Source organism: Eulemur rufifrons, chromosome 2 (assembly GCF_041146395.1).
Source record: "Eulemur rufifrons isolate Redbay chromosome 2, OSU_ERuf_1, whole genome shotgun sequence".
In the NCBI taxonomy this organism is placed as follows: domain Eukaryota; kingdom Metazoa; phylum Chordata; class Mammalia; order Primates; family Lemuridae; genus Eulemur; species Eulemur rufifrons.
The window spans coordinates 116658112-116728107 of NC_090984.1; the positions used below are offsets into that span (position 1 = coordinate 116658112).

At 54.2% G+C, this 69996-nt stretch overlaps 2 protein-coding genes across 3 annotated transcripts; one reads left to right on the forward strand and one right to left on the reverse strand.

The window, feature by feature from the left end:
- Nucleotides 1–14146: 14146 nt before the first annotated feature.
- Nucleotides 14147–16391, forward strand: FAM181A (family with sequence similarity 181 member A). 2 transcript variants are annotated; one of them, XM_069465258.1, is made up of 2 exons: nucleotides 14147–14427; nucleotides 15007–16391. In XM_069465258.1, exon 2 carries the CDS (start codon nucleotides 15094–15096, stop codon nucleotides 15967–15969), a length of 876 nt encoding a protein of 291 aa, XP_069321359.1. In that variant the 5' UTR covers nucleotides 14147–14427; nucleotides 15007–15093; the 3' UTR covers nucleotides 15970–16391. The 2 variants fall into 2 exon arrangements, with proteins under 2 accessions (XP_069321359.1, XP_069321360.1); XM_069465259.1 differs by having other exon boundaries at nucleotides 14147–14257.
- Nucleotides 16392–20499: 4108 nt separating this feature from the next.
- On the reverse strand, nucleotides 20500–60501 carry ASB2 (ankyrin repeat and SOCS box containing 2). Its single transcript, XM_069465260.1, has 10 exons — nucleotides 60366–60501; nucleotides 48427–48705; nucleotides 40607–40711; nucleotides 38122–38288; nucleotides 37133–37288; nucleotides 34814–35059; nucleotides 32071–32242; nucleotides 24581–25145; nucleotides 23495–23648; nucleotides 20500–20963 (listed from the first exon to the last, which is right to left on the reverse strand). Exons 2-10 carry the CDS (start codon nucleotides 48630–48632, stop codon nucleotides 20827–20829), a joined length of 1908 nt encoding a protein of 635 aa, XP_069321361.1. The 5' UTR covers nucleotides 48633–48705; nucleotides 60366–60501; the 3' UTR covers nucleotides 20500–20826.
- Between the last annotated feature and the right edge of the window lie 9495 nt (nucleotides 60502–69996).

The following is a 69996-nucleotide window of genomic DNA, read 5'->3' on the forward strand; positions in this document are numbered from 1 at the left end:
CTGCTTTTTCCACACTGCACACTCCTTATCTGTCCATCCGCCCCTCCCTGCTGGAGACTGTGCACTCCCCAGGGGCCAAGACGATGGCCCTTCTGTCCTCAGCACCCAATGCAGAGCTGCACAGGGCAGGGGCTCATGTGGGAAATGTTTGTTGAATGAATGATTTTAATGTCAACTCACTTCAGAGGTTCTGAGCAGGACTATTTTGAAGTGTGTATTGGAGCAAAACCCAGCACACACACACACACACACACACACACACACAAATACATTTTTTCTTTTTTGGAGGGACAAAAATAATATACACAAATATATTCTCAATGAGAAAAAAATCAAACAATGTAAAAGTTTATAAGCTATAAAATAAAACCCTCTCCACTGTTTTGCATCCTACAACTTTTCATAAATCACTGCTGTTCTCAATTAGGGGTGTATTCCTCCCAGACTTTTCCCAAGCATTCTCGTTTATTTTATTTTACTTTTTTCCTTTCTTTTTTGTTTTTTACATAAATGGGTCACACTATACACATAATTCTGTCCTTTATTTTTTCCATGAAATTCTCCATCTCAAAGTCCTTTGACGTCAGCACCTGGAGGTTTATATTGTTCTTTTTAGTGGCTGTGAAGTGTCCCCAACCCCAGGACTACCACACTGTCTGAGGCCCAGGCTTGTCAATTATACCTCAGTAAAGCTGGGATATATGCCAGGCGCTTCGTTTTTGGTTTAGTGTTTTTTATTTTAATTTTAATTTATTTTTTGCAGTTGCAAACAACATTTCTGCAAACATCCTCATGCACAACCCTTTGTGCCCATGTGCACATATTTCTGTGCAATTGACTCTCAGAAGTGGAATTGCTGAGTCTAAGGGCAAATCTATGTCACATTTTAATAGATATTATTAAAATACGCTCCAAAAAGTGGATACCAATTTACACGCACATCAACAATGCCTAAGTGCATCTATTAACATTTCTCCACATGCTTGACAGCACTGGGTGTTATCAGACTTCTGAAAAATGTTTTGACATACCTGATCATCCCAACCTTCAGATTTAGCTGAACCTGGTTAAAATGGGTAGTCAGGGTAGCCTTCAGAGAAAAGAGGTTGGGACAGGGTACACGGTAGGTATGTGAGCCCCCCAGCCTCTTGGGGCAGCAGCTGGTAGCCCCACTTCCTTTCCCTTGGCCAGGGAGGGAAGGTCCCTCCCCGAAACCTTGGTCCTGGACTCAGAGCCCAGGCCCCTCAGTGGTCCCCCAGGAGCAGAGGGGCTCCGGGGCCAACCCCAGTGCCCAGAGAGGCTGATTTGCTTCTGGCAACATTTCCAGTCCTAATGAGATCCCAGGTGGCTCCTAAGGAAGCATCTCCATCCTCTTCTCCGAGAATGCTCCGCAAGGGAGAACCAGAGAATTACAGACTTGGTTATGCATGGCAAGGCCCAGAGAATCTGAAACAAAGTCTTATGTCCTGCAAGTGCCACGGGTTTTGGAACATAAATGTGCCTTCTGTGATATTAGGAGTGGTCCCCCGGGCCCACAGAGGGGCGGCTGGAGCATCCAGGGGGCTCCCCTCTCATTCCACCCCGGCCCCACCCTAGACCAGGAGGATTGCATTTGGAGAATGAAACTTGGAAACAGCTGGTCGTTCATGTTGTCTCGAAAGACCTGGAGGAAGGGACAATGGGGCACTGCCCACACTCACACAGTCCCTGTTCACCCAGATTCCGAGGGCTTCCTGGCCGGCACTCCCTGGGTGCGGGGGGGTGGGCAGATCCCACAGGTGGTTTTCGCAGACTTTCATCTTCTAAGAGCCCAGGACGGCCTCGGGGCTTGCTGGTCTTCCTTCCTGTTTTTATCCTAAAGGGCCTTGTACAAGGACCTTGGAATGACTCACAGAAAAGCCAAACTAGGGAAGAGGGAGGGCAGGCCCTGGCGAATCAGTCACCAAGCGGAGGCCGTGGGAGCCCCACAGGGACTCTCATTACTGACCCAGGAAACCACGTGGTCTTGAAAATGTGTCTGCAAGAGGATCGGGACAGGACCGTGGGTGCTAAAGGCACACTGAAGCCTCACTGGGTGCGGCCCAAGGCCAGCAACGCCTGGGGACAGACAGAAATACGGCTGCTAAAATACACCCCCACGTGGGCAGGTGTTTTAGAGTTTCCAACCGGCTTCCATTTCCACGCACTTACAGTCCTTCCCTCCATGAGGGAGGCAGTGTAGGTATTATCTGTCCCATTTACAGACGGGGAAACTGTCCAGAGAGTGGGGGCCTCCCCAGGTAGCACCCCTGCCCCAAAGGTCTTCCCTCGTGGCTTCTTAGGACCTGTAGGCTTATTCACCTGGCCAAAGGCTTTGCATCTTTTAGGACTCTCTGAGCAACATGCTGTGGCCTGTCATTGCGTGTTGTGACTGTGCCATCTCCCCGCCACACTGGCATGAGCTCCTTGTGGGCAGGGGCTCTGTCTGCAGGATCCTCAGACCTGACCCCTCTTCCCGCCTCCTCCACCGCCCGGGCCTGGCCTCCCCCCAGCAGGTGCTGAGCAGATGTCTGTGGAATAGAGGGACAGGAATGTGAGTAGATGCTCAGAGATAACGAACAATGTCACCGTAATCCCAAAGCCAAAGTAAGCGAGAGTCGCAAATGTGCGGGCCACCTGCTCAGCGAAGACAACATGGTTTCTGAGGATCCCAGCTGTGCTTGGGAAAAGGATGACAGACAATTCTGGGACGGGGAAGGGGAAGGTGGTGGAGGCCGAAGGTGGGAAGGCTAGGGGCAGGGACCTGGAATACTTCGGACGTGCTGGCAGGGGCGCAGGGGCGCAGGGGCTGGGCACAGGCCACTGGCCTGGGCAGCCTCCGTGCAGACAGGTGGAAAGAATCCTTTGCCAGAAGCGGAGGCCCTGAGCAATTCCACGGGCTCCCTCTCGTGGCCGTTTGAGGCCAAGGCCAAGCACTCAGAGGAGAACCCTGCATTTTCCCCTTAGCCAGGGTGCGGGGGGAATGGTCTGGAAGAGCACTGGTCCTGGGGTCAGGATTCTTGTCCTGACCGTGCCACTAGCTCATCAGGTTGCTTTGGGCACGACGCTCCACCTCCCAGCCTCAGTTTCCTCATCTGATTAATAAGGGGGTTGGGGGAGATGAACAGCTCTCACAGATGGAAGCGCCGGGCCACGGACTCTGTGGTGTTACCTTGGGCTCCTCCAACGACATGGCAGGCAGGTGCCACCCGACAGGGAAAGGCTGAGGGTCAGAGAGGTTAAGTGACTTGCCCGTGGCCACCCAGCCGGTGAGCAGCAGAACTGAAGCCAGGTTTGTGCCTCCAGAGCTCCTCTCTCCTGCTCCACAGTGTCCCTCACGGTTTCTGAGGTCCCTGCCATCTTTGACTGTCTGTGGCTCAGGGTGTCTATTGGAGAAAAGAGACTCACAGGAGACAGTGGGGTCCTGGCAGGTGGACGAGACAGAAATAAGTCAGCTGACAGGACCTTCAGGCCTAGAGTAACCTCATAGACAAAAAGCATAGATTTGCAGGAGAAGTTATGGCCACCATTCTACTCGCCATCAAACAATGTTCTCTGGGCCAACTGCCCCCCAAGGGGCATGAGGAAGGGCACCATTGTTTGAAAACATATTGAACAGAACTATCATCAGATGTTGTTTATTAACTTTTCACCTGCCCACACCAAGCTTGCTGCCTCTGAGCAGCTCAGCAGTTCTTGAATACCCATCCATCCATACATACACCCACTCATCTCTCCATTCATTCATCCTCCCACCCACCTACACATCCATCCTTTTATCCATCCATCTATTCATCCCTCCCTCCATCCACCCACCCACCCATCCATCCATCCATCCCTCCCTCCATCCACCCACCCATCCATCCACCCATCCCTCCATCCATCCATCTATCCATCCATCCATCTATCCACCCATCCGTCCATCCCTCCATCCACCCACCCACCCATCCATCCATCCATCCCTCCCTCCATCCACCCACCCATCCATCCACCCATCCCTCCATCCATCCATCTGTCCACCCACCCACTCATTCATCCACCCATCCCTCCATCCCTCCATCCATCCATCTATCCACCCATCCACACATCCATCCTTTTAACCATCCATCTATCCATCTATCCAACCCTCCCTCCATCCATCCACCCACCCACCCATCCATCCATCCCTCCCTTCATCCACTCACCCATCCATCCATCCATCCATCCCTCCATCCATCTATCCACCCATCCATCCATCCACCCATCCGTCCATCCCTCCATCCATCTACCCACTCATCTCCCCATCCATTCATCCTCCGTCCCATCTACACATTCATCCTTTTATCCATCCCTACATCCACCCACCCATCCTTCCATCCACCCACGCAGCCATCTCCCCATCCATCCGTCTGTCTATCAAGCACTGCTGAGCCCTGCTCCTACCTGGCCTTGGTCCTGTCCAGCCAGCAGGGAATGGGTTGAGACAAGGCCGAGCTGCTGCTCCCAGAGCCAAGGGCCTGGAAGCTGCTTCACCCTCCAAACGTAGGGTTAGAGTGGACAACTCCCCCAGGCAGGGGTCTTTTCTTTGATCAAGGCCGCAACCCCAGAAAGTGCTGGTACATAGTAGGTGCTCAATAACCAGTGGTTGAATAAATGTGTGGAAAGGCTCGCCCACTTCCTAACTGGACTTCGCAGCCAAACTGTCCTCCCAGCGTTGTCCCAGGCCTTGAAGAAACAGTGCACATGTCCAACTTGATGTGTGGGTGGTACCATGGGTGCCGACTGTGGAGCCATGAGGGTCTGGGTTCAAGTCATGCTTTTGCACTTTACTGAGAGCTCGGCTTTTATGGGTATCACCTCATTCAGCAACCCTGTGAAGTGGATACCACCTCGCCCATTATACAGATGAGGAAACTGGGATCCCAAGAGACTGAGCCACTTGCCCGAGGTCACAGACTGTGGCAGTCTTAAAACACTACTCCAAAGTCCTTTGACACTCCCTCCTCCCATTGACAGGCAGGGTCTGTGTCCCTTCCTCTGGAATCTGGGCTCGGTGACTGCTGGACCAAGACAATACTATGAGAGTGACGTGGTGCCAGTTCCCGGGCCGTGGTCATAAGAAACTGGTAGTTCCCACTTCCTGTGTCTTGAGATGCTTGCACTGAGCCCAGCCGCCATGCTGTGGGGAAGCCAGAAGCCACGTGGAGAGGCCAGGTCCTGCAAACCCCAGAACCCATCTCTTATCCACTGTCCCATGCTGCCTCAGTTTATCTGGCACATCTACTCTCCAGACGTGTTGGCTGAGATGATGGGGCCCTTGAGGGGTGACTCAGGCATGCCTACAAAGTTTGTAGATGACATTCCCGACTGTTCCGTGGGCTGGTGCATCTCCACCAGGCTGGCAGATGGCCAGAGTGGAGCAGTTCCCTGAGCTCCCTGGGCTCAGCCCTCAGGCCTGCCATTCCTAGCTGGGTGAACTCGGGCAAATCACTCCATGCCTCAGTCTCCTCCTCTGAACAATGGGTTGACTAAGAGGAACCCTACAGTGCCGTTGGAGGATTCGGTGTGTGAGCTTGAACTGGGTGCAGGGACACCTGGCACACAGCTGGCTGCATCTCCCTCCTCCCCCAGGGAAGACATCACTAGTTGATCAGAGCATTCCAACTGTTGAGCCCTGCCAGGGCCTCAGAATCTTTCCATGGGGCACCTGCCAGCCATCACCAATCAAATCCAAGGTGGCAGTTGAGATTAAACGGACTTTTCATTCCCAGCTGGTGCCTGGGTGGAGTGAAGAGGCGCATCAGGAAGGTGCTGAGGACACAGTCAAGGTGATGGCCGTGAGGAGGGGCAGGGGTGGTATAGAACAGTGGTGCAAATGTGGGGCAGTGGCCCATTTGGGACGGCCCATGGGGCACAAAGACACTGCTGCCATGTCATTTCTGTCCCACCAACCCCTCTTTGTGGGGACACGTGCCCAGGCTGGCTTCACCTGGGCAGGATTTGTTTCTATCCCGGAGCAGAGATGAAGGTGAGGGAGGGGCACTGACTGTGGACCAGGTGATCTTTTCTTTTTCATGGTGGTCTCGTAATCCTCACTGTCAACCCCGCCAGGGAACTAGTATTAGCTTCACTTTGAGGGTGAGGAGTGGGAGGTCAGAGCTTACTGACTGTGATGTTTAGTCATAAACTATGATAATCACCTGGGGTTGGGCTCCTGCTTTGCCCCTCCTGGCTGTGGGGTCTTGGGCAAGTCACTTGGTCAATCTGTGCCTCAGTGTCTGCATTTGTAGTGTGGGGATGATAGCAACACTCACCTCATTATGAAGGTTAATGCAGATGAAGTTTTCAGAATATCACCCAGCATCTACTAAGAGGCTGATAAACTAATTACTAGGTTGATAGCACAGGTGTCTTATTCATTTCGATATCCCCAGCACCTCAGAGAATGTCCTGCACATAGTAGGTGCTCGTTAAATGCTTTAGAACTGATCTGTGGAGCATTACACATTCGTTTCAAGTGTCCATGGCACACTTGCCAAAATAAATCATGTTCTGGGTGATAACACAAACCTCAACTAATTTAAAAGAATTCAACTTCCCTGCCCATAATGAAATCAAACTAGAAATCACTAACAGAGTGATAGCCCCCAAATCTCCAAACAGTTGAAAGTTAAAACAATGTGCTTCTAAATAGTCCATACATCAAAGAGGATGTCTCAAGGGAATAACAAAAACATACTGAGCCAAATGAAGATGCAAGCCCGGCATGTTACAATCAGCGAGATGTGGATAAAGCTGTGCTAAGAGGAAATTTTATAGCACTAAAAGGCCTACATTAAAATACAAAGAAGGTCTCAACCAATATCAAAGCCACCACCTTAGGAAACCAAAAAAAGAAAAGTACAATAAACCCAAAGCAAGAAGAAGAAAGGAAACAGTAAAGCAAAAAAGCAGAAGTCAATGAAATTGAGAACAGAAAAATAGAAAAATCAATGAAAAAAAAAAGCTGATTCTTTGAAAAGATCAATGAAATTAACAAACTTCTTGCCAGATTGATGAAAAAGAGGGAAGACACAGATTACAGAATCAGAAATGACAGTGGGCTAGCACTGCAGATCTGGCAGGCATTACAAAGGTAAGGCAATACCATGAACAACTCTACGTACACAAATTTGACAGTGTAGATGAAATAGATCAATTCCTCAAAGATCACAAACTATCAAAACTCATCCAATATGAAATAGAGAATCTCAGTTGCCCTGGAACTATTTTTTAAAAATTGAATTTGTAGTTTAAAACCTCCAGGAAAACAAATCTCCAGGCCCAGGTGGTTTCATCAGAGAAAGCTACTAAACCTTTAAGGAAGAATCAGCACCAATTCTACACAATCTCTTTTGGAGAAGAAGGAGGCAACACTTCTGAATACATTTTATGAGACCAGTATTATCCTGATGCCAAAACTAGACAAGAACAATACCAAAAGAAAGAAAGCTGTAGATCAATACCTCTCCCAAACATAGGAAAACATTGTAAAAAATCTTCAATAAAATATTAGCAAATTGAATTAAGCAATATGTGAAAAGAATTATACACCATACCAAAGGGAGTTTATCTCCAGGAACCCAAGGCTGGTCTGGTATTTGAAAATCAATGTAATCCGCCCTGCCAATAGGCTAACGAAGGAGACAGCCCAGTGTTCATAGACAGGTGAATGGATAAACAAAACGCAGTACATACATGCAATGGATATTATTCAGCCTTAAAAGGGCAGTAGCTTCTGACACCTGCTACGACACGGATGGACCTTGAAGACATGCTAAGTGAAATAAGCCAGACACAGAAGGACAAAGAGTGCATGATTCCATGTATATGAGGTACCTGGAGCAGTCAAATCCATAGAGACAGGAAGTAGAACGGTGTTACCAGGGCTCGGGGGAAGGCAGGATGGGGGGCGTTATTCTTTAACGGGTACCGAGCTTCGCCGCGGGATGATAAAAGAGCTCCGGATGTAGACGGTGGTGCTGGCTGCCCAACAACGATAGTGTACTTGGTGCCATTGCTCTGTACACTGAAAATGGCTAAAATGGTAAATTTTAAGACGTTACATATATCTTAGCACAATAAAAATTTTTAATAGACTAACCAAGAAAAACCACACACTCATATAAACCGATGCAGAAAAAGCACTTGGCAAAGTTCAACACCCATTCATGACAAAAACTCCCAGAAAATTAGGAATAGATGAAAATATCCTCAACTCGATAAAGAGCAGCTACAAAAGTCCCACAGCGTTAGCCGTCATACGCACCCCGTGCTGAAAGACCGAACGCTTTTCCCCTAGGACCGGGAGCAAGACTCAGCGGTCTGCTCGCACCGTCCTCATGCAACATGTCATCCTTCGCCCGCGCCCTGGCCCTCCCGAGACCCCATGGCAAAGATGCGCTGAGCTGCCCTCTCTTCCTGGGGCTGGGGTCCTAACCCCGTCCACTCACACCCCTTTCAGGAAAGCACAGTGAAGCGCAAGCGAGTTTACCCGATTTCATTATGTTGAATCTGCTCTGATTTATATCAGGAAAAGCAAATCATTGGCCAAGTTTGGGACTCTTATAAGTGACACTGTCTTGTGACACACCAGTGTCACAAAAATATCCATGTGTGCAGCATGGAGTCCAAGAATTGCTGATGTGATTCAACCAGGACACTGAGGCCCAGAGAGAGGGTGAGTGACTGGGCCAACATCACACATGCAGGCAGGGGCAGAGGGCAAAGATCTCATCCTCACAGCCAGTCTCCCTGTAGTGGTACAATCATGTGGCTGAAACCACTTCCAGCATGGGACTTGATCACACTGACAGTCGTCTCTGTCACTGCAGTTGGGCTGCATCCAGGACACCACTAGGTCTCTGCCTCCTCTGAGGGCACGGCCACGCCGGTGCTTGGCCCTGGCTGTCAGGGCAGGACGCCCTCGGCCGGCAGCCAAAGGGGTTTGAGGCCTCCGGTTCCCAGGAAGCATGTCTGCTGTGATTACGGCTGACGGCAGGCCCCGGGCTGGTTGTAGTGCCATTATGTAAGGGAGTTACATAAATCATCTTGCGATGTCTGCATCTCACGTCCACAGAGGCTCTGGCCGGGCCACCGTGTCCCTCATGCAGCTTTTGTACATTCCCTGAGTCGGGGAGTGGGGTTGTTGGGCCTAATTCGCCAGGGCCGTGGTGGCTGGGATGAGTCTGCAGCCGTGGGCCAGCAAAGCCCCTGGGAGGGAGTCAGGCCCCTGTGTGGGCTCACAGGTGTCAGAGGAGCAGCATCTCAGGATCATCCCTGTCCCAGCTCTGTCATTTACTGACCGTGGGGCCCTGGGCAAGTTTCCTAGCCCTTTTGTGCCTCTGTCTCCTTATCCATTACAGAGAGCAATCACGGCCCCCGGGAAGAACAGGTGACAATGTACGTCATGTGCTTCGATCAAGTAGGATTTTACATTATTATGATCAGGTGTGAGTGTGCGCGCAGGGTGGCCGGCAGAACAGAGCTTCCACCTGGGTCCTCCTTCCACCTGGCTCTGCCCCCCTGGGTGAATCACTGCCCCTCTGTGGGCCTCTCTTTCTCCATCTCTGAAACGAGAAGTTGGCCCATCTTTTGGAACTGAATTTTCTGTAGAGGTCAGAGAATGTTAAGTCTCCTTTAAAATTTATTTTTGGCAATTTAAAACATTGCGTTCTAAAAACTATATCCACGAACAGCTGCACATTCAAATGCATTTTAGCTCACAGGCTGTTACACTGGGCTGCGACCGGCCAACTCGGGGGCCAGGTGAACCCCTCTGGGGACCAGGTAATAAAGCTTCTCCCGAGATTCCTTTTCGTTGATGACTGTCCTAAGATCACAAGATAAACTTTGAAAAAAACTATCATTTCAGCTACTTATGTCTATAAATCAAGACTTGTAAATGTTCTGCAACCAAAACAAAGTGTGGCTGATGTGAGACCATAATCCATTACTCCTGATTTCAAAGGCTGATGTCGTCAAAACAGGCTCCTTGTCCTAATCCACTGTTTGCAAAATAAGTAGTACGCGTGCATTTGAATGTGCAAAATAAATTTGCACTCACAGCACTTTGCTGTCACAGTTTTACACGTTGGATTTCCAAACATTTTTACACGGGTTTCTCCACTTAAAAGCAATTTGAGAACCTGTTGCCCCAGATGACCTCCGTGGGTCCCCTCGGGCTTGGCCTGCGAATGTCCCTGCCAACTGCCTCTTCTCACTTGCAGTTCCTAAATCCTGGAAGTGGGTCGTGTCTGTTGACACCCAGAGGTTCTGGATGACGGTTTGTTAGGATGCTGTTCTGCTTCACTGATGCGTGGGTGTACGATGGCTGTTTAGTCATCGAGGTGACTCAGGGACGCCACCTCCACACCCTCTGGTCCCTGGCACGTGGTAGGTGCTGGGTGGGTCGAGGTGAAGCAGCAGGTACCTGAGGCTGGATGGTCTGACGAACTTGAGGCAGGGTCAGCACAGCTGGATCTCGGAGGTCCCCGGCAGCAACAGCTGGGCGGGAAGGGGAGGTAGCCGCCCCAGCCCATCCGAATCCAGTTCTAGTCGGCACAGCCCACTCGCCTTTCAGAGAGCTTCATGGAACCCCTGCTCCGGTGCAGGGCGACTGGGTCGTGAAAGGGTGTGTCTAGCTTTCAAGTGCCACAGTTCTGTAGGATCACAGACAACTCCTCCTCAAGTACAGCCACAGCACCACAGGGTCTCTCACTGAGGCCCACTCTGGCTGGGACCATTCTGGTCACTGGAGATACAGAGAAGAACCTGAGGACAAGCTCTCTTCTCTCCTGGAGCTCACCTCGGGTGGGGGAGGGGTTTGGGGGCAAACAATAAACGAAAAACCCAAGCCAGGAAGCAGCTGTTTGTAGTCCATAGTTCAGAGGAAGGGACAAAGTATCTAATTCATAGAACATTTAGTAAGAAGCTACTCTGTGCCAGGTTCTGGTAGGGGGTCAGATTACAAAGGGCCTTCTGTGTTTGTCTAAGGAGGTTAGACTTCATCTTTGATTCTATGAACATAGGGATGGGAGAGGGTGTCACTAATAATGTTGGGAGTTGGTGGAAGGCTTCCTGGAGGAGGGGATGTTGGAGCTGGGTCTTGAAGAATGCCAAGACAGGGATGGCCTAGTTGGGCCCAAGAATCAGAGGTTTGAGGCTTCTATGGGTGTGTCACCAACTGCAAATAGGGAAAATAATTCCCTCCCCACCCAGACATAGGACCATAATGAAAGAACTACTAGGAAAGGGCCTTCTAGAGGGAGGCAAAATTATTGTTACAGCTGTCGTTCCACCTGTCTGTATGGCCTGTCGGAAAAACTTGGAGGAGGCTCTCCCACCCCCCACCGTGGGTCAGAGGCAGCCCCGGAAACCTGGCCTGGGTGTGGCGTCAGTGCGGCTAGATCAGGTTCTCAGGCCACTGTACCTTGGGCCAGTAAGACCCTCTCTCCCGACCTCCTGAAGCTGCAGCTCCCAAATTCCTGAGTCGGAAGTTGACAGTCACGCCCTGACCTTGGGAAAGAAGAGCAGAGCCCAGGACTTGCGTAGAAAATCTGGTCTTCGAGGCCTTCAGAGCCGAAGGCGCTGGGGCAGCGTCTGGCCTCAGCCGGAGCTCAAGGCAGCGACGTGGGGTGGCGAGTCCCGCACAGGCTCTGCACACCGGCGGCCTGGCTTCGAGTTCCGGTTCTGCTAGTGATTAGCCGTGCGGCCTTGGGAAGGTAACTCACTTTCCTCATTCGCAAGTGGCAACACCACCACTGTCACGGAGCTGTCCAGAGGGTGTGGCCGGGTCTTCCCTGTGAGATCATCGAACGTGGCTCTTGGCACACAGAGGGTGCCCAACAAGTGTCAGCTTTCTCCATCCCGTTTTTCTCTCCCCTTTCTTCTTCTCTTCCCTCCTCTTCCTTCTTAACTCAAAAAGCGTTTGGTGAAAGAAGAGCCCATGCTACGAGCTACGGCAAGACTTTAAAGACATCAGCTTGACTCCCATGGAGCCCACCGGCCTGTCGGAGGGGACACCATGAGCGGGGTGCCAGAGTGGGTGACACAACCGCAGGTGCGATGGCGTCTCGAGGAAGCCGAGATCGGAGCAGAGTGGCTCGATGCCTTTAGAAGAGGCATGTTGCAGAGAGTGGGACCGGCACAGCCCAAACGCAGCGCACAGAAGGCCCGCAGGGGATGAGCAGAGCGCCGGGGAGCAGGCAGCTAAGAGAGGGGTGCCGGGTGCCGCATGCCGGAGGGATTCCAATGCCAGGCTGTGCCCACCGGCCTCAGGCAGTAGGCAGCAGGGAGCCATGGGGGGAAACGGGCAGGAGCCCACCCTGGTGACCGTGGGCCAGCAGCGTGCGCCAGGTGGGCTGGGAGGTGCCACAGAGACATAGAACCCCCCAGTCTCTGGCATTTACAACAACGAAGGTTTAGCTGTCGCCCATGCGGAGGCTGCTGCACACAGGGGCAGCTCTCCAGAGCGCGTGGCGGCCAACACGCCAGGGTGCTCTGCACCGACGGTGCCTCCATCGCAATCCTCACGGCCCTCACCCCCGCGGCAGGAAAGGGGCATGGAAAATGCTGCACTGGCTCTTCAGGGCCGAAATTGCGTCACAGCCTGTCAGCACAGGGCCACCTCCTCCAAACTGTTGGTTTTGCCTGTAGGGGCCCTCAGGCCGGAAGGGACTTGGCTTGGCTTCAGGCCACTGTGGGCGGGTGCCTCGTCCTGATAACACCTACCTGTTGGCCAGTGGGAAGAGTGAGCCCGTCACTCCTGGTGAGGCCCCAGCCCTGCCCTGCCAGGGCTCCCAGTCTGGGTGGGCAGACTCAGGAGGGGGGCCCTTGGCATTTCAGGATGGGGCACAGAGGTGTGGGTGGGTGCACAGACCACCAGCCATTTGGCTGACGGGGAGGCAGGAGGAAAAGGCAGCAGAAGAGAGGGAAACAGGAAAGGAAGGGGAGGGAGAGGAGGAGGCCGGGCCTGGGCAGAAAGGCGAGAGGCGTGAACCGGCCACGAGCTGGCTGGCACGGTGGTGGCGCGGCCATTAGCATTTCCCAGGCAGCCTCCCTGGCCTTCGGCCTCACCTTCCCTCTGGCCAGTGGTGGGCAGGGCCAGCCCAGGGCCAGCTCTGGGCTCCTTGCTCGCTCAGAGCGGCCCTGCTTGCAGCCCTGCCGGCGTTGGCACGGTGACAGTAGCCAAGTGTGCAAACTTGTGCCATTGTCCCCAGGCCAGGGGGTGCCATGGAGACTGGCTAATATGACACAGGAAAATGTTTGCTGATGGCAATTCTATGGGCTTTGTCCACCTCTTTCTCCATCATGACGACTCGATTTAAGTCCCTAACTGTTTGACTACAAATGCAAGGGGACCGTGCAACGCCAACCTTTTGTCCGGCCGCGCTGAATGGGCAATTCAGGCTTTGTGCAGCTCAATTGAGGAAGCAAACATAAAGACAAGATTCCTGAGGGCTCCGGCTCCCTTCCCATGGATATCCCAGCACCTCGTTAGAGCCCGTCCTCGGCTACCTTTCCCGACAGACATCAGTGGACCTCCCGACCTGGCAGGCCTTCTGTGCCCGATCCCTGGGGGATCCCGGGGGGAGGGTGGTGGGGAGAGAGAGAAAGAGAAGGAGAGAGAGACAGCGAGACAGAGAGAGAGAGCCACTCAACACTCAAGGACAGCGGGAAAAGCAGCCCGCCCCGGCTTACCCGGTCCGATTGTCTGTCTGCACTGGAGCATGGCAGCCGCAGGCCGGAGTCTCTGCTGGGCCCGGCCCCTCCTCAATCCTGGACGTTTTAAACACACACACACACACACACACACACACACACTCTCCCCACCCCCTTGAGAAACCAGGGAACCGAGGTCAAGGGGAGGAGGGGCGTGGAGGCCGAGGGGAGTGGGGCTGAAGGGTAGAAATTTACCGGGAAATGATTGCATTTGGGAGCTGTCTTTTTTGTGATGGTCCCCATGGTGACAATTTGTGACAGCAAAGAATGTGGGAACGGGGCGCCGCCGCCTGATTGGGATGCTTTGTATCTGGAGAGGCGCTCCTGATTGGCCTGAGGGGCCCCCCAGCTCCGGGGAGTCGTCCTCCATTCAGCCCACTCAAGGGCTGCACAACCGCTTCCAGCCGGACGGAGCGCGGCCCGCCGCGCCGGGCCTGTCCCAGGTCTGCGGTGGGGAACCTGCCGGGCCACGTTGGCGGGCCCGGGGCCCGCACCTTCGGTCAGTGTGGAGGCCCAGCGGCTCTGGCCTGCCTGGGTGGGGGCGTGGGGCAGGCGGGGGTCTGGGGGAGGGGCGAGGTGCTGTGGGTGGCGGCGGAGGAGGCATGAAATTGCTGCAGATGCTTCCTCAGGGGAGTCCCTGCTGCCCGCAGCCTGAGACCAGCCCGCAAGGCAGGTCCCGATTAAGTGCCAGACAGGGGTCCTGCCTGGTCCTGCGTGAGAGCTGGGGGTGGAGCGTGGGGGCTGAGGAGGGGGGCTGATGCTCCTCGGACTGGGGGCGGGGGTGGTGGGAGGGGGAGGCCACCACCAGGAAGGAAGGGGGCTTGGCCTTGCTTTAAAGTGGAGCGGTTGCCTCGGCTCAGAAAATAAAAACCTCGCTGGCAAGTTGTGCACGCTGGCAGCGTGGTGTGTGGGACACACGCAGGCTGGGAGCACGGGGGCTTGTGCTCCAGCCCCAGCAATGCCACTTGTAGCTGGGTCACCGTGGGCAAGTTGCTTCACCTCTCTGAGCCTCAGCTGCGAGGAGAGGGCAACAGACCCAAGGGGGCTGGATGAGGCTCTGTTAGTGCCTGTTCCCTCCAGATACTGGGGAAATGCTCGGTGACCTGCACAGGTGTCCCACGCCCAGGGCTCCGTCCAGGGCTGAGGGTTGCTGGGGTTGGGGACACTGTTTGCAGCCAGGTGGTGTGGCCTTTGGGGAGGCTGGGTGCGGTTTCCCGGAGAGATTCCAACAGCCTGTTGCGCCCCCAGGTCAGGTCGGTGCCCTTCCCTGGAGCTGTCGGCCACCAGCAGAACCCGCCCTCTTCATGGAAAGCCCTGTGCAGTGGCCCCCTGGTGATGGCATCCGACAGTGATGTGAAGATGCTGCTGAACTTCGTGAACCTGGCGTCCAGCGACATCAAGGCAGCCCTGGACAAGTCCGCGCCCTGCCGCCGCTCCGTGGACCACCGCAAGTACCTGCAGAAGCAGCTCAAGCGCTTCTCCCAGAAGTACTCCCGGCTCCCGAGGGGCCTGCCCGGCAGAGCGGCTGAGCCCCACCTGAAAAGAGGGCCCGAGGACCGGCCCGGGAGGCTGCTGCTCGATCCGGGCCCCGAGTCCAGCCCCGGCGGGGGTGGGGGCTGCAAGGAGAAGGCCCTGGGGAATCCCTACAGCAACGAATGTCTTTCTAAGGAGCAGGTCCTGCAGGGGCAGAGTCCAGAAGCCGCCAGGCCTGGCCAGGTGCCCATGAGGAAAAGACAGCTGCCCGCTTCCTTCTGGGAAGAGCCGAGGCCCACCCACAGCTACCCCATGGGGCTGGAGGTGGGACTGGGCCCCAGGGAGGGACCTCCCTATGAGGGAAAGAAAAATTGCAAGGGCTTGGAGCCCTTGGGGCCTGAGGCTGCCCTGGTACCCATGTCCCCAAGGGCCCTGGCCGAAAAGGAGCCGCTCAAGATGCCTGGCGTGTCCCTGGTGGGCCGTGGCAGTGCCTGGAGCTGCTGCCCCTTGCAGTACCATGGACAGCCCATCTACCCGGGCCTCCCGGGGGCCCTGCCTCAGAGCCCTGTCCCCAGCCTGGGCCTGTGGAGGAAAAGCCCAGCCTTCCCCGGGGAGCTGGCCCACTTCTGCAAGGATGTGGACAGCCTGGGGCAGGTGTGCAGGCCCGTGGTGCTGAAGCCCATCCCCACCAAGCCGGCCATGGCCCCGCCCATCTTCAACGTCTTCGGCTACCTCTAGCAGGGCCCGAGGGCCTCGGCCCCACCTCCAGCCTGCAGGGCTGTCGGGGGCTCCAGGCGCTCTCCTGCGAGGAGGGGCTGGGCAGCGGCGTGGCTTCCTGGGCATTCCCAACGCCCCTTCCCTTTGTGTGTGGGGAGGCGGGCAGGACTGGGGCCGGGGCTCCTCACCCTTGCAGCCTTGGGAGCTATGGGGCTGGGCTTGGCGGGCCCCGTCCAACCAGGCCAGAGCCCAGCAGCCCCCCTGCTGTCCCTGCGCAGACCACGGGCAGTGGGACTGGGCCCTTGCCTGCCAGCCACCCCAGAAGCCAGTTACACACCTGTTCATCTGCCACCCACTGTATGAGCCAATCTCAGTTGTTGTTTTTGTTGTTTGTAAATATTAAGAAGGTTAAATGAATAAAGACATTTCTTTTACAGTTTCCACATCTTGGGTGTCCTGAGGTTGAATGGTGCCTGGGCCTGAGGTAGCACTGGCTGTGGCAGGCTGAGGGCTGCTCACGGCGGTGGCTGGTCCGGGGGAGGCCAGGAGTGGCCGAAGCCTCTGAGATGTCTGGGAAGGAGCGCTGGGGGCCAAGGGCTCAGTCCAAAGGAAGGACGGTGGGGAGGGGAGAGGGGAGCCCCCAGGGAAGGACCCAGGGGGGCCAAACTGCTCCGGAGACTGGGAGCTGGAGCCAGGGGAGGAGGGGTGATGCGGGGTTGGACCCTTGTCTCAGGGCCGCCTCGCCCCACCTGCTTACGGCTTCAGAGCAGACCTGTGCCAAGGTGGTCCCGCCACCTCTGGCCAGGCGGAAAATCAGGCCAAACCGGAGTTCAGTCTCTGAGGACAAAACAGATGTCCTGACCAAATTGTTCCTCTCTTAAGCATAGTCTTTGGTTCTATGTTCCCCAGACAAAGATTAATAAAAAAAATAAAAATAATATTTAAAAACCCCACACAAAGCAAGAATCTCTAGCTAATTCAGATTCCCGGTTACCCGAGGACGGCCCTCTCCTCGGGCAGGCCTGGCACACCCCCCCCGGCAAGGGAATGATGAGGCTTTGGCCTGTGCCCATGCAGAGGCGGGCACAGGTGGCGGGGACTGGCCCTAGGTTTTGTCCTGACAGTGCGCAACTGGCAAAGCCACCGGAGGGGCCTCCACCTGCACGCCAGCCGGGTTGCTCTGCTGCCGGGGCCGGGGCTCCCTGGCTGGCAGAGGGCGGCCTGCCGGGGTCCCCGGCTGCTCATTTTATCGAAACACAGTTCCCACAACGAAGACTGGTGCAGGGGCCAGCCCTGGCTGGAGTCTCTGGCGCTCCAACCAGCAGCGTGATGTGGGACGAGTTAATCTCCCCTCTGCGCCTTGGTCTCCTCCTCTGTCAAATGGGGGACTGCCACAGATTAGGAGAGCACACAGATGCATCTCCCTCTTCTGCACCCCAGGCAAGTGCAGGCTCCACAGGTCGCAGGCTCCCTCCTTCAGGGCCCAGACATGGCTCTGACCCTTCCTAACGTAGGCTCCAGTGGTTGCCAAGGGCCCTTCCTGCCCTGCCTTGTTTTACTCCCAGATCCCCCCAGAGCAGGTCGTCCACTAGAGGGGCAGCCCACTCACTGGGAAACCAGGGGGTTTCCAGCGATTTGTGTCCGATGGCCTCAGAAGACTTCAGAGCTACAGAACTGTACAGGAGGAGGCTCAAAGCTCACATCCTTACCCTGCCACCCATCAGCTGTGTGATCTTGGGCAAGTTACATAACCTCTCTGTGCTGAAATTTCCTCATCTGAGCTATGTGATTGGTTATAGACCCACCGTGTAGCTTGTTGTGAGGCCCATGTGAGTGCCTGGTACACTGTACCGCATCGATGCTCAAAAGCACCACCAAGTGACCTCCTGCAGTTATCTGGTACTGCCACACCGGTATTTTAATGTTTATGGACCGTGCTGTCCATGGGAACAGGTGCCTGGGCATCCAGCCAACCACACTCCCTAAAGAAGGAGGCAAGCTCTGGGAGACACATTCTCTTGGGGTGCCACCTGGGCTGCCGTGCGTGGGCCCTCTGCTGTGACCCCACCCACTGCCCCACTCCGCTCAACCTTCCCAGGTGATACCTGCAGATCCACTCATTCCACAATCAGGAAGTAGAAGCCTTTAGTAGGACAAGACCCAACAGAAGCCCACGGTACCATGATTCCCCCATGTGGCAGCAAGTTGGGGGAGAAACACACATCTAGGAAAGCTTCAGTATTTAAAAAAAAAAAAAGCAAAGAGCAGCCGCAGTTACAGCGGCAGATACTCCCCTAACCAAAAGTGAGTTGTGCTGGTTCACAGTGAAGCCCAGAGCCAGCCCAGGACCTCCCCACTGAGCCGCCTCCGCAGCTCCCACCACTGGGTCACACAGGCTCCTGCCCGTGAGACAGAGCCTCTGCCGGGCCTCAGGGCCGCGGTGTTCTGGGTGCCGGGAGCCTGCAGGGCCGGGGTGTTCTGCGGTGCCGAGAGGCTTCTCTGAGGCCGGAGACCCTCCTAGGGGGTGTGGGGGATGGTGGCTTCTGCGGAGGGAGATGGCTAAGTCCTCTCAACAGGAGCAATGGTCAAAACATGTGACAAACAGCACGACTTGAGCACTGACCAGTGAGAACTGACCCACTGGAGCAGGCCCTGGGCCAGGCATTAACCCATCAGCGGCTGGGTTGTGGGGAGGTGGGGACAGGACCTAAGAAGTCCACAGCTGCGCGGAGCACTGGGTGGGAAGGGGTCCTGACCAGTGCTATGACCAACTGGCCAACTGGTGTGGACACACGCACACCAATATTCTAAGGACCCAAATATTCTAAGCGCATCCCAGGTGACGATGCTGAAGGCAGTGGCCGAGCCCCCTCCCCTCCACCTCCACCCAGCTGCCTGCCCACGGAAGGGGTTTGCAGCTGCTGTCTGTTAGAACTCTCTGGGATGGACAGTGGCCTGCAAAATGCTGTAGTTTAAGGGCTTGCCTCATATCTACCCCCAGCCCACATGCACCCCAAACAACTCACAAACTGGCCTGTCTGCCTTACCCCATCCTCACCTGCCACCCTTCCGGTCACTTTTGATCAGCAGTCACCCAAGATTAAAACGCTCTCCCCTGGCTGCCGGCTCAGCAAAGACATTCCTCAGTCAGGGTCTTCCCCGTGACCTGAACCTGGTGGATTCCCCCCAGCCCTTGGGGTTGAGCGACCCCGGGGGGCAGGGGAGGGGATGCGGGTTCCCTTTGGGATTTCTTTAGGACCCCTCTAGGCTCTGTGGGATCTACAGCAAGGCAGCGTGGGACGGTGGCCAAGCGCTGTTGACCTGGAATCCCAGGGACACCCAGGAACCTTGCTGTGTGTGCCCAGGCAAGTCCCTTCCCCTCTCTGGGCGGGTTTCTCATGTGTACCATGAAGAACTGGGCTAGAATGGCTGAGCCCCCTCTGATCTGTGGCTGGAAGGTGCTGCTTGGAGACTTTTCCTCGACTCCACAGAAACCCAGTGTGTCAGAGCCGGAAAGGTCACCAGGCGCCACCACGTCTCATTGTACAGATGAGGAAACTGAGGCCCCAGAGGAGTAAGCAATGGCAGAGCCAGGCCTGGAACTAGGGCTCCTCCCACCCAACCAGCTGCTTCCTTTCCAAAAGCCAGAGATCACCTTTGACCTCAAGTCTCCACCAGACCCTGGCGCCGGGCCTGGCGCAGGCTCTCGGCTAGGGGTGCTGCCCTAGTGCTGCGGCAGAGCCGCCCGGATCCCAGCAGCTACGATCATGCTCAAGAGGCGAACGCTGTTGAGTTGGCAGCTTCCATCGAAACAGGGCATGCTAGGTCTCAGCCCAGGGGACCCGGAGAGACCACGAGAGAATGCCACGGCAGGGGCTGGCCTCAGCTCTGCCCTGCTCAGCCCACAGGGCCACATGAGGCCCAGGGCATGGCGCACACCCAGGGTTGGTGCCTTTGCAAGGGCCGACCACGGCCACCATGCCAGCACTGCTGCCCAAAGCGGTATTTAGACTTTCCCCCTAGTATCTCAACTTTCATAGCAAAACAGGGGTGAGCATGGTGTGAAAACAGAGTGGCAGGAACGAGTGTATAAGACAATCCCGGGTGTTGGGAGACTTGTGGCACCGAGCACCTGTTTGTGATGAAGTTCCCGTTTCCATGGTGATTAAGCCAGGAGAAGAAAGTCCACTGGGTCATCAGGTCTCTCCTGGTGAAGTGACGACACACCCTCTTGGGTCGTTCAAAAACCTACACAAAGTGACTCGTTCAGGGGCCCCTGTGCCCTGTCTCCCTCCACCCAGCCCACGCCACCCCCACTACTGCCAGGGGCAGCACTTCTGAGCACCTCAGGCCTTGGGGAGTCTGGGGAGAGGGGACTTGGCCAGGCGGGGCGACATGTGTGTAACGTTTATTGTACTTAAGGAAGCCCCCAGGGTCTCCCTCCCCCCGCCAGGGCCACGTCCTCCTCTTCATCTTTGGAGGGAAAGAGCAGAAGCAAGGGGGTGTGCTCGGGGAATGCTCTGAAGCCAGGGATGGGGGAGGTCCCCGCTGGCCCCCACCTCCCCAGACCACCTCAAGTTCTGCCCCGTCCCCTCGGCCCCAGGAATGGAGGTTTCTGCCATTCCTAATGGCACCGAAGGTCTGGGATCTACTCATCAGTTTGAAAACAAACGATTCTTCTGCTTGACACATTCTGTTCTCTGCTCTGGCCAGAGCACTGGCCTGAGACCCAGCGAAATCCCGGCAGCTGCCCCAGCTGAGAGGGAGGCAGCCTGCAGCCTCGTCTGTCACCAGGTCCTTTTGGGTTTGGGGACACTACCGTCCTGAGACTTAGTAAAAACCGTCTGAGGGGTCACACCTCTCTCCCTGCAGCCCCGGTTACTGGGTGTTCTCGTATTTCAGGTATCTAATCAGTCTGCCCGGGAGCGGCAATGTGTCTAGGAGTTTTATACGGTATTTCCCAATGGCCTTTCGAACTCGCAGCCGGCAAAGGTGAGCCAGAGGTCTTGGAGGTTCTGGAAAAAGGAGGGAAAGAGAGATGCTGATTTGTCATTTGCAATCAGCAAAGCGTGTGCATCTGTGATCTCTGCCTGACGAGAGGTGCCCCGCTGACACGGCTGGGTAAGAAAGGGGCTGCCTGCTGCTGGTAACCCAGTCCCTGCCAGCCAAAGGGACCTGGCAAGGCACCTTCCCGTTTGTCACCCGGCACACCTTGCCCAGGGTCTCTTCATCTCATGCTCCCTCCCCTTCACACACCACCTGGGTCACTAAACACGGCCTCAGTGACGGGTCAGAGCATCTGACCTCCTAAGTGCCCCCATGCGTGGAATTCAGCTCTGAGATCCTGGTTGTGCAGAGAAGTCAGGGTAAGTGGGGGCGTCCCAGAATCCCACCTGGCTGCCTCCCCAGGAGTCACGCAGTGGAGTTTTCTCAGCTGGGGGTGGGGTTGGGGAGAGGGAGGAGCAGGGACTGATGCACGCAGGAATAGGGTCACTTATTTCAACCCTGGGCACAGAGTCCGGCACAAGGAAGTGTTTGTTGACTCACAGAATGTCATTCACATATGCATCTACTCATTCATTCATTCATTCAACAAGCACAGGCACCTACCCCTGTGCTTGGGCTGGGGCCCAGAGGTGCCTGCCCAGGTGCTTTGGGCAAGGGCTGCACACCAGGTGGTGCCCTCTGAGTGGGGTCCTGAGGAGTGGGCAGGACATTGCCAGGCGAGGAAGGGACGCAAGGGCATTCCACGCAGGGGAAACAGCAAGTGCCAAGCCAAGGGAGCCACAGCCAGCCCGGGGAAGAACAGGCGAGTAGGGGATGTGCAGGAAGGGCAAGGGGGCCAGGCAGCTGGAGCCCAGGGAGGCATCCACGCACCTGTCAGTGTGTTTCTGACACTCCCACTGCCTCGGAGTCCGCTCAGGACAGGCCTCCTCTCTGGGAGCTCACACAGGGCTCCTGGGAGGCAGAGGACACGGAGCCATGGGCAGGCGCCAGTCCCAGGAGAGACCCTTGGCAAGGCGTGAAGTGTGACTGGCCAGCCGGCAGGCTCTGAGTGCCACCTCTCTGAGCCCCGTCTGCCCTTCTTTCCAGAATAATGGCGTCAATGCCACACCATTAAATGAACAAGCGCATGGAGAGCGTTCTGAGGGTGGAAGGTGGAGTTTGAAGTAGCCAAAATAGGCATTGGTGAAGAATGATCTGTTCTATCCATTGACAAATGTTTACCGCACACTAAAGGAGGAGGGGACAGATGGGTGGGGCCATCTAGGCAGGGACCGCTCCACCCTCTAGTGGCCAAGGATCGTGGTGACCGCAACCAACAGGTTTACTGTGCACCCAGAGCTGCGCCCGCGTGAAAGGGCACGTCCACGTCTCCCTCCCTCTGTCGCCGCCCCAGTAACTTTGCCAAAGGCCTCAGTTCAAGTGCTTTCCAGGCAACTGTGAGAATGAAAAACGCTACAGTAGGTTTGGGTTCGAAGGGTGTGGGGATCAAGGAGGAACTTGGTGAGTCAGAGTTGGGGCACAGAGGGTGGGGGCACCGAAGCAGCAGTCTCACCTGGGGACAGGAGCAGCAGTGGAATGACAGTCACCTGCTGCAGGCCAGCCTCTGTGCTACTCAATTGACACTTGGCGAGATGGGGCCATGCCCTTCAGAGCCACAGAAAGCCCTGGGGTAGCTGGAACCCCTCTGTACAGACGTCCCTTTCTGTCACCTGCAGCATCCAGTTCGACTGCTTCTGACATTTCACCTGCCCAGGTGAGCTCCAGAATGCCTAACAGGGATTCCGGCCTCCTAGGCCTGAGTTAGCCAGGCAGCCCCATCTACACCGCACACATCAGAGGGACAGTGGCCAAATCCCACCTCCTTGTGCCAGGTGCTGCCACTTGCAGACAGCTTAGGCAGGTGGAGCTGGAAGGGGCTGGACAATGAGCCTGCCTAGCCACCTCTGCTCAGATGGGGAGGGGCCCTGCCCATGGTCACCAAGCAAGGTCCCGGTGAGGCTGGCTCCAGAGCTCAGGGGGCCTGTCTCCCAGCCTGGCGTGGTCTGTGGACCAGCAGCATTGGTGCCAGCTGGGAGCTGTTAAAATGCAGACTCTAAGGCCCTGCCCCAGACTTGCTGAATCAGAGAAGCCACATTTTTAACAAGATATCCAGGTGCTTTGACAGTTTGAGATGCCCTAGACTACCATTCTTTCACCTACCCCACCACACCGCCTCTCAGGGCCCCCAAGCAGGGGCGACATACTCCTCCATGCCCTCAGAGACTGGAACTGTTGACAACATCCTGGAAAGATTTAGTGGAGACCCTGGGGTTAGCCAGATGTGGGTATGAATCCCAGCTCTGCCACTAACTAGCAGTGACTCTGGCCCAGGTGGCATTTTCTCTCTGAGGGTCGGTTTCCTCATCTAATCCAAGGAGTCACAGACACACAGCACAGAGTAGGTGCTCACTATGTTAGTAACAGTCACACTCCCTGAGGCCTGTGCCTCTGAGCCAGGCAGGGGCGACCCGCCAGCAGCAGCAGCAGCAGCTGTCCCTACCTGCCTTCTCCTTTATGACGGCCCAGTCCTCGTAGCTGTCGATGTGTTCCTTCAGCCTGGAGCAGAGCTGCACGTTGCCCACGTAGTCCAGGAGGACATCGATTATGGGCCCCGCCCAGCGGCTCACCTCCGGGGCGGACAGGAACTCACAGAACTGAAAGAGATCACACGCCAATGCCAGTGCACCCAGGACCAAGGGCACCACCTTGGCAAGCTCATCCTGCAGTGGGGAACCTGAGGCCAGGGAAGGCCGGGGACATTTCCAAGCGCAGACACTGGGCACGCCCAAGCTAGGATCCTTTCCTGTAAATCCACCCCCCTCAACACAGGGCCCCTCTCAACACAGGCTTCTGCTGCCCAGAGTGGAAGATGGGCAACTTCAACAAGTCACATCACTTCTGTGAGCCTCAACTTCCTTGTCTATAAAATGGGCATTCAAAGCTAACTCCAATGGGACTGTTTAAAATGAGAATTAAGGTAATATGAGCGTAAACTTTTTTGCACACGGTAGGTGGCCCATAAATCATGGCCATTAGCCATTGTAATTATCTCCATGAGATGGGTGTTTCTAACTTTTTTTCATTTTAAGTTTTGATTTTTAAAGCAACAACAGCCTCTGGGTCTCTGGCTGCCTGCATCTCACCTGACCGTACACCTGCCTGCTTTCATGGCCCCTTTTGAGGTCCCGCTCATTGAACGTCACATTCCAGGTGTGGTTTGCTGGAGGTGATGGGGCCCTCATTTTTGCAGACTTCCCCACCAATCCCCTGCTCCACTGTTGGTTCCTTAAATTCCTCAACACGGTGGATCAAAATAAGGATTTAATTGTTCATACGTCGCATTAAGACCTTCTGCCTCTAACGTGTGCTAATCCCAGGCTCCGCTGCCTCCAAAGCGTGCTAGTGACCACGAGTCGCCTTTCCCAGTGCATCGCCCACTAACCCACGCTGCCTCTGAAGCACGTTAACCACCAGGCTCCGCAGCCTCCAAAGCTGTCCACACTCCCGCCAAAGCACGTTAACCCCTAGTCCACACTGCTTCCTAAGAGTACGAACCACCCCGAGGCGCTCTCTCCCCGCCGCGCACCTGGACCACGCCAGGCGGCTTGTCGCTGGCGGGCGCGTCGTTGAACCTGCTGGAGCGCTGCGGGGCGGGCGGGTGCGGGCCGTTGCCGTAGAGGCACGAGAAGCAGGGCTCGCCGTCGCAGCCGAGGTCCATGAGGAACTTGAGCAGCGACAGGTACTTCATGGCGAACATGATGGTGGCGGGGAAGGCGGTGGGGTGCGTGGCGATGTAGGCGTCGATGTTGGCGCCGTGGTCCAGCAGCAGCTGCATGGTGCGCAGGCAGCCCTGGCGGATGGCCACGAGCAGCGGGCTGATGAGGTCGCGGTTGGGGTCGGCGCCGGCGAGCAGCAGCAGCTCGGTGGCGTACACGTTGTTGTTGACCACGGCGAAGTAGAGCGCGGAGGTGCGGCGGTCCTCGTACAGGCGCGCGCGCTCGGGCGCCAGCGGCGCGTTCACATCGAAGCGCGCGCCCAGCAGCGCCTCCAGCACCTCGTCGTTGTTGCGCTCGGCCGCCAGGTGCAGCGGGCTGATGCCGCTACGGCGCACGCGCGTGCGGCTGGTCACCGGCAGCAGCATCTGCACGATCCTGCGGACGGGCAGGGCACGCGCGGGTCAGCGGGGCGCTGCAGGGCCAGCCTTTGTCACCGCATTGGAGAAGGCGGGCCTGCGGCTGTCCCCACTTCACAGGTAAGGAAACTGAGGTGCAGAGAGCTTCACCCACCTTCCCAAAAGTCACATCGCCAGTAAGGGGCAAGCTGGGCTTCGAGCCTAGAACCCTGGCTCAGTGATCTAGAGGAACTGACTGGAAGGCCCAGAATGAATGGATGTCCAGCCTGCCCCCTGCAGGAGACACTAGAGCCAATGGTGAAGTTTGGAGCCAGACCCTGCTCTGCCCAGGGGAGGACAGACAGGGATAGGCATCCCCAAGAACTCACTGGGTGCCAGGACACTTAGAAAGGCTTTACAAACGCGTTTGGTTTAATCTTTACAGCAACTCATGAAGCATGCCTCATCATTCCCATTTTGCAGATGAGAAAAATCAAGGCTCAGAAAGGTTAAGGGACTTGCCCAGGCCATACAGGAGGGGTAAACCAGGATTCGTGTCCTCCTCCGACTCCTGGGCTCAGCTGTCCTACAGCCCTGTCTTGCTTCCCTGGGGCCCCGGGAGGACAAGAGGGGACAAATGAGTCTGGCCCCAACCACTCCTGCCCCAGGCCCCAATCAGCCTGCTGTGACCATGAGGTCACTTGCTCCCCTCTCAGGAGTCTCAAGGGCTCCTGTCCCGAAGGCCGACCCTCGCTCCTTCCAGCCTCTGCCCTGCCGTTGGCATGGAGCGCTTGGTCAGCACCACTGAGGCTTGAGCTCCCCGAAACCCCTGGTTCCTCTCTCTCCTGAGGACTTGGGTACTGATATCAGCACTTTACCTGTATTAATCTCTTAAATTCTCCCACTAGCCCTCTGAGGTGGGCACTGATATTATCCTCATTTCACAGGTGAGGAAAGGGAAGCCCAGAGAGGGTTTGTGACTTCCTCAAGGCTGCATAGCCAGTAAGTGATGGAGCCAGGATTTGAACCCAGGCAGTCTGACCCCTGAGACTGTGTACTCTTAACCACTCCTTCACTTCTTGTGTGAGTCGGGCGACAGCTGATGTGCCATGGGTTTTGCTCACAACATGTGAGCTTGCCTGCCCCATTTCACCTTCCTGCAGCCCTGGGGGGAGCCAGACCAGGCCTGTGGCCATGTTTTTAATACACGTGCTCAGAGAGCTGAGGGGACTAATCCAAGGCCACAGAACAGCTCTGGGGCTCGACCCAAGGACTTTTGGCCTCTTGTCTTTGCCCTCTTCCCCCAGACCCCTGCCGCCAGCAAGAACAAGCTCCTGCCACTGACATGATTCCAGACCCTAATCCGTCCAATCCCTGGTGACAAGTGACCTCAGCCTAGTGTGGGGTTCCAAGGAGGTGGCTGTGTGGGGGAAGCAGGTGCCACCAGGCCCGTTCCCACGCCTCTCCCCTCCTGGCACTCGGGCTTCCCTCCGGCTTCCTGGAAATCTGATGCCAGTGACCTCCTGCTGGGATCTCAGTGGAAAGTGTTATTATTGTTAGTGACGCTGTGTTTGGCTAAAATCTGCCTCTAAAACCTCAAAAGGAAATTCACACACGCAGGGGGGCTAATTGCCTCCTAATTTCTATTTGTGCAAGCACAGGAGGCCTGACCTTGCTCTGCAGAGGTGCAGGTCAAAGGCAGGGCTGGGGCCTCACCCTGGATGGCGGCCACCGCACACAAATGCTCTGTTAACAGGCGTAACGTGCCCAAGCACGGGAAAGAACAGCGAGAGGGGCTGCCCCAGGGCGCTGGCCAGATGGGGCTGGTATCTCTGGCAGGTCACAGCTGGTCTCCAGCAAGCCCCTGCGAACCAAGGGAAAGTGGCAGAAATGTGGGAACTTGACTGAATGTTGCCCAGGGTCCCAGAAGCATCGTCTGAATAATGCAGTGAATCCCCTTTTGTGGCACGCTCCTGTGGGACGTCACCAGAGAGTGAGTGTGTGATGCTGGACAGGCTCTGGAGATCAGTGTGTCCAGCCCTCCCAATTTACAGAGGGTGAAACTGAGGCCCAGGCATGGGTGGGGAAGAGAGTGGGGTTAGACAGGAGGTGGATGGCGAACCAGGACAGAGCTGGCTTTCCGTGACGCCACCTGCTCCCGACCATGGGAGTGGCCACACTGGCAGGTGCCTCTCATGATCATTCCTCTCCCCAGCCTATTTGCGGGACAGTGGGCAGGAGGACGAGGGGGTGGATCCCCCAGACAGGTTGGGTCTTCCCACTTCTCCCACAGGCAGGCACTGGGATCTCAAAGTTCTTTTGCTCAAGTTGCTCCTTATGAAGAGCAACAGAGGTGACCGTTGCCTGATAGAACCCTAGAGGTCTGGGGGGATGGCTCCCTACCCTTCTCCTGTCCCCTCCCCAGTGCAGGGGCTGTACCTACCAGCACAGCATTGCCTGTCCAGGCCCTGAGACCAGAGCAGACCCAGCCAAGCACTGTTGCAAGGAGACCCAGCAGGGCAGCCCAGCGGGTGGAACAGACTACTGAGCCATCTCCTACCACAGACCTCAGTCCCGTTAACTGGCCCCTGCCTTGTTTCTGGGACTGATCAGCAACTGAACCCCACTCTCCTTGCCCCAGGCCATGGCTCCCCTCCCGGGATTCTAGTCTCCTCAAGGCTGCAGCATTGCCATGCCGCCTGTCCCTGGCTCTGAGGTCCTGCCTGCGTCCAGCCCAGCGGCAGGGAATAGGCAGAGAGCTCTGGGCCAGGGCAGGCTGTCCTTAGCAGTGTGGGGTCCAGCACGGGCAGTGAGGAAACTGGGAGGCTCAGAGTCAGCAGGGCCTGGGTTACACAACCAGCACAGGGCCATCTCAGGCGTGTCACTTAACTTCTCTGAACCACATCTAAAGCAGAGGGGTAATTAATCAGAACGACAGCGATGAGGGTGATGATGATGACAGCCCCTTTGTTGAGCCCCTGCGGGTTGCTGTGATTTTGCCCTTCACCTTCCTAAATAATAATTATAATCACATTGCTGAGCACTCACTATGTGCCAGGCACCATTTAAAGTGCTTTACACATTTACCCCGTTTAATCCTAAAATGACCCTAATGAGCTGAGTATTTTATCTCATTTACTCATTTATTCATCTCACTTATGCATAACAACCCAGCAAAATGGGATTGCTATGCCCAGGATAGAAAATTTAGTACAGTTTAATAATATTTTTCATCAAGGGTGCTTTTGAGGGTAAAATGAGATCTTACACATCAGTCTGATCGGCGTGTACTTGGCAGTCAGTAGACAGTGGCTGTTGGTGTCTTGACCACAGTGGTGACTGTATCCCACTGCCCTCGCCATGCCAAGCACAGGGCGTTCTGGGCCACCAGGTCACGGTGGTCTGACCTTTGTCAGCGTTCAGTGTAAATTTGGCTGGTGGACTTGACTTTCACATGAGAACCAGTCGCCCACAGATGGCTTTGCTGCCGACACCGCGGAGCCTCACTTTGCAGGCCTGCCTGACTTCTGTGAGGTCTGGAGGTCTGAGCCTCAGTCTCCCTTTTAATTAACAGTGATACTAACTTGCTTGTGAATGTACCTTATAAACTGCTTTTTAATATATTAAAAGTTCTCCATTTTGCCTTGTTTTGGAAAGAATTTTAAGTGGCTTGCAAAGATTGATGAAATATAGCAAAAGTAATATAAATTGGAAGTAAAAGAGAAAGAATATGTAAAAACAAGGGAGACATGAGGCCCAGAATGCAAGTGTGTGTTTTCTGTTGGCCACAAAAGAGACTGACTCTAAGGTACTGGTTCTCTCCGTGGGCTGCCCAGTAAAATCACCTGGACGGCTTTCAGAAACCCCGGGGCCACAGCCAGGACCAGCTACAGCCCAGTCTCTGACGGTGCGGCCCGGGCCGCAGGGTTTGCAGTGATCTCAGGGGTTCCGGTGTGAGGCCAAGCTTGGGAACTGCTGCTTTTGCTGCTATTATTCTTGGGGCATCTGCTCTTGCCTAACTCACACAGTTCCTTCATAAACCTATCTTTGGTGTTGATCTTTAATTTCATAAGGTGCCTTTGCTAAACTGGAAATGAAAAACAGGAAAAAGTGTGCCTCGGAGGCGACCAAGATGTTGGGATCGTAGGGCTCCTTTCTCAGCCACGCCTGAACGTCACCCCTCCGGGCACTGCGCTACAGAGAAGGCACCATCTGGCGAACAACACCGGGCTCCCTATGCTGCCTCTCATGCCGTGGACGGGCAGGGTGTTTTGGCAGGTGGCAGAATGCGGAATGCCTATGGAATGTCACATCAAATCCCCAAGCAGCCTAGCAGTCTACGGGGGATCAGTGTGGAGCCAGAGAGGGCCTTTCATGCCACAGGCTCAGGGAGGGAATGAAGAGCTGGAGGCTTGCTGGCTCCGGGCCCTGCCAGGTGGCAGAAGCTGCTGGGAACCAGGCTTTAACCCTTGGCTGGGCAGCCCTCAAAAGGAGCCTGGCCCCTCTCAGCCTTGGGGGACAGAGGGAAATGGGGCCTGGGAACCTAGGGTGAACAACCAGGGAAATCACCTTGGGAATCAACATGAAGCCAAAGCAAGGGACTTTGGGGGACACAAGCCATGTACACAGTGGTTCCAGACAGGACCTGCCCTGCTCCCTGCTCATTCCAAGGACACCCAGTGCTCCTCCTTCAACTTCTCCTGCAGCTGGGGCCAGACTGCCAACATCTAGGTCCACTTGAAGGCAGCCCAAGTGGCGGTCCCAGCTTGGCCACTATCTGAAAAGCCATTTCCCATCTCTGGCCTCAGTTTCCTCCTCTGTAAAACCAGGGGCTAAATTAGATCAATGGTTTCTGAAGCAATGGACTGGCCATATTTGGTTTGCTCAGGGAGCTTTTCAAAGAGACAGTGGGCTCCTTCCCTCCTGGAGACTCTGGTTCATTGGTTCCAGGATATGACATTTGAAAACATCCCAGAGTGACTCGGGTGTGCAGGAAAGCACGGGGCAGTGGGCCAGGAGATTTCCAAGGTGCAGCCCCTTCCCTCATATCCACTCTGGATCTCTCTGGGGTCAGGCTGAAGGTGAACCGTGTTTGCCCAGCTCTGATGCTGGACGCTATATGGGGCGGGAGAGAGAGGTGCCATCTTGCCCTTCCCCACTGCCTGACTTGAGTCGCTTTCTTCCCTTCGTCGCTGAACTGAAAAACGATGGAATGTACCCTCCCTACATGAGCGGGTGAGCGCAGAACCACTGTCTGTCTGCCTCACAGCCTGCCATGCAGCCCAGGGAAGGCCGGTCTCCTCCATGTGTCCGGGGAGAGGGCTGCGGATAGCATCCTTGGTTGGACTCGTGTGCAGGCGGCCTGCAGAGGAGGGGCCTGGGCTCTAAGGGTTGGCTCTGAATCTCGAGTCCCCATTTTATTCTCTGACATGTCACTGTCACCCCCACTTCCCTCTGCCTTAGTGGAGACAGCAAGCATCCCTCCAATACACACAATCTGTCTTTCTCACTCTTCTCCCTGCCTGGAAGACTGAGATGTATTTCCCAAAGCGTCATCTGGGGTACATGAGATGGGATTTTAGGGGAAAAGGTTTTTTTATATTAATTGTACATTGATAGTTATAACAATATATGTATGATAAATGTTTCCTTTTTAAAATAAATTCATTGCAAGGATAAAAGTTATTTAAAGGAAAATACTACGCAATGAAAGTGTAAGATGTCAAAAATCAGGAAGAAAGTCTGTGAACGGCCGAAGTCTGGGAAACACCAGTCCAGTGGAAGGGGTCTCATCACTCAGATTTAAGTTCCTAGAGGTGGCTGGTTATGGGGCAAGTTTCTGGACAGCCTTAGTGTCCTGTCCTATAAAATGAGAATCCATGCCCGCGGCACAGTGGGAGACCCACATGGGGAACAGGTGCGTCACACTTGGTAAGGTACCGAGCCCTGTCCATCCCTCACGGGCAGCTAGAGGTTCCCCCCCTCGGCCCAGTCTTTTCCAACACAGCAGTGTTGCTGGTGAATAGTTAACAACTGGCTCCAACAGGGTGAAAAGAGGAGGGTCAAAGGGCCCTGGTTTGCAGCGTTTGCCAATTTCCGTGGTGTAAACGCTCCTGCCATGGCAGTGTCAGGTCAGTGAGGGTGGAGTCGGGCTGAGATGTGCATAATGGTTCACGGGAGCTGGCAGGAGCTGGCTCCAGCACACCTCTGCCTCCAGCCCAGGCTACTCTCTCCCCCAGGACCGCCACGGGGCTTAGCTCTGCATGCTCCTTCGTCATGTCCTGAAGTCACGTGCATCTCCCCTCCCACCAGATTGCTCCCTGGGAACCTAAGCTTCTCTCATCTCACTCAAAACCCAACACACAGCAAGTGCTCAAAAACTGTTAGCTATTATCGCTGGTGCTATTTGTGTTATTGTAGGCCTTCCCTGCATGCCTGCTAATTGCCTGGGGGGTTATCTTTGCCTCCCCTCGCCCCCCGGAAAAATTCATTAGTTCAGACTTGTATCTGGTCCCCTGAGTAGAATTCTTGTAGATGTGACATTTGGAGCAGGTGAGTTCCTGCCACCTACAAGCTGTGAGACCTTGGGCAAGTCACTCAACCTCTCTGTGTCTTCTTAGCTTCCTGATCTAAACAGCAGAGATAATAATATCCACCACAAAAAGCTGTTAGAAAGGATTCAGTAAGGTTTAGATTGTAAAATACAGGCCAGGGCTACGCAAGTGTTTGCTATTGTTATTGCCGTTGCTGTTGTTATAGGCACTCCCTCCACGCTTGCTAACTGCTGAGAGGTTTCCCTCTTTTCCACCAGAAAGGTGCCCTCTGCTCTGACCTCTCCCGGACCTTCCTAATCCCATGGGTGGGACATTCAGAGCAGGCCTGTCCCTCCCATCCCCCCCCCCCCCCCCCCCCCGGCAGTGTGGGTCCCGGGACAGCTGCCCCCGGTGGTGGGAGCCTGGGCTGACCTGTAGCTGCCTCTCTTGGAGGCGATGTGCAGCGGGAGCAAACCATCCTTGTTGGCCTTGTTGGCGTCGGCGCCCTGCGACAGCAGAAACTCCACCACCTCCACGTGCTCGTTCTTGCAGGCCTCATAGAGGGCAGACGCACTGTCGCTGGCCTGCGTGTTGATGTCAGCGCCTGGGGAAGGAGAAGCTGATCAATGAGTGATCCGGGAGTTACTGTCCTTGATGTAATGTCCACCACATGCTGCTGTGCTAACCACCCTGGCGCACTGGGTCTTTAATGACGGTTAGGAAGGAGGAGCCCACCCTGGACCCCCCGGCCTCTTTCGGGCACATGGAGACCCGAGGACCTGCCAGCCCGAGCTGAGGCCTCTTAGAAGCTAAGAGCAGCCACGATGACACTGGCATTTACTGAGCACCTACTGCGTGCTGGGCACCATGCTTTCCATGTGCTGTCTCTGAGTCCACAACGTGACCCTGTGAGGTCGACACCTCCATATTACAGATGAGGACGCTGAAGCACCAAACCCCAAACCACCCAGCTCGGAAACACGAGCCAAACCTGAGCCCAGATGGTCTGATGGCAGAGGCCATGCTCTTAACGCTCACTCTATGTAAGAGGCCCCGGCTCTGCCCTGAGAGAGGCCTCACAGGTCTAGGAGCGCAGGAGCCCCTAGTGAAGGAAACCCTCAATAAGTTTATTAATTGGGGTTTGCCTTTCTCTGCCTTTCGCTTCAAGGAATAAGAGAAGAATTACTTCCTGTCTCCTCCAAAGAAAACACTAAACCATGCTGCTAGAAGTCACCTTCAGCCCAGTCTCCTACACCTCCTGCATCTCCTGGGGGGCGAGGGAGAGAACTGATGTGTGCCCGGCTTTCCTTGCAAAATGAGGGCTCACTAGTCCTTCCTCGTTCTGGAAGGGGTGGAAGGGACTAAGACTCTATGAGATGTCAGGGAGGGCATCCATGAAAGGCATCTGCTGCCCACAGCTCGCCCCTCTGAGGTCTGCTTAGCTCGGGCTTTCTGGTCAGTTTTTACTTCTGCTGCTGGTGGGACTGGTTTCTAGCCTAGTGGAAAGAGCACAGGCTTTGGTGATGGATGAGAACCGGCTGAAGCTTCTGTTCCATTGCTCACAAGCTCTGTGGCCTCAGAAAGCCTTCGGGAGCCTCAGTTTTCTCATCTGTTAACCAAGAGTGATAGGACCCACCCATTGGGGTTACTGCGGGGAGTAAACAAGATAACGTCAGAAAATCTCTCAGCACAGTGCCTGGCACAGAGAAGGTGCTTCACAAACATCCAGTTGTCTCGGACGGAGAGGGGATGGCTCTGCCTCCTCCCCAAGCCAGCCAGCTGCTCTAATACCCTGCCCAGCTCTCAAAGTCAGACTCCCTGGAAGGCCTGGACCCCGCCAGCAAAGCCGCCTGCTCACACAAGACAAATATTTGCATTGGAAAATGGACTCAGCCCATGAAGGGAACAGACCCTGACTCAGAGTGTCGGCGGGAGACCCGGGCAGATGTTTAGAGTTAGTGGGGTCGCCCTCGCCCGCTGAGCACGCTGCCCTTGGCCCAGCCTGCTGGCCTGGGCTCCCAGGACCTGTCTGTGCCCCTTTGTTCTTACGCGGGTCAGTCCGCATTTGTTCCTGTGCAGGGAAGAGCCTTGTGTCTGTGTTCCCAACTGCTCGGGCCAGTGCTGAGTGCTGAGTTCCTGGATGCTTACCTGGCCTTGGTCCCACGCCGCTAACTCGCGCAGGCAGCAGTGGTGTGGCGGAGCACAAAGTGTGTGCAGTTTGGAGTCAGATGGCCGCGCGTCAGAATCGAGGCTCTGACTGTGACTAGTTAGTTAACCTCTCTGAACCTCAGTCTCCTCATCTGGGACGAGGACACTACCTACCCCGTGGGGCTGAGGGGGAAACTCCATTGACCTAATCTGTGTTCCTGCCTCGCAGGTCCTCAACAGATTATTCCAGTTCAGCCTCGGGGTGAGGTCTAGAGCACTTCTGGCCTCTCTGTTGCTAGAGAGGGAGGGTGACTCCCCATGGAGAGAGAAAAGAAATCAAAAGTGCTCTTGGGAGACATCAGAAAATAATTCTCTTTAGCCAAAAGAACATCTGCCATGTCTCAGGGTCCTCTGCTACCGGGACACGATAATGCAGGCAATAGTGTTTTATTTTCTTCTGTTAATATTTTTCCCAGGCCAAAAAGGCAAAGACCTGGTTTCCAATCCCAGCGCTGCCACTAATCTGCTGTGTGATCTTGGACATCACTTTCCAACTCTAGCGCATGGGTTCATCACCTATAAATGCGGAGGAGATCTATATACTGGCTGAGGCTGCTCCGGCCCTGAAGCATGATGTGGTGGAGAGAGAAGCAGCTAGGCTGTCAGGAGAGCAAGAGTCTGGCTGGTTCTGCAACGAATTTGCTACATGACTATCAATAAGTCACTTCTCCTGCCGGGGCCTCAGATTCCTCATTCGTAAAGTGAGGACATTGCCTACATTAGAAATGGCAAATGTATGGCACCTGTGTCACACGCCCCATGTTTGTGCTTAATGGCAGATGTCACTAGTGGATCTCAACAGTCTTCCCGCTGACCCTGGACACAGCCTCCAGGAAGGTACTCTCACTCCATCAGAGGGTGCCCACAAGGTGACACCTAACTTGCCTTCCCTTAGAGCTGGTCTCTAAGGTCCTTCGCAGCTGCGCCCCTTGGGGACTCCATGACCTAGGGACCCTCAGCCACTTACCGTGCTTGACCAAGAACCTCAGGGCCTCCAGCTGCCCACTCTGGGCCGCCACGAACAAGGGGGTGATGCCATAGGCGTTCTTGGACTCCACCTTGGCGCCGCCCTTCACCAGGATTTCTATGACCTCCAGGTCATTGCGGGAAACAGACTCGTGCAGAGCCGTCCAGCCTCGGTTGCAGCGGTGGTTGGTGTCTGCGTTGTGCTGCACCAGAATCCTCACCGCCTCCACGTTCTTGCGCTCACAGGCTGTGTCCGGGGGGAGGCGAGATGGTCAGCAGGGCCCCGGCAGGACCCGCCCAGCCAAGACCCCATTCGTTTATCTGTCCGTTCACTCATTCATCCATCAGCCATTCATTCAACAAACACCCATTGGGTCTGTATTATGTTCCAGTCCCTGCATTGAATTTAGGATACATGACTAAAGTAATACTAATACTAATATTAGCAATAATGCTTGCTGATGTGTATGTAGTACTGGTTCTGTGCTGGGCTGTGTGTCCTAAGCACTTAACATGATTAACTAATGTAATCATCCCAACTGCTCCTAAAGGACGCAGTGTTGTTATCCCCTTTTGCAGATGAGGAAGGTCAGGCACAGAGAGGGTGAGTGACTTGCCCAAGATCACACAGATAGTAAGTGGCAGAACTGGGATTCAAACCCAGGGAGTCAGGCCCAGAGTCTCTGTCCCCTGGAATGTTCCAGGATGCCCTGTCATCTCCCTTCCAGTGTTACCAGCCTCAGTCCTCCATGTTACCAAGGCTAGAAGAATCTTCCTAGATGAGGAGTGGACAGTGTCATATGCCTGCCCAAACCCCACCTCCCTCTAAAGGCTGCTCATTTAATCTGCGGTAAGATTTATCTTCTGAGAACAGCTGGGCAAGTCTTTCTTGACCTGCTCAAACCTCCTTTTTAAGCCTCATCTCTGTCCCTAGACCCCAAACGCACCCCTGGCTCTGGGTGGGAGTTATCAGCAGGGAGCTGCAGGTGGCGTCGAGTCACCTGGGCACTTGTCCACGTTAACCACCCCTGGAAGCTTCTCTGTGTCAGTGTTGGGGGGGTGGGGAGTGGGGACAGGTTGGGGGGACTGAGGAGGAGGGGGAGGGGGCTGCCTGTGTAGTGTTTCAAACAGGACCATGGGCCGAGCTCTCTGCCTCTCTAAGCCTTGTTTTCTCACCTGTAAAGTGGAGATAATGAAATCTTCTGGAGAGGATGCTGTAGGAGGACCGAGGCAGTGCATGTAAGGTGCCAGCAGGGTGCCAGCAGCATACGCAGCACCCGGGCCAAGCTCTGGCTGTGACTCTCTGGGACAGCTGAGGCTCCAGGCAATGGCTATGGTGGCCAGGCAGGCAAGGGTTCTAGGGTCAGTAGGGGACCCAGTTCCTGCTACCCAGTTCGTGCTGCCCATGGAATGTTCCAAGTACCGGACACCAGACACATGGGGAATTGGGGTAGCTGTAGTTTTTCAAAGCATAAAACCTCAATCATTTTTGTGAGCCCCGAGCTGATTGCCTAAGCTTGTGGGCACAAATGAGATGCTTTAGCACATAGCGGTTCAGAGTGTGGTGTGGCATTCCGCTCCCTGGGCTTAAATCTCGGGGCTACCCCTTGATGGCTGTGTGATCCTGGGTGACTCATTTCCCCTCTCTGCGCCTTAGGTCCTCGTCTGCCAAATGGGGACACTAGCAGGGCCTACCTCCCAGGTAGATGGACAGGAGGGTCCAGTAAAAGACCAAGGCCTGGCATGTAGCAAGCGTGGACAAATGCCAGCTGTCATGGCCATTCAGATTTCGACTCTGAGTACTGCTTGGGCGCCAACAAATGTCCCTGGATGATGACGTACTGAGTAAGCCAGGGGTTTTCATTTTTCTTAAACAAACATCCCAAAGGTGCACACTCCTTCCCATACCTCCTTGCCTTTGCCCGTGCTGTTCAGGCGCAGCTCAGGCGGCCCTGCCCTGGGTGCCCCTCGCCCTTGCCCCCACACGGCCTCCTGCCAAGCTCCCCATTGCTGTTGGGTGTGTGTCGGTGCCCCTTGGGCTGGGAAAGCACGTAGGCACAGACCATATTTTTCCAGCTTTGAGCCCTCAGTGTCCCTCAGCGTGCCTGGCCCCTGGGAGGCACTTGGGAAGTGGCTGAATACAGGCCTGAGCGAACGATTCCGCTACGTAAATTGTGCACACGAGCAGGGCCTACCCCCCGCTTCGAAGTAGACCACTTGGCGGGTTATGCACTTATGGGAGCGATGCTCCCCAATTGCTCACCTAGCTTCCGGACTCTTCCTCAGAGAAGCCCACCCTGGGTGGGGGGTAGGGACTCACCTTTGTAGAGTGGTGTCTCCCGGGACTTGTTGGAGATGTCAGGCTCCGCGCCCGCCTGGAGCAGTGAGAGGAGGCAGTCCAGGTGTCCCCTGCATGTGGCCAAGTACAGGGCTGTTTCCTCCTGCAGGGTGCGCTGGTCGATGGTCGCAGGGTATGCTGGGGAGGACCCACGGGGAAATTCATGCAGGTGGAAGACACCTGGCCCCTCGACACAGAGAGGCTCCCATTTCCTCCCAATTGCAAGGACAGACATGTACAGCGTCCTTTAAAATTTACCAACCACAGACTGCATTCATCTCACTCTTTCACAGGGCTCTGTTAGCTTCCCGGTCGTACAAATCCAGCTCAGATGCCACCTCCTCTGGGAAGCCTTCCCTGACTGAGCCCCTCCCTCTCAGAATGCTCCTGTCCTTCCCTTGCACCCCCACAGCCATTGCTGGGAACTAGATGTCTCATGTGCTGTTTCTGGGATTGTGGTGGCCATGTGGGGTCTGTGCTGCTTGAGAGCAGAGGTGACACCTTCCTGCAGGTAGGTGTTACCCACCCAAATCTGGTTCGGGGGAAGGTGGGGTTCAGAGAGGAAGTATGACTGGCCCAGGGTCCCACAGCTGGTGGGGGACAGCCTTGGCAGGGCACAGGCACAGCTGCAGTATTTTTTACACCAAATCAGAGTCTGGAACATTCTGGAACAAGCTGGCAGTGGCTCTCCCAAAAGTCAACCCTCCCTCATTCCTCTTCTAGGGATTAGGCTCTCCTGACCCGGGTGGCCTGGAGAGGTGGCAGCAGGGGGTGTCTGGTGGTGGGTGGTGGGGTGGAGACAGGTCACTTCCCCTCTCCCAACTTAGTGACCGTGACTGCCACATCGGCGTGACAACCCTGCCTGCCCTCCTCACCAAGGTGGCCGTGGGGCAAAGAACACGAAGCCCCAGGAGGAAGGAGCCCTCCCCCCAGCCCCTTTCCTTCTGGCCGCACCCAGCGCCCGCCCTCACCTCGCTGCAGGACCTTCAGGCAGCCCAGCTGGCCGTAGTAGGCGGCCTCGTGCAGCGGCAGCCAGCCCTCCTTGTTGGGCTCCGAGAGGTTCTTTCCGTCCTTGATCATGGCCCTTAAGGCCTCTTCATCGCCCTCCTTGATGGCCTTGAGCAAGGGGTCCACGGGCCTGGGGGAGCAGGGGGTAGACAGTCCTCAGGAGCAGGTAGAGGCAGGGCCTGCGGGGGACCGGGGGCCAGTGCCGGCTGTGGGGTCCTCAGTCCTGCTTGTCCCAGCTGGCTCTAGGACAGGTGCTCGGCCCCCTGCAGCCTGGAGGCCACAGGAGCTATTTTCCAAGGGTCCCTCCGTCCCTGCGGCTTTCCGTGGCTGCAGCTGATGTTATATCCAGACCGTTTCTACCCCGAGTGCCAGGCAAACGGTGCCAGCTCCAGAGGGACAGAGAACTACTCGCAGGAGGTTTTGCAACAACGAGATGCCCTCCCTGAGCATAGGGCGCCGGGGTTTGCGGAGCACGCCCACCTTCGGGCCGTCTGGGCCCCGTGCAGCTCCGGGGGGTGGGGAGGGGGAGGCACAGAGCCTCTCAGAGGGGCCCCTAACCACAAGCCTCTCTCTGGGCTCTTCCCATTCCCCTCCCTGCCCTGTCCCTTCTCCCCACTCTCAGCGCTCCTGGCTGCCAAAAAGCTTAAATACTCGAAGGATTAATAAACCCGAAGCCTTTATAATTTAAAACTTCTGAATGATGAAAAGATTTCAGGGCTAAAGAAGGGCATCTTCTTTGTTTGGCTCATTAAAGTCACTTTGTTCATTCATTCATTCACCGAGCTCCCTTCCCCATCCTTGGAGAGTGAGCGAGGACCACAACTGCTGGGACTCCCAGATCCACTGCTGGGGAGGGTTCTGCATAAATAGTCCCATTTCCCAGGTGGAGAAGGTGAGGCTGGAGGCAGGCCGTGTTCCCAGGACCCCACCGTGTCAGGGGCTAGGATGGGCTCTGAAGTCTCCAGCACCAGCCCCTGCACCTCCCAGCTGCTTCCCCCAGCACGAGCAGCACTTCCTCCTGACTCACAGCCTCTCTGGTTATTAATAGCATCAGAGCACAGATGCCGGTTAAGCTGCAGACCCGGCAAGGATGATGGGACACTGACCAGATAAGTCCTGAAGTCCCCATCAACACCAGCTCTGCCACCTTGAGGAGATCCACTTAGGAGCAGCCAGAGCAGCCCCTGTCGGCATCAGGAAAAGCCCCAGGGGGGTACGTGTCCCCTTTCCCCTGGGAGGTCTCTGGTGGGACCCCAGCTGAAGTGGAAGGGAGGAGGGCCGGCTGTTCGTGTGGCCTTGGCTGGGGGGCCGCGGTGCAGTGTCATGAGAACACTGTCAGGACGCACCGCCCAGCTTGCGTGTCGCCAGCTGTTGTGCAAGGACCCTGGAGCTCTCAGCCCCACACGCTGATGGCTTCTCCGTGAGCTCAAAGGCCCTGCCCAGAAGGTGGGGGAGGTTGCTGGGGGGTCAGCCCATCAGAGCCTAACAAGCTGGACGGGACCCTAGAGGTCACTTTGTCCTCTCCAGCCACAGCCTACAAAGCAGGGAGACTCAGAGGGGACAGCGACTCTCTTCGGGCAGTCACACAGGAAGCAGCAGTTGTGCTGAGACCAGAGCCGGGTCTCCCTTTTCCAGACTGTTAACCCCACCTGCGGCACCAAGGAAGTGCAGGGCGGCAGGATTTGAGAAAGGCTGGGAGGGAGAGACCAGACGCTGGCCAGTCCCCTCTCCCCTCTCTGCAACATAACTGGGCGAGGACATAGGGGTTCCAGCAAGGGGGCCCCTCGTCTGCTATAGCTGCTTCCAGGGTCACTATTCCAGGGGTACAGAGAAGAGAGGAAGGCAGTTATTTTGCAAGGATCCCGCTGGCCCAGCACCCGGGTGCCGGACAAACAGAACCCCCTGCAGCTCGGGTTACTTCTGGGTGTCAGCACCTGGCACTTAACTAATAAAGGAAACAAAGCAAAACAAACGCTGAGGTGTGGGGCTGTGGGTGCGCTCAGATACACCCACGGTGAGGGTGTGGGGAAAGTGAGAGTGGGGCGGAGGGTGCAGCTGAGTCATCAGCTCCAGCTCCGAGCTCCCTGGGCCTCTGGGGTGTAAGGACGTCCCCCCATCTCCTTCCTGCTGGGTCCCCAGATTCAGAGCCCTGCAGGGGTCCCTGCCACACACAGGCCTCATGCTGGGGGTGTCTGAGGGGACCATCACAAGCACCCCTTGGGTGGCAGTTCCTTGAGGACCCAAGTCTGTGCCCACCAAACCCAGCTCAGCGGGAACAGCTGGGCCCCAGGGGACACACCTAGGAGGGCTTTGCCTGGGAGTTGCCCCCACAGTGCCCCCACCCCGACTTCCTGGGTGCTACCGGCCTGCTTCCCATCCCCCACCCTCCCTGCCACCCCAGGTGGGGGAGTGAGCCTGGAGGGTCTCCCGGCGAGCGAGGTCACTTACGCTGGGTGGGAGGTCTTGAACAAGCTGCTGCTGTACTTCTGCATGACCCCTTGGAACAAGCCCATGGGGGCCGGGGCCGGCGGGCTCGCGGGCGGCGCGGCGGACCTGGAGGGTGCAGGGCAGGCGTGAAAGAGGGAAAAGTACTCTGCATACGAGAAGCGGGTCATGGCTGGAGGCAGAGCCAGGGCAGAGACTGACTGACAGACAGACACAGGGCTCTGAACCAAAGCAGATGGCCGGGTCCTCTCTGTGTGCTGGACACAGCTGCTGTGTCTCCGGATTATTTTTGGCCCTTGGAGGAAGCCCTGGGAGATTTAAATGACCATATAAGACAACAATGAGGTTAACCTCACCCCCACGCCCAGGGTCCCTCTCCCCAGCCAACCACGAGGGAGGCAGATATGAAGCAAGGTGACATTCTTCACCCAGGAGGATGTGAGACGTGGTCAGCGGCAGGTCCCAGGATGAAAGGGGCTCAGTCTTGCGGCTGGCCAGGCGGGTCCCAGCAGAGCTGGACTGGAGATTCGTGGGACGCGGCGGGCAGGGGAGCAAAGCTGAGGACCCAAGTCTTGGCTATGCCCCCCACCCCACCCTGCCAGCTCCTCATCAGAGGATCGTGCCCCAGGGTCGGGAACAGACAATATGGAGGTTACAGCCAAAGGATGCACGAGGAGGGCCGTCGGGGCCAGGGCTTGGAGCCAGACAGACAGGGGTTCAAATCCAGGCTCTGGCACTCCTGAGCCCGTGACCCGGGACAGGTTGACCTCTGTGACTCAGTTCCCCCACCTGGAAGGTGGCATGAGAACAGCCCCATCTCGGGAGTGAGGGTAGGAGAGGCCTCAATAAGCAAATGGTGTAAAGTGCTTAGCCGAGTGCCAGGCACAGATGGGTGTTCGACACACGTCAACCACTGATTTTAACATCATTTCACTTCTCTCAGCCTCAGTTTCCCCACTCCACTGGACTGCTGTGAGGTGTGGCAGCCACTCCACTAATCTGAATTGTCTGGGGTTGTAGTGAGAACGGGACCTGTGGCCCCTGCCGGCTCCACCCCCGATAGGTCAGGCCCTGGCACCCGGGACACCCAGCAGGCCCAGCCTCGGTGCCGCACACTTCTGGGAGCTGCCGTGGGACTGAGGGGGACGTTGCTGCTGGCACCCCAAGGGGCATGGGGGGCTGCTGTTGTGACCCTGAGAAGGACCCACACTCTTTCAGGCCAGGCCAGAACCTACGGACGCTGTGGGACCCCAGCAAGCCAGGGCGCGGTAGAGAAGAGGGAGGGGACAGAGAAAGGAGGGAGGGCCTGCTGGCCCAGTCGGGGCTGGTGGCAGGCCTGGCCACCTTCACCACCCTCGTTGTCACCCCTCCTACCTTCCTTCTCGACCCCACTGGGTTGAGCAAGACACCTGTGTTCATTCATTTACCCCCATTCAGTAACTGGAGATGTGGGTGCCAAGGTCACTGCTTTTTACAGATGAGGAAGCTGAGGCTCTGAGCAGGGAGGAAACCGCTGAGGGTCCCACACAAAGGTTCGGACGCCTCTGTCTGCCGGAGCTCCTAACGCCTCCCTCTCAGGGCCTCGTCTTCCCCTGCCTTGTCACCTCCCTCCAGCTCTACCCTCCGCACTGACAGGCCCTCTGACTTTGAACAAGCCCCTTCCCCTCTGTGCCTCAGTTTCCTCATTTGGAAAATGGGTAGGCAGGACCAGCAGGGGTGTCCTCACAGCTTTCGTGGCTGTGGAGAGACTGTCAAACAGATCCAAGAGCCACCATCTCAGGAAAGGGCAAAGCCTGGCACAGCCACAGGCCCTGAAAGCTGCCTGGCTCCGTGTCCTGTGCTCGCTCCTGGCCCTGAGCAGGAGGGAGGGCCGGTAGGGGGGCAGCCTGCTCCAGCCTGTGGTCTCGACGAGGTCCCGGGCTCCCATCTCTACAGGATCCTTGAGTCTCGGCCTCTCTCAGCCTTGGTTCACTGTGGCCTCCGATTACTTAGAACGTTTTTAGCAACATAATAGGCATTAGTTAAAAAACCCACCACACTGTGCTAACACTAGGACCTCTCTCTGCATAGTAACAACAGCAGCAACTGTGCTGGGACGCGAGGCTGACGGAGCTGGGGCCAGGTGGGGGTGATGACGGCCCCTCAGGATTGCGCGGGGCAAACGCCCGCAGAGCCGTGCCGAGCATGCCCTCAATTCCATCCTCCTGCCACCTTGGAGCAGAGAGGGGGTGTCCTGTCCCCACTGTGCAGATGAGGACACACACAGACTGAGTGCCATCCAGCAAAAGGATTTCCCGGTTCCGCTCAGTCCCAAGGCCTGTGCTGGGGCAGGGGACGAGGATCAGTGAGGCACGTCTTTTTGTGGGTCCTCAAGATGTTCAAGGCCAGCAGAGTGGAAGCCAAGGACACACACGACCACAGAGCCACGGGGGAGGGGCTGAAGTGGAGGCAGGAGGACTCGTTCTGGGAGCACTGGAATCGGGGAGCACTAGAATCGGGGAGCACTGGAATCCGAGTGCATTCACTTGGTTTGGGGGCCGGGCGGGGCGGTGAGTCTGAGAGCTGCATGGGGGCCAGGCCTCCTGACCCGCTTTTGTGCTCTTTCCGCTACGGCTGGAGGCCGCACGTCCCCTCCGGCCCGGGGCAGGAGGATTCCCAGCAGAGCGAGCCACCCTGAGCCACAGAGGTGAGAGGAACCTGGTCCCAGGCAGGATGTGGGCGCAGGTCATGCCCTGGCAGAGGCCCAGGTAGGGGCCCCCTCCTTTGCGTGTCAGCGGGCAGGGTCTGGGGTGGAGAGTGTGTCACCAGCCTGATCCTGGAGTCCGGCTGGGCGTGGTTTCAGACAGGGTCAGTCGCGGTGAGAGCGGAGAAGGGGCAGGGGGGACAGTGCCCCCAATTCCTCAGTGAGCCCACGGATGCTGCCCTGTCTGAGCTGGTAGGAAGCCCAGGCCGGCCCCAGGAAGGGAGGGAAGGGGCTGGGCCTGGCTGAATGCAGGTGGCAAGCAGGCACCCTAACAGGGGAGGGACAAATCTGAGAGAATGCCCCACGCCTGCCACCGCGCCAGGGTCCTCTGTCCGTTCTTCCACCTGATCCTCACAGCATCCTATGTCGAGCACAGATATTGAGGGCATAGTGCCTGGCACATAGTAGGTGCTCAATCAATTTAAGCAAATGCGACAAAACAAACAAAAGCCTTTGTAAAACCCCATATGGTAATCTTGGTGTTGTGTGTTTGTGGGCTGAGATCTCAAACCCCTGGAAAGCCAGCCCCTCTCGCCCTGGGCAGAGAGAGGAAGTGCTCATAGCATATGAGCAACCCACCCTCATTCCCGCAGCCTCTCTGGAACCAGCCTCCCACCTGTGAAGTTTCTGTTTCTCCGTCACCCAGCGGCCAAGCCATCGTTTCTGGGCTGGCCAGGGAGGAATCACAGGTGGAGAGGAAGGTGAATGCCAAGCTGCAGCAAGTCTGCTCTCATAGCCGTAGCTGAGATTTCACTGGGCACTTGTTAAGTGCCAAGCCTTGTGACAGGCACATTGTACAAAGCATCTCATTTAATTCTCCAGTCCACCTTGTGAAGATACAATTGGTTTCCTTTGCAGATAAGGAAAGCGAGGCTCAAAGAGGTTTGTTCTCTCTAGTCTGCATGACAAACTCCTATTCATCCTGCAAAGCCCAGCTCCTTGACTAAGTGAATTGACCCTTTCTGTGTCCCTCTGAAACTGAGCAAGCCCCAATGCTGCACTTGCCCTGCAGGGTCAGCGTGTATTTCTGGGCATGCACCTCATTAGACTTTGGGCTTAGGGAGTGCAGGGCCCAGGCCTGATTCATAGCCAGGTGCCGGGAAGGCACCTGGCATATCCTAAGCGCACAGTAGTGTGGGTGGCTTGATTTGAGTTGTTTGCCTCTGTGCACACATCAGCCCAAGCAAGTTCTTGCTTCATGTTTTCCTCCTCTGTCTTCTTAGAAATGTAACCTTAAATAAAATGCAGAAGTTTGAAGACTGTGAAGACCCAGCTTCCTGAACTCGCACTGGGTGGCCCATCCACGGGAACCCTGGGCTCCCCGTGTCATGGGTGCATGGACCCCACTTCTCTGTGGGACAGGAACTGCCTCTTGGGGAACCCTCAGGAGGCCAAAGCTTGGCAAATGATCCTCATGCATGTTTCACATTGTGGGGGAAGAGAAACAAATTGGGAAGTACCTTTAAAAAGAATTATAGTTTGTCGAATGCTGATCTTGCTTTCATTTCTAGGATCCCAAAGACTCCATTGACTGCCATTTTAGTCACAAGATGATAACGATAAATTACTTTGCTCAAAGTGCATTTATTGACCCAAGAACACTTATTAGGCACCTACATCAATCCAGGCTCTTAGCTGGGCACTAAGGATTTAAAAAATGAACATCAGCTCCCTACCCCTAAAGAGGTCACAGTGTGGTTGGGGACCCTCTCAGGAGGCCCTCCCAGGGTGACCCAGAAGTTTGTCTATGAAGCAGAGGCAGCGGAGAGGCTGGTACGGGGAAGTCAGGCTGGGAGGGGAGTCACTAAGGCTGCAGGATGTGGGGAGGCTCCAACGCTCACCTCATCTTGTTTGCGTTCATAAAATACCACAAGGTGAGCACAGCAAGCTTTTGTTATTGCCATTTTGTGGGTAAGGCCACTGAGGCTCAGAATGGGTAAGTAACTTTCCTAAGGTTGCACAGCCAGTAAGCGACAGAGGGAGAATTTGAATCTCCAAACCCACTGCTCTTTTCACTCTGCTGCCTCTTCGTTCCTCCTTTATTCACCCCTTCAGTCGCTCACAGCTATCCGGTGCTTGCCACGGTCGGGCACAGGGCTCCCCAGGCGGGAAGACGGAAGTGAGGACCCTGCCTTCATGGCGCTTACAGGTTAATGGGAGAAACAGGCAGATACGTAAGAATTGTCAGTCGTAGTCAGGGCCACGAAGGAAACAGGCTAGAGAGGAGGAGGGGGCGAACGACCGGACCTGGGAGGGTGGTCAGGTCCGGGCTTGCTCAGGTGGTGACATGTAATCTGAGACCCGAAGAATGAGACAGAGCTGGACATGTGGAGCCTCTGGGGACATGTGTGACATACTCTTCCTAAACTTGCTCTGGATCTATTTGGATGGAAACTGTGATATTCGGGGATTAAAGTGAACCAGTACTCTTGGGTCCTGCCCTCACTATAACACCGTGTCTGGGTGTGTGGGCACAAGTGCGTGCGTGTCGTGTGTGGGTGGGAGGCAGATGTAATTAGGCCAAAACCCCACTTCCAGGTGCGGGAGGAGGAGGAAGCAGAAAGAGGCCTTTGCGGTGTCAGCAGCGCCTGGCTACGTGCCTGTCCGCACTTCGGAGCGGGGCAGACTTTGGTTCAGCTCCTGCCCATGCTGAGCACACGTTACATCGTCTGTAAAAGGGGCCCAGAAATGTCTACTTTGAGCGGCTTTTGTAGGCATTAAGTGAATGAATGTGTGCCAGGCACATGGGAGGTGCTCACCGAGCCTTTGCGGGGGGAGGAGGGGGAGAATTGTGTTAAACATTGTATCAAAGGGCTTTGCCTTCCCCAGCAGGGTCCAAGCCCAACCTCCTCCCAGAGTAGAAGTGCAGAACTGAATCTAGCAGGTTTAAGGTCACACCAAGGTGAGAGGATGCAGGCTGACCCTCCCTGCTACACTCTTTGCACCTGGATCTCTGAGGGAGGCTGCCTGGCCCGGGAGAGTGGTTTCCGTTCCCTGGGAGAGCTGTGTCCTGGGAGGCCGGGTAGATGCACACGGCCCACTGTGGGCCCCTTCCCTTACCCCCCAGATGGAGGAGGTCAGTGTCGGGAGCTCAAGGGCCCACTCAGCTCTGATGTTTCTAAGTGCTGCTGGGACTCCTGGGAGGGGCTTCACCCTGGCGAGAAGGCTGCAGACGCGGGGAGACAGGCAGGCTTTGTGTGGCAGGCCCTGTGTTCAGATCCTGTCTTTGGAGAGAGGATGCCCTTGTTCTATCTGATCTCCTTCTGAGAAAGAGGAAGCTATGGTCTGGCTTCAGCTGTACCGGCCAGAACAGGAACCAGGGCCTCCTTGAGCGCTGGCCACGATGAACCCAGGCCTTGACTCTGGGTTTCCCTTTTATTTTTTTTTTTTTTTATTTTTTTTTTTTTTTTGAGACAGAGTCTCACTCTGTTGCCCAGGCTAGAGTGAGTGCCGTGGCGTCAGCCTAGCTCACAGCAACCTCAAACTCCTGAGCTCAAGCGATCCTCCTGTCTCAGCCTCCCGAGTAGCTGGGACTACAGGCATGCGCCACCATGCCCGGCTAATTTTTTCTATATATATTTTTAGCTGTCCATATAATTTCTTTCTATTTTTAGTAGAGGTGGGGTCTCGCTCTTGCTCAGGCTGGTCTCGAACTCCTGAGCTCAAACGATCCGCCCACCTCGGCCTCCCAGAGTGCTAGGATTACAGGCGTGAGCCACCGCGCCCGGCCGGTTTCCCTTTTAAAGGTTGGGTCCCAGAATAGGAAATCTGCAGAGGCAGCTCAGTCACCTGCAGTCTTCGTGCTCCTTTGAGCTGCCCAAAGAAGCTGCCTGCCTTTCCCTTTAGAAGGGGCTCCATGGCTCTGGGCATCCCAGGCCTTTGCCCCGACAGCCTGACAGAGGTGGCCCAGCCTTGGCAAGGGATACAATCACTTGGAGGAGAACCCTGGCCAGGGGAGAGGGCTGAGGTGCACCAGCACCCACCTTCGCCTTCATCTCCTGTCAACTATGACTGCACATCGGAAAAAGCTTGTCTGTTGTTGTTAGAGAAGGAAGCTGAGGTTCTGAGAGGTTAGGTGACTTGCCTGAGGTCAGCCACCCACCCCCAAACATACACTTGACTCTGGCTCAGGGGTGAGCAAAAGCATTTTTACAAAGATCAAATGCTTAATTTCCTCTTTGGCTCCCTCCTCCTACAAAGAAGGTGTCCTCTAGATCTGCACCATCCGATATGGTGGCCGCTGGCCACACGTGGCCAGTGAGCACTTGAAATGTGGCTGGTCTGAGTCGAGATGTGCTGAGTGTGAAATACACACTGGATTTCAAAGACTTGATGGGCAGAAGGTAAAAAAATCTCATTCCTAATTTTTATATTGATGATGTAGAAATAATACTTTGGACGTAAACTATCTATGAAAACTAATTTCACCTGTTTCTCTTTACTTTTTAAATGTGGCTATAAGGCTATTTAGAATTGCATCTGTGGATTGCAGCTGTGGCTAGCGCCATGGTTTATTGGGTGCTGCTGCTTTCGAAGGTCCAGCGACGGAGATAGTAAAAAGTTGCCAGAACACGGAGGCAGGATGGCTTTGCTGGGCTGACGTCTTTTGCTTCGCCGACTTGCTTTCCCAGGGAGTGTGCGTAGATGGGTTGGAAGCGCTGGCCAGATACAGAGCATTGGCTCCACCACATTCAGCGTGAAGCCAGCAGTGCGAGGCCAGGGTGTGGGCTTTGGAGCCAGGCAGCTCCAGTCTCTGCAGCAGCACCTACCAGCTGTGTGCCCTGGGGCCTCTGACTCAGCCCTAAGCCTCGGTTCCCTCATCTGCAAAATGGGACTATGACACAGATCCCACCTTGAGGGTCCTTAAGAGGATTAAACGAGGCAGAGCATGTCTGGCACCCACCACAGTACTTGGCACTGCCCGAGCTCAGTAAGTTTAGATAACACATGTAAATCATTAAAGTGCTAGAAGGCACCCTAGCGACCAGGATCAGTTAGTTTTGGATTAACAGCTTTTGGGATCTGCATCTCACGGATGCCCCAACGCCCCCACTGCCCTCATCGACCTCGCCTTGCTCACCTGGTCCATGGGTAGAAATGGGCAGGTTGGCGGTTGGCACGTGCAGACGTGGTGGCCTCAGCAGTGGGTGGGCCCCGTGTCTTGTCTGCCAGACTCTGCTCGATGGCCATCTGCATCAGCTCTTCCTCGCTCAGGCTGCTGTACAGGCTGTACTCCTCGTGCCCAATGGTGCCCTGGCTGCCCCGAGCACTGATCTCAGTGGCCATCCTCTTCCACCTCCCACTCTGGCCTCCAGAAGAGACACTCAGTGGGGAGGAGGAAACGGCAAATCAGAAAACCCTGTGAGGAGACCAAAATCACCCTGGTCACAAACAGTTTAGCAAGATAGCTCTATTGCCCACAGGGAAGGCTGTGTGTTCCACTGGCAATCACACATTCATTTTTTATTCCTTCATTTGGTTATGATCCAACCACCCATTCATCTGTACGTCCATCCATCCACTCATCTATTCATTGACCCACCCACCCATCTAACCACTCATCCACCCATCCATCCATTTATTCATTCTCCCATACATCCATCTGTCTTCCCACCCACTTATATACCAGTCCATGCTCCCATCCATCCACCCACTCCATCCACGTATCCAACTATCCAACCACCTACCCGCCCACCCATCCATCCTCTATCCGTCTATCTACCCACCCAACCATTTATCCATCTACCCTCTCATCGGTCACTGCTCATCAGTCTATACAACCTTCCAATCATCCATCCATCCACCTGTCCTCCTATTCATTCACTAATCCATCCATCCGTCCATGAATCTATCCATCCATGTGCTCATCCATTCATCTGTCCAACCATCCAGCCATCCACCCTTCCCTCCATTATCCATCCTCCTGTCTGTCTACCCCCACACCCATTAATCCATCCCTCCTCCCAAACATCCGTACATCTATCTATCCAATCATCTATCCATCCACCATGTATTTGTCTATTCCAGACAGCCTATCTATACATGTAGTCCTATCTGTACATTAACTAAAAGCCTACTTATTGAGCACCCACTCTGACTCAGGCACTCCTCTAAGTACTGTGGATACAAAGATGATCCCAACAGACAACAGTCCCTGTCCTCATGGAGCTTGCACAGAAATACATGCATTCCTTCCTTCCGAGTACCAGCAGCGTCCCAGCCTGGTGTCTCTCCATTTCTCTGCACCGTGGTAGGGCTGAGAATGCTAGGGATGAATCGGACGCAGGCCCACTACTTGAGATCGCATGATCTAGTTAAAATCAATTATCAAAATAATTTTCCATCTGAATCCTACGCACTCCCTTCTAAAAATATGCCTCAAAGAGAAATGGGCTTTGGTTGGGAGTTGATTGCTTTTAGGAAATGAAATAGAATCAACTAAGCCTGATTTTCGTTTTGACTGGCTGACGTGCGCGGTGACTGCAGGTCAGTGGTTCTTGGCCCTGGACGAACATCAGAATCACATGAGGTCTTTTTAAAAATACCCGAAATACCAGGGCTATACTTTGGTTTGTTCAGCAAATATCCACTGCCCTCCTGTGGAGGCAAATGTCTCCCATCCCTTCCCCATTGATACTGGACCCGAGTTCGCATGACGTGCTCTGGCCGAGTGCTCGTGGACACGAGGCAAGCGGACACGAGGCAACAGACACGTGACAAGCGTGTGCAGCGGGGTTTGCTCTTGCCCCTCTGCCATCACCTAGAGAAGAACTCCCCACCGGAGCTGCTGCCCTTCCGCCTGAGCCCCAGAGAGAAGCCCGCGGGCACCACCTGAGCCCAGCCTGCCCAGAGGAGCCCCACCCAGCAGGGCCTGGCAGCCTGAAGCTGGGTCTCCCGGCCTGGGCTGCCTGCAGATCCAGAGCAGGAGAATAAACGCTTATTTGAGGTGCTTTGTTACGCAGCATTCTTGACACCCAAAAGACTTCGACAGACACTTCACAAAGACAACACCCAAATGGCCAGTAACCAAAAGTAAAGGCACTTAACTTCACTAGAGTTTGGGGAAATTCAAATTAAAATCCCAGTGAAATACCACTATTTGCCCACCAGAATGGCTCCAATGAGAAAGATGGAAAACACCAAGCGCTGGGCAGGATGTGGAATAACCAGGATTCTCCCAGCATTGGCAGGAATGTAAAATGGCAAAGCCACTTTGGAAAATTGATACTAGTAGTCAAAGCTGAATATAAGCATGTTCTATGACCTAAAATTCCCCTCCTAGCTATAGGCCCAAAAGAATTATGTACCTATGTTCACCAAAAGACAAGGTCAAGAGTATTCATAACAGTGCTGTTCACAATAAACGCAGCTGGAAACTAACCAAAGGTCTACCAACATTTGAATGGGTGAATCCACTGTGGTATACTCATGTGATGGGTAGCATGCACCAGTGAAAACAAACAAACTACAGCTACATCCAACAACAAGGTTGAATTTCACAAGCAACAAACCCTATAAAAAGTAACATAGCTGAGTGCGGTGGCTCACGCCTGTAATCCTAGCACGCTGGGAGGCCAAGGCGGGTGGATTGCTTGAGCACGGGAGTTCGAGACCAGCCTGAGCAAGAGCGAGACCCAGTCTCTACTAAAGAAAAAAAAAAATAGAAAGAAATTAGCTGGACAACTAAAAATATATAGAAAAAATGAGCCGGGCATGGCGGTGCATGCCTGTAGTCCGAGCTACTCGGGAGGCTGAGGCAGTTAGGATCGCTTGAGCCCAGAAGTTTGAGGTTGCTGTGAGCTAGGCTGACGCCACGGCACTCTAGCCCGGGCAACAGAGCGAGACTCTGTCTCAAAAAAAAAAAAAAAAAAAAATAAGTAACATATATACACGATTCAACTTATATCAAGTTCAAAAACACATAAAACAGACCACCTTTGGCAGGTTACTAATGGGGCAGGGGGAAGGGTAGCGTGTGGAAGGCTTCTGGGAGCCACTCGTGTTGTCCGTCTTGATTTGAGCCACATGGCGTGGCTCCCTTTGTAAGCATCCCTGGAGCTGTTGACGTATATAATCTGTGCACATCTATGTGAGCACATTATACTGCAATAACATAGCTAATTAAAACATTGAGAAAATAAGTCTTAGAAAGTATCAATTCTTGGGCTCCAGCTCAGACCAATTAAGTCAGAATCTTTAGGAGGCTGGCCCAGGTATCTGCCTTCCTTGACGAGCTCCCCAGGCGACCGGGAACCTCCTCTTTGGAGAATGACCAGCCATAAAGCACAGGCAGGTGTGGGACCCCCGTTGGAGGGGGTGCGTGGGACGTCACACTAAGCCCTCTGCTGAGCCCTTTATAGAAATTTCTTTTGTTTAATCCCTGGAACAGCCTTACGAGTAACAACTATTGCTCTGCAAAGCACCAGCAAATGAGTTATTGAACAAATCTGGGTTCTTCCAAACACAGCTGGAGGAGGCTGCGAACCTTGAAGATGGCAGAAGGGCCCCTGGGAGCAATGATTTCCATCCTCTGCTCCTGTCCTTCCTGGCACCCTTCCCCTCCGCCTGCCTCTCTCCGCTGATTCTGGCTGGCTCAGGCTTGACCTCCCGCTGAGCCTCAGAAGTGGCCTCCACAGTGGGCTCCCAGCCTCAGGCCTCCTCCCCAGCCCCTTGTCTTCTCTGATGCCCCAGACCCCACACCCCACACCCCACACCCTAGGAAGGCCCTCCTCTAACGGAATAAACCCTGCGCTGCTGGCCCTGGCTTTTGGGTCCTCCAAACTCTGGTCCTCATACTCCCTTCTCCTCTTCTTCCACACACCTGACCTTCCAGCCGAGGTGGGTGGCGCACCTTTCCCCCAACACAGCCCGCCCCACAGCCCTGGCTGGGGCTGTGCCTGACACGCCCTCCTGCGTTCTGTGCTGCTAGGACTCCTCCTCATCACTCAAGGCCCGGAGCATGTACCCCTCTTCTGGGAAGCCTACCCAGATTCTTCCGAGAAAAAGAACTTCTCCTTCTGGGAGAACTTCTCCTTCTATGCTGTGGTCAGCGGTTTATGTGTTCACTTGACCCTGGATCCTCTTCCCAAGGCCGATGCCTCTTCACCTCCTTGGTGCGGAGGCTGAAGTTCACGGCACGGCCGGTCAGATTACCTCCACCACGCAGGGCGCAGCGGATCCTGCCCACGGCTCACCCAACAGCCACTTCCCCCGCCTTCCTGACCATAGATCCTGGCTTTGCCCAGGCCACAGTGTGCCATGTGCCACGGATAAATCACAGTTGTTCCAAGCTGGGGGGGACCACCCTGCCATCCTGACCCCCTGGCCAGTGACTAGGCTAGGGGTAGGCTGGGGTGCTCTTAGGAAAGACTCTCCTTCCTGATAAAATAGAAAGTAGTGAAGAAAATGCCTCCTAGCCCCAACCCCTGCTTTATGCTTGGAGGACTTGAGGCTTGGAACTGTGGCAGCCACATTGTGACCACGAGGGAGACAGAGTGGCTGGTACAATGAGTTTGACAAAATGAACGACAAGACTCTGGGCCCTTCATTGTACTGCTGAGCTGCTGAACCGATGCCGTGGCCACCCAGCCTAGCCGACTTGCCGGTACAGACCGAAGATCCTCGTGGTTTCGGCCAATGTTGGCAGGGTTTTCTGTCATATGCAGTCAATGCCATCTTAGCAGATGGCTCTCAGGCCCGGCTGAGTCTTACAAACACACCAAGGCCCTGCCTGCACCCCAGACCAATGGACTCAGAGCCCCAGGGCTGGGGCCCACGCTCTGCAACGTTCGAGGCTCCTCTGATGATTTCAGGGTGTACCGAGATCAGTACGTCAGTTGGCTGCTCTGTGGTCCACACTAGGGGAGGGGAAGGGGTGTCACGTGTGACCTCAAAATCATTTTATACCTGTCATTTGAGATGCTATTTTTTTGCAGCAGCAGAAGCATCAGTTTTATTTATTGTGAAAAGAACCCAGGACTTGGAACCAATCATAAACCACTTGGGATTATATCCCAAATCAGCCAAGAGCACCTCTTCTCCTCTCTTGGGTCCTCAGTTTTCCTGTCTGTTAAATGGCAGGGTAGACTAGACCTGTCCAACGGCCCCCATTCTGGCAGGGGCACCCGTGCAGCCAGGTGGGTCCCCCATCCCCAGCTGGCCCAGGCCTGGCTTCCTGCCCCTTCCCAGCTTCCATGCAGCTGGGGTCCCCACCAGGTCTGCGCTGGCCCACGTCTGCCTTCAGAGGAGTTGGGAAGGGGTTCTGCCCAGTGAGAGGTGACCTGCTCGGCTTCTCCAGAGCTGGGGGTCGGCTTTACCCCCCAACCTGGTGCAAGGCAGGGGCTCAGCATGTGCCCAGTGCCCGGCCTGGCATCGTGATGCCCCATCTGAAGGTGTCTGCTCGAAGCCAGCGGACAAACCAGGAAGAAAATCGGACGAAGAGTCATAGACCTGAGTCATAATCTGCATGCTGATGCTAAAGTGCTGTGTGACCTCGGCTAAGTCCCTGTCCCACTCTGGGCCTCATTTTTCCCATTGCAAAAGGAGGATTTGGGGCTAGAAGGTTTCTAGCCCCATGGCTCTTCCAGTTCTAAAGATTCTGCGACTCAGTGAGACATTTGGTTTAGATCTGTGCTATCAAACCCCAAACTCCTGTCCCTGGGGATCCCCTGTGGCCCCCTCCCCAGGTCCCCATATGGAAAGGGCTTGGCCTTGGTCATGGGGGAGCAGGTAGGAGTGGATGGATCTCAGGTCTGGATGTCAAGACCCCTAGGTCCAGTTTCAGTTTTGCAACTATGTGACCGTGGGCAAGTCACTTCCCCTTTCTGGGCCTCAGTTCCTTTATCAGTAAAAATGGGAATGAGACCAGCTGCTTCTCTGCGTTGCAGAAGCAATGTGTGTGCTAAGGCTTGGGGAGGGAGTTTATAGGGCGTAAAGCAATTATTTAATGGGGACCCCTCCCACCCCTCATCTCAAGGCAGCTGCTGGCCCTGCAGCCTGCTATGGGCCAGTCAGAGGCTCACAGACAGCACCTGGCCACAGAGCCCCTTCCCTGACCACGTGCCTCCCTGGAGGCGAGGGCAGCCAGGTAATGGTCACCTGGCATTAAGTTAGCCAGGTAAGGATCACCTGGAATGGCCAATCCCACAGCTAATTCCAGACTTACTAGCCCCTTCCCGAGCCTCTCCCCCGGGTTGGACACCATCCACAGACTTGACATTTGCCCTGTCATTGCACTCATGACAGCCCCGGAAGGTAAGAAGCTTTTTCACTGAATTAACTTAGTTCCTCTCCAACCTGCTCCTTCCAAAAGGAACTTGATGCCTCTATGTCACTGGTCCCACTTTACAGATGAGGCAATTAAGTTTCAGAGGGGGAGAAGAAGGGTTTGCATGGGGACAGACAGCTGGAAAGTTGGGACGTGAAGCCTGATCCTCCAACCTCAAACCGAGTGCTCCTTCTGGCAGTTCCTGGAGCGCTGATGCAGCTGGCGCACACGTGCGTTCTGAGCAGGCCCGTCCTCACCCAGCCGCATCCGCTACCCAGCCTAGAGCCCCCGGCCTGCATCCGTGAACTGGGCACCATGTCGGGCCCTTTGCCCCTGAGAGGCAGGACGAGGGAAGGCAGGGGCTGGACCTTGACGGGACTGGAGAGACGGGGGCCCTGCCTCTGAGGAGGCAGACTCCCTGCCCCGCTGGGGGCCCACACAGCCCTGTTTGCCACACCAAGTTCCTCGGCCTTTCAGGGTTCCTGGGTAAGTTACGCACCGTTAGTTTCCTCGTGCATAAAATGGAGATATTAGTAAGTATTACTGGGGGTTGGTGGTAGAATCAGTGGGGCTCCCGTGTGCACAGGCTCAGCGGGGGCCTGGCCCTTAGCAAGTGTGCGACACATGGGCCGCTTCAGGAGAGCAAACTCCCCCTCGCTGGACCGATGCCATCGTGCGCGGGTGACGCCTGCCAGGGGTACTGCGGGGTGTCAGCCTGGGGGCAGGTGTTGCTGCTCGGCCTTAGCGCGAGGGGGAAGTTATGAAGCGGCCTGTGGCACTAGCTTGACCGAGTGCAAATCCCAGCCTTGCTGGTTATTAGCTGGGTGGCAGTCTCAGCGCCTCCGTCTGCAAAATGGACATAATTGGGGCACCTATTTCTTGGGAGGGGGGGATGGTGGTCCTAGGTGAGAACTTGACCCTCTTTTGACCTCAGTTTCCCCTCATCCTCATGCTGCCCAGCTTGATTTCTGAGTCCTCTGCCCGAGGGCTGGGCCACCTTCTGGGCCCCTCCCTACAAATCCAGGGCCTGCCTGGAGGGAGGCCAGCAGCCCCAAGGGATGCTCTGAGAGGCTAATTGGGATAAAAATAGCCCTTTCCCAGGGAAGTTGGAGTCCAGTGGGCTTTGCCCAGTCCAGCCAGGAGCCTGAAGAGAGAGAGGCATTCAAGCGTTGGCCAGTCCAAGGCCGGCTTGGAGCAGGGGAGACCAGGCCATCCTGGGGCCTCCAGGAGACCCTCTCTTGCCCTCTTTGCAGCACCCCAAACACTGGCCCCAGGGGAGCCCCCACCTCTCCCAGGTGGCATCTGTAAAGTGGCTGTGACAGTGTTTCTTGAGTTACATGCAAAGCTCTCAGAACAGTGCCTGGTCCCTCAGAGCCAATGCTCTTCTGAGCTGGGCCTCAGTCGCTGCATCCGTGAAGTGGGCAAAGCAACATGGACTCTTGCAGGGCTGTGGTGAGGATTTCAAACTAGCATTTGGAAATCGGTTGTTTTTCACCCCAGTTCCTCTCCCTCCCTACACATTCAGGGTCTGCCTGGGGTGTCTGCCTGGCAGTGGATGGGCTGGGGTCTATGTGGTTGTTTGTGGGGGCTGTGGTGGGAGGAGGTCACTCCCTGGATGTCTTATCAGAAAACTAGGGGCCAGAGGGGACACAGCTGGGAGGGCGGGGCCCTGAAGGAGGGTGGCGGCCACGCTCCTGATGGCCCGGGACTTGGGTGGGGCGTGAAGGCTGGGCAAACCACTTTCCTTCCGAGCTGTGTTTGCACGTGGAGCTACTCAGCAGCCCGCCCTGATCTGCCAGGCGTCCTTCCAGACACACTCAAGCATCTCCTCCACCAGGAAGCCTCCCTGGTGGCTCCCAAGGAGCACAGCTGTCACGGAGATGTTTACCGTGCAGTGGGAGATGGTGGCGTGGCCCTGGTGCCCAACCGCCTCTACTCACCCCTGGCTCTGCCACCTACTGGCCGAGTGATAGGGAGCAGGTTACTCACACCCTTGGTGCCTCACTTTGCTCTTCTGTAGAATGGGGATGATCCTGGCACTGGCCCATGGCGGTGTCAGAGGAGAAGGGGCAACGGCTGCCGGCTCACCAGTGGCTCCTGAGAATCTGCTCACGTTATGCTACAGCCCCCAAGATGCTGCAGTTCTCTGCTCTGACCCCAGAAAGTGGGCAGGACGGCCGTGGCCCATTCCTGCCGGGAGGACTCCCTGGGAGCTGCTTCCTAGCTGGCGTCCCCAGGGAGGCTCCGTCTCAGAGGTCTGGATCCCCCACACTCTCCTCCATTTAAAAAGAGCAAGAACAAAAGTGAAAGTGAGCCCCAGGCCCGGCCTTCTCTTGGCAGCTGTGGCCAAAAAGGAAAGCTGTGACAGTGAGCTCCACGGGTTGTGTGTGGAACCCACCCAAAGGTTCCAAGAGTCACTAACGAGGTTGGAGGAGCTCGGGGAGGAGGGAGACCTCCAGGCCCTCCAGCCTGGGTGTGGGATGGATGCTGCCCGCACGTTCCAAATTCTCCACTCCCAGGGGCCCCTCCCTGCGAACATGATCTGCTGTCCTAGAACTTGGGAAGGACCCACTGCAGGTCCACTCCACTCCTCTCCATCCTGGACTTGAATTTCTGCACAAGGTGACCGGCTACGAACGACAAGAGTGGCGTTTAGTGAGCGATGCATTCACGTGGAGGGGCTGGGCACATACTAACTACCGTATGAGTATTTCGGTGAGGGTCCACTGACACCTTTTAGGTGTGGGAGTGGAGTGTAGACTGTTCAATGCAACCCTTCTGCAAAGCCTTCCGTCTGGAGCCATCGGTCACCCTCGGTCACTACTGCCCACCACAGCAGCTCACCAGTTATTTACTTATTTATCTGGAAGCCACCCCAAAAAGAGAATGAGAAAAGAGGTGATCAGAAGAGATGGAAGAAAGAAAAACCATCTCCTGCTTTTCCGTGGAAAGTATTCTGTCGCAAGGACGAGCGTACATTCCGCACAGGCCCAAAGGCCACTCTCCGAGGCGGTGCCCATGAGCACCAGCTCAGAAAAGCATCAGCCAGTGCCAAGTTTCCATTTTATTTCTTCGGTCCCCGCAGCTATTGAGTCTCCAGGCCTGTGGGTCACCTTCTGCTCCACCTCCTGGGTGGAGGGCACCTCCCCTGCCTCCTGGACCTGCAGGCGGCTGGCTCCCGCCCCAACCCCTCCCCACCCTCTCTCTGTCTTCCACTGTGGCCAGGCTGATCCTGTGGCTCAGCCACATACGGCTCTGGACACAGGATTCCAGGCCCCGACTCGTTTTCTGCCCAAGGCTGCGCAAATGCCAGGCTCTGCCATCTGTGCCAGCGACCTGGGGTTGGGGTGGTGGGGGTGGGAAGGGCTGGCAGGTCCACTTCTGAGCCTCCCAGCACCTCCGTCCAAGTGCAGCCCTGCCCGGCCCTGTTCTGTTCCCTGGGTGCCGGGAGACAGCGGGCCCTCACCTTGGTCCCTGCGTGGCAGAACACACAGGGGTTCTGGAAGCTCTAACTACAGGCGGCAGAGCAGGGAGGCGCTGGTGGGGTAAAGGGGTGCTCTTCCAGAGCCCCCTCCTCACGCGAGCCCAGCTGCAGGCTGGCTAGAAATCGTTTGAGCTGGATCCCACCCAAATCAGCTAGGACCTTTTCCTTTCTTTTACCTTTCTCCCTCTGGGTTTGTTTTTGTCCTCTGCTGCCTTTATTTAAACCTTTCTCTTCTCTTTCTGCTGTCCCTGTCTCTTTCCTCTCTTCTGTCACTCCTCTCTTCTTTAAAAAAACTAGGCAGGTTAGGAAGCAACTTACTTTTTCTTCGCTACCACCTCCTCAAAGCATTCCTCTCAGCCACAAAGCTCTTAACACTTCATTTATATTCCCCGCATTGACTATTCCAGAAGACGTTGCTAAGGAAAGAGAGCTCCAGAGAAAAACCACTCCTGAGGCAGCCGCCTCCTCCAGGCAGCCTGCCGCCTTGCAGCTCAGAATGGAAGGCCCGTGGGCGGGCCCAGAGATATTTTTGTGCCTCCTTCGGGAAGACTCTTTTGGATCTAGCCTGTCCACAAAATATGGGCACCTTATGATGCCTTGATTGTGCCAGGGACAGTTCCCTGGGTGCACGACGGTCCTGTTTACCACGCCACAGCCCTGACTCCAGCACCTCTTAGCTGTCCAGCTGTAGGCCAGACCCTTGGCCTCTCATAACCTCAGTTTCCACATCTGAAAAATGGGAGTAACAATCACGTCTAACTCATGGCAGCCCTGGCAAGAGTCACCGAGAGAAATATCCACGAGTGCTTGGGCCGGTGCCCGCTCACAGTAGGTGCTCGGTGAAGCTTGCTGGTGTTGGCTGCACTGCTGCCCATTGTAAGGTCCCCGTGGGTGGATTATAGAGGCCCCCACCCCAGGGAGGAGGAAGAGGGTGCCCCTCCTCCCCTGCTGACACGAGGCACCCATGGCTTGGCCTGTGTGTGCGAGAACTGATGATGCAAACTAACATGGCACCCAGTGGAGCTGCTGCCAGCTCCTCGAGGATGCTACGTGGCACACAGGCCTGCCACCAGCTGCAGGGACCCGTTCAACTGTTTTGGAAGTGACTTGAGCATCTGCTGATGGCTGCTTCACGGTGCTTCCGCCCAGGCCTCTGGTGGCAGAGGTCAAGGTTGTGGCAGGAGTGGTGGCCCCAGCTGGCTCTGCCTGAGCCCCTCTGAGCTCCCTCCAGCCCCCGCCTCACAGAGCGAGCCTTCCCTGCAGCGGGGAGGGCGCTCCTGTCCTGTGCGGGGCTCAGCCTCTGCTCTGCTTCAGGCCTTCCACGTTCACCTGCCTTCCCTGCCCGTCACCCAGTCCATCCCCCGGGCTGCCCCTGCCTGAGCAGCTGCCTGAAGTCAAATCCCACCGGCCCCTCCTCTGCTCAAAAACTCTCAGAAAAGTTTCCATCTTCTCACCTGGCCAGGAAGGAGCTGCATCTCCCTCCAGCCTCCCCTCCCAGCTTCTCCCTCACTTCTCACCTGCAGGGCCCTTTGCGGCGCCACACTGCACTTCCCACCAGCACCCCAGGCGCCCCCCACCCACTTGTCTGCCTTCGTCTGAGCTGCTCCTCCACCTGGAGGTCCCTGGCTCCACCCCACCCATCTTTTTGAAGGCCGTCTCCTCCTTAAATGTGTCACGTATACATGTGTGCACACACTCTCCCCACAGTGGAGTATAGCTTTGTTAAGCCTCACACACATAGCGTTTCTCTGTTTCCTCCCCGAAACCCCAAGCAGCTGTATCGACAGCCCCTGGCACCGTAACTGCTATGGTTCCCCACAGCTCTGTGCACGCAGAGGCACTCAGTAAATGCTACATTAAATTGACTCCCCACGCTGAAAATACCTATCTGTTCACCTGACCAGAAAGCATTTCTGAAAGTCATTTGTCTGCCCGGAGCAGACATTGCCCGAGGCCTACGGACCCAACAATAGCATCATTGATAACTCCTCTCGCATTTCCATTTTTAGAAGTGCACGGCAGAGTGATGTTCTGAGCAAGAGTCCCCTGGAAGAATGGGAATGCGCATGCAAATTGCTGATTCTCTGTCCCCCAAATCCAAAGTGAAGGTCACTGGCATGCCGTGTAACTCCAGAGAGCAGGAGAGAGAAGGAAAGGCCACAACCCGGTGTGACTGCAAGAGGTTTCGAGCAAGTACTGCAGCCCTAGTCCCAGCCGGCCACACGATCGTTCGCTAGGTCTGTGTAAGAAAGTTGAAAGCATGCATTACCTGTTAGGCTCTGAACAAGGCTACCACTCAGGGACAACAAAACGGTTTTTCTTGAGAGTGTCTTAATTCAGAACATGCTCCCCGACTTTTCCTTCTGCCCTGGCCCCAAGCTGCTGGCTGCTCTGCCTGGCAGTTCTGAAACGCTCTCCTTTGAAGCAGGGAGTTTATTTCGGGCCCACCGCATGACCAGTGATGACAAGCCAAACTATAAGATGTTATGAATCTCAGATTTCCTGTTTGAGGATTGCACCGAGGAAGCCGCGGTCCTGCCTTCCGTTCCTCCGGGCGCATGGGATGCAGACTCCTGCTTCAGAGAGCATCTCGGAGCTTCGGCCTCACGTGATGTCATCATTTGTGATCCTTGACATGGAGGCCATATATGGGTATGTTTCTGGAACTACCCGGGAGCGAGCGAGAGAGGAGAGAGAGATGCAGAGAGTCACAGACAGGAAGACAGGGAACGAGAACGGAGAGGCGTGGAGTTAAAGAGTGAGGAGCAAGGGAGGGGAGCAGTGGGAAGAAGAGGCCAAAGGGGAGGGCAGGCCAGACAGAAGGAAGGAAGACGGACGGGCAAAAGAGAAGGGAAGAGAGAGAGAAGGGAAGAGAGCGGGAGGGAGGGGATGAAGGATTCCGTGGGAAAGGCCTTTGGGGAAATCGAGGTTCGGTGCTGAGCATGCAGCAGGTGCAGCAGGTGGCAGAGCCCGACATTTGGGGACACCAGGTGTCCTGCTGCTGGCTGCTGTGGGGTGGGGCTAGGGGCACAAAGGGCAGGGGCACAAGCCGGCCAACCCACCAACACAGAAGCACGTGGGCAGGCCCCGGGCAGAGACACAAGCAGAAGGGAATCCTCCCTCAGATCCAGGGAAGAACGTCTGCTGCATCTGGGACAGGTCGAACTGCAAAGACAGCACACACAGCCACGGGCGCTGAGCATCCGGGATGTGACGGGGGCGCTGGCAGTCACTGCTCAGAGCTCAGGCCCCAGAGTCTGGGCCCAGAAATGTCACCTGGTCTATTAAGTGGAAAATAATTTCCATTTCAATGGCCGTTGCCCTTGGAGGACGTTGGATTTATGACAGCCATGGCAGGATTCAAACCCAGGAAACTTCAGGATGCCTTTACACTTACTTCACATATTCTGCAGGGAATTAAATCTCAGTGACTGCAAGGTGCCCCGGGGTCGGGTCGAGGTTCTAGAGGTCTGACTGGCCTCTAGATGGGGATGGGGAGGACAGCATCGGTTCCCGGCTGTCTCCCAGCCACTCCGGCACCTGCCTGGCTGTGCATTGACCCAGCTGGGACAGTCTCCCCAGGCCACTGTGGCTGGGTGGCCCTGCAAGGTTAGCTCCGGCTCAGCCCCTTCCAGACCCACGTGCCAGGGTAGGAGTGCAGGAGAAGGGTGGAGAAGGGGCCGTCGACTCTCTTTACCATTCGGAGACTTTCCTCAGCAGTAAGACGTCCTCGTGGGCTCTGGCAGATGTTTCCCTGGAGTCTTGCTGCTTTCCTGAGCTCCTTGCTGGAGAGAAAACACAGGTCCCCTGCTTGCCGTCCGCCGCCAGCCCCTCCATAGATCCCTCGGAGAAGGGTGGGCTGTGAGAGGCCCAGCTCCCCTTCTTGGCTCACCCTCCACCCTGCCCTCTCAGTCCAGGCAAACTTCTTGTAGTCAAAAGAGCTGGAGAAACTCAGTCTCCAAATCCTGTTATCTTATGCCTGGACTCGGCTATTAAAAATTAAGAGCCTACATTGTGGACAAAGAGTCACAGGGAACAGAAAGTGCACCAGGGTGGACCTGAGAAGAGGGCTGGCCAGGCACACCTAGGTGCACACATGAAAACCTCACCCTGCTGCACTCCCAACAACCTTCCGAGCGAGCGCCATCATCACTCCCATTTCACAGATGAGGAAACCGAGGCTTGGAGAGGTTGGGGAGTTTGTCCACAATCCCACAGCTTATAAGTGATGGCTTAGTTATCTGAAGTGGTTATGTCTGACACAAAGGCCAACGCCTTCAGCTACAGCTCTATCCCCCGTGTGATGGGAAACCCAAATGCTGGGGCAGGACAAGGAGCTCCACAAGGCAGGATGGAAAAATTCCCAAAATGCTAGGTTGCTGCATAGTGGTTCCTTTGGGAGAAGAACCTTCTAGTCAAAAAAAAAAAAAAAAAAAAAAACCAACCAAACAAACAAAAAAAAAACCCTGAAAAACAAAAAACAAAAGACCTGGGTGCTGCAGTGGCTCACTCCTGTAATCCTAGCACTTTGGGTGGCTGAGACAAGACAAGAGGATCACTTGAGGCCAGAAGTTCAAGACCAGCTTGGGCAACACAGTAAGACCTGTCTCTATAAAAAATCCAGAAAAATTAGCCAGGCATGGTGGCATGTACCCATAGTTTCAGCTACTTAGGAGGCTGAGGCAGGAGGATCACTTGAGCCCAGGAGTTTGAGGCTGTAGTGAGCTATGATGATGCCACCGCACTCTAGCCCAGGCAAGAGTGTGACACTGCTCTCAAAAACAAAACAAAACAAAACAAACCAAACCAAAGAACTCATCCAGAGTGCCATACATATGTATTGTCCTGTAGACCAGCAGACAATATGCCTTCTGGGTGAGGACTTCTGCTCCACTGCCCCCGTGCCAAGGAATGCAGCATCAATGTGTCCTCTTCTCTTGGAACCTCCCCTGCTCACGGTTCAACAGTAACGGGGCCTTCTGCTGGGGTTTCAGCCAGGGCTGTCAGTTCAAGCGTGAAGGACCTTTGCAGGGGTGCACCACGTGGGGATCGAAACCTTGCCTGGCCCTTTGACATTCTGTTCCTCCTCTGAGACTTAGAGCAGCTTTCGGGTGGACAGGCTGGATGGGTTATGTTCAGTGCCCAGATGAGGATACCAAGTGTGCCGGGGGGGACAAGCCACGGCCTGATCCCACAGCCGCAACTCCCAGCCCCTCTTCCTTCACTGGCCACATCTTACCAAGACAGACCGCCACTCACAGTTTCAGTAATTCCCTCTGTGATGTCAACAGACGGGCCAACCCTGTCTTTGTCTCGGGCTCTGTGGACCTTTCCTGGCAGCGGCAAGCTTCCTAAGACTGGGATGAGTTAAGGACCAGGGGAAAGTTTATATTGTTAGCTTATCTCCAACGTGCCCGCCGTCCATTCCTTCCCTACACACACACACACACACACACACACACACACACACACACACGCCAGCCTCCATCCAAGAGCTGAGTCTATTCCTTCCCTCCCCTTGAATTTGGGCTGTGTTTGGTGATTTTCTTGACAATAGAATGCAGTGGAAGCGACATTCTGAGACTTCCAAAGTTAGGTCATGAGACACTTTGCAGCTGCCATGTTGTGAGGAAGCCCCAGCAGGCCACACTGAGAGGCCCTGGCAGATGAGACACCACGTGAGAAGAGTGGCCAAGGAGCACCATGGCGCCAGACGGAGGAGAGGAGATGCTCTCTTGGAAGTGGATCCTCCACCTGCAGCTGCTCCAGCTAATGCCACGTGGAGCAGAGACAACCCCCCAGCAGAACCCTGCCCAGCGTCCCCACCCATAAAATCATGAGATAGAATAAAACGGTTGTTTCATGCCACTGAGGACAGGGGCAGTTTGAGACACAGAATAGTCAACCAGAGCATTCACCAAACCTTCTCTGTGGTCTCCGCTGCAAGTCTCCTGCGCTTTCTTCTCAAAGTGCCCTCCTACTAGTCCCACAGGCTCTTTCCTGGCTTTCTACTTGTCTTTGTTTCCATGAAAAAAAAAAAAAAAGACTCAATCTAATTCTTTTTTTTTTTTTACCTAACTCATTGTGAAAGAATGTATCCCAAATCATTTCCCAGTTCTTGGGTTTCACAGACCATCATCAGCTCCTTTAGGCTGAGACTATGTCTCACAGGGGTGCTGTGAGCTCTCCAGCTGGAGGGGCCCTTGGCTATCATGGTGTTCAGAGCCCTCATTTCCTAGTTGAGGCCCAGAGAGGTGCTGTGACTTCTCTGGGGTCACCCAGCAAGATGGGGGAAGAGTAACTGACACATTGAAAACCATGCCAGTAGGAACCGTGGCCCATGGGATCAGACCCTGGTGTCCTAAAGCAGAACCACTCTCCTCACACATGTAGGGACAGCTTTTGGGCCCTGACTTGATGTGGAGGGCAGGCAGTATGGCCCAGTAGAAAGAGAAGTGCTTGGGCCTATGCTCAGCTTGAGTAAAACTGCCAGTTTTCCAAAGTCATGCCAATTTGCATTCCCACCAGCCATGTATAAGAGTTTTAGTTGCTCCACAAACTCACCAACATGTGGTATTTTCCATCTTTTTTCATATCAGCCATTCCGATGGGCATTAGTTGTACCTCATTGCCGTTTTAATTTGCATGTCCCTGATGACAAGTTACAGTGAGCATTTGAGAAGCCCTGGCCTCGGTGATCCCTGGGGCCTTTCCATGGTCCCCAAATTTGTGCAAGGCCCAGAGATGGTTCTGGGGAACAGCCCTCCAGGGAGGGTTTTTGTGGGGACAGAAGGGGGATGGAAGGGGAATAAATAGATAGAAACCCTACAACTGGCCAACTTGCAGGCAAGCGGGAAGAAGGATGTGGCCACCAAGGGAAAGCCCCAGGGTGCACACAGGGCGCCACGTGAGCTCTGCTCTCCCCAGCCCGAACAGAAGCCGCCCCCTCTCTCTCTAGCCTTCGCTCTGCTATATTTGCCTCCATAGCACTCATCAGCTCCCTTACCTATTGTTTATTTATTGTGTGTTTACTGCCTGTTTCTTCCGTCTACAATGTCTTTCTGTTCATCACCATGTGTCAGTGCCTACAAAAGTACCTGGCATATATAGGTGCTCATTAAATAGCTATTGAACACATGCGCCCACACTCAAGCCACACAGCCCCTGGGGCAGAACTGGGAAGGGCCTTGGTCTGCCAGCCCCGGTCTGGCCCCTGGCTACACACATGCACGCGCACACTCACACACACAGACACATGCATGCACGCCAGGCCTCTCCCTTCCAGACTTCCCTCCTGTTCATTTGAATCTGAAATCACAGAGCAAAGGTGTGTGTGTGCACACTCATTGGGGAGGTAATTCATAGAGCCCCACGCCTTGTAGGGAGGGTCCAAAGGCGGAACCAAGACCGGCACATTTCCTATGCCTGCAAGCTTCCTCCAGGAAGCAGGGAAGGCCAGAGCAGGCAGGAAGAGGCAGCCAAGGGCAGGGAGGGCCAGGGAGCCGGGCTCTGAGTTAGTGCCAAGTCCTGGGACAGACTCTGACCCAGCAATGGAACATTACCTGCTAAAATAAGCACCCCCGTGGCCTGGCATCCTGGCCTCCAGCCCTGCCTGCCTCCTGGTATCAGTTTATTTTGGTTTCAAATAACCAAGATGAAGAGGAACAGACAAGAGTATGGTCTGTCCCCTGGCAGTGTTTTGCAGGCAAAGTGGGCAGAGGGCACACAGCAGGGTGGGGGAGGGCAGACAAGCGAGAGTGTGTCCAGGGTCATGAGTGAACTGGATAATATAGACGAACGTGAATAAGAGAACTAGCACCTTGAACAGGGGAACAAATGACTCTTGGCAACAGCATGAGAAATTTTCTGACCATATTAAATAACTTAGACGTATCAAGAAAGGTCAAGAGTATAGTATTTGAGGAAAACATTGTTTTCTTAAAACTTTAAGATAAAACATTCTATCGTTGAGCCATAAGAGCAGACTTAGAACCAGAAGGGGAAAAAAATTACAGGAGCTGATGAAAAGTTGAAGGTGAGACTCACCACCCCAGCCTTTTTAATGGGAGAAAAAGCTGAAATCAGTGAGACATAGAAGTTGAGCTTTTAACACACAAATCTGAGAATTTTTTATATAATTAAAAAGGGAAACAGCTTATACAATTAAAATTAATATATCACATAATTTCATTAATAGCAAATTAATATTTTAAGAAAACTTTGTTTTAAACAAAAATTTTCTTTTTAAATCATAGCCAACTTGATCATATACAAAATTCCTTCATAAATTCCCTTCTATGAACTTTGTCCTGACTTGTACAGGTCATCTACGACATACTTAAGCTTTCTGTTTTGTCCTAAATTTCCCTTGTTTTTAATAAAAATAACCAGTTATTTCAGCACACAATAAAATTTTCCTACAAGATCCTTTCTCATACAATATTATTCTCCTTTCTGTTTAACCTTTCTTACCAAAAATATATTCTGTGTTCATTGCCTTTCTACATCTCTTTCTCTTATTTCGCTAGTTATTTTCTATCTTGTTTTTATTTTCTTCCTAAATTTATTTTTTGAATCACCCTTTACATAACCCCTGAATTAGACAAAATTATACAAATAATTTTTTAAATAAGAACACATTTTATGCTTCTTTTATAATTTATTAAAATCATCTCTTATTCTTTGTTATACTTTGTATATAGAACCACATGTATTGACTAGAATTCTTATTTTTAGTGACTTTAAATTTTAGTGGAAAACTTAAGAAGCAGGAAATCATGAATGTCTGTGACAAAACACTTGTTGTCCCAAAATAGGATCACAGGTTACTATAGAATTATAGTCATTCACTTGGCCAAACTGATAAGTAAAAGATTTTAAAAAGCAAAAATCCTGCTTTTTGACAGAGAGGAGACTCAGTTTCCCAAACAATCATAAGACCTAATACAGACAAACTGGAATACAAGTTAATGAGGAGGCAAACTGAATCTCTCTTTCTCTCTCCTTCCCCCCTCTGTCTTTTTTGCAGTTTATTCAAAAGGTGAGCAAAAATCTTTTGTTATTCCTATTAATATCATATGAAAATCTCGTTCAAGTGAGAAAACCAAATTTTACCTTTGCATTAGTGTATTCATGGTAAAGCCAATGTTAATAAAATCTTATAAACAAATCCATCTAATTTTAGTCAATTTGACCATAAGTTAAGATTTTTTATAAACTTTTATAACCTGTATGTTTAAAACTTTTTTATGCATTTAGTTTTAATTATCATTTATTTAATTTACAACAGTTTTAAAACCTATAAATTAGACAAAATTATCTCTTTTTATAACAAAAACTGTATTTCTGTGTCTTATGATTTTTTATTAAAAAATCTTATTTTTCATATAGAATTCTCTTCTATCTAGTAGTTTTAATTACATATATTAATCATGACGCCAACTCTCAGAAAAACCTGGGAAGTTAAAGTAACCCTGACCTGTTATCAGTCTCCAATTTTATTAGCCCTCCTAAATATATTGTTTGTATAACATACAAAAATAAGATGTCAAACTATATAAACTTAAACTTATGTTTAATAATTATTGTTTGAGTATTTTATCTTATAAGTGACTCAGACATTTCATGATCATCCTCTTTAACTTAACATACCATGACTTTAAGATTCTAAATTATATGAAAATTTCATTTGTATTTATCCCATTTATGTTTACCTAATTTATGTATTTATCTTAGCAGTTTACTTAGATTCCAGTTATCATTTTAAGTTATTTTTCTGTTAACCATTTTTACACCCTGTAAATTAGATATATTACACAGACCAAGTATCAAAATACAGTTTTAACTACTGCTTCTAAACTCATACATCATACCAAGAAAACAGACATAAGTACTCTAATAAGACTTGTTATTTTGAACAATGTAACATCTTTTCTAAGTTTTATAAACATAGTAAAAGTGTTAACTAATTAGATCCTTCCAAAACACTACATCACAAAACAAAATCTATTGGCATTGTAGGGATCAAAGGTCCCTGGCCCCCCAAAGTTTAGCCAAACTGTAGAGAGCAAAAGCCACTGTCCCCATAAATGTTTGCTGAAAATTCACTAACATGAGGCAGATTAATTAATACGAGCAAAAATTACAAATTTATCCATGGGAGGCTTCAGAATGAACACTCAAAGATACAGGGGAAATTGTTTATTTTTATGCTTAGGGTCAGCAAGTATGGACAGCTGTATAGAAATATGATTGGACAAAGCGGGTATGATTTAGCGTTCACAGGCTGAGCGGTAGAACCCAGCAAGTGTTACTGAAGGTTCGGTACTTGTCCTTGAGGTCGAACAAAGAATGAGGACAAGTGGTTTGAGGAAAAGTTTATTAATTTGCCAGCAAATGAGGAGGATGGCAGATTCTCACCTTAAGGAACTATTATCCCCCCATTAAGTAGAAATAGAGTTTTTAGGGGGGTTTTCAGCTTTGGGCTATTGCTGTTTAACTATAGCATCTGGGATAAAGGCCATCTGGTAACCTCTGTCTGGGTAATTCTGTTGAGCCATCTCCTGTGGCTTAGGACACTAGAAAACAAAGAAGAAAGAACACTCCCTGCACAGCTGATTACTGGCCTCGGGGAGGAATGCAGGTTTTAATTCCTCAAAAAGTGTGAAGGGTTTTAAAGAGACAACTCACAAAACATTTTGCCGTTTTACAGGCCCTCAGTTCTGTTACACAGACCTTTCTTTCTAGGCTCTGTTCGGCCTCTGGTGTGCATTCCTTCCTTCTGGGGGTGGGGCAAGGCCCTTTCTGGGATGAGGGTTTTACAATAAAGCAAAGTAGGTCAAATCATTATTTTATGGCCAGTTTTTACCTAGAATAATTTTAGGTTTTATGGCTGGCTTTCAGAAAAAAGGGTTCTGGCTTTTCTGACCTGCCTTGGGGAAGAGGGATTCTGGTTTCTCTGGCTGGCCTCAGGGAAGAATGGGACCGAGAGGCGGGAGGACAAGGCATGGTCAGAGAACTTTTGCTTCTGAGGATTCATTTCAGGGTGGTTTACTGAGCCCCATCAACATGACATCACTTGGCTGTAGACTAAAAAAAAACCTTCAGCACCAATCCTTAGCACCTCAAACAATGACACAAACTTGTAACATGTTTTTTCTTACATGAAGATCAAGATTAAGCTATTTTAAAAATAATCTAAGTAGTCTCAAAACGTTTTCCAAGTTGGGTATAAACTTGAGTACATGCAATGTTTCCAAAGAGTGAGATTATTTTGAGATTCTCTTTGGATTTTAGTAACCATTTTGTTTATCTTAAAGTAAATACTATACACAAATTAACCGTTTAGGGATTTTTTTCCCCTAGGCAAAAACTTTGCTATAGCAACATAACGAATACATAACCGTCTAGCAAATCAAGAGTGGACAAGACCACACAGCCTCTGTCCCACAGAGAACTGAAAGATCAGAACAGCAAAGGATGTCAGGACTAGAAGGTCCTTGGAGTTCATGGTCCCACATCCTTTTCCTGAGGAAGGGGAAACTGAGTCTGGAGGGGAAGAGGAGCTTGCCGAGCCTGTGCAGGAGCCACGGCATCCAGAAATCCACCCAGTATTTTCCGTAGCTTCCTTTCAAGCCTACGGTGTGATCTCAGTGACTGATAATCACATCATGCCATTGACCCTAAACCCAAGATGTTGAGCACATTGGCAGGAACCTCACTGCTCTGGAGGAGGAGGAGCCCTGAAGGCAGGCTGGACTTCCTCATGGGCACGTTTAAGATGCCTGCTACCCCCAGAGACTCCTGGAAATGCTTGGCAGTGGGGAGGCTGTGGTTTGCAGTGGGTCACAAAGAGGCCTCAGCAGCTGGAGGCCTCTAGCCCAGGCAATTTGGGTGATAAT

Bases quoted from the DNA above. Each gene is read 5' to 3' on its own strand.
- FAM181A (XM_069465258.1), top strand. From the start codon at position 15,094: ATGGCATCCGACAGTGATGTGAAGATGCTGCTGAACTTCGTGAACCTG.
- ASB2 (XM_069465260.1), bottom strand. From the start codon at position 48,632: ATGGCCACTGAGATCAGTGCTCGGGGCAGCCAGGGCACCATTGGGCAC. The intron at 37,289-38,121 runs GTGAGGGCGGGC...GGTCCTCCCCAG, and splicing joins CCTGAAGGTCCTGCAGCGAG to CATACCCTGCGACCATCGAC. The intron at 25,146-32,070 runs GTCAGCCCAGGC...GCCCGTCCGCAG, and splicing joins TCCAAGAGAGGCAGCTACAG to GATCGTGCAGATGCTGCTGC.